General features: G+C 50.8%; 1 long non-coding RNA gene across 1 annotated transcript; it reads right to left on the bottom strand.

The window, feature by feature from the left end:
• Positions 1-6,097: 6,097 nt before the first annotated feature.
• On the bottom strand, positions 6,098-28,185 carry LOC123335064. The gene is made up of 3 exons (XR_006553354.2): positions 18,496-28,185; positions 11,361-11,564; positions 6,098-7,007 (listed from the first exon to the last, which is right to left on the bottom strand). It is a non-coding gene; the product is annotated as an uncharacterized LOC123335064 (long non-coding RNA).
• Positions 28,186-60,948: the final 32,763 nt, after the last annotated feature.

Genomic DNA, 60,948 nt, shown 5'->3' with positions numbered 1-60,948 from the left:
AGCAGAGACCTTCCTCCTCAATTTCCCCACTTGCTCCACAAGGGGTTAACTAGCTGAGGTCTATGGTCCAGTGGGGGCACTCCAGGGCTCTGTGAAATCTGGTGAGCAGTGACAGAATAACCAGAACCGGGCCTGGGAGACAGGCTCCCAGGAAAGTGGAAGGGGGCCCCTCTCCTACCCCTTCCCAGGAGCCGACTTGGTCCATCAGCCAACATGTCAGCCAGCCAGCCGACAGAAACTGAGCTGCATCCCTCCACCAACCCAGGAGGCTGTTGCCATGGCAACTTCATATTTATCCACTTTAGCTCCTAATTAAGGGGAAAAGCATATAACATATTGGATGTCAAGGAGGCTTTGTGAGCCTCAATTTAGCGGCCGTGCCTGGATGTCAAACTCAAGCGTGATTGCTGTTAATCACCTTCCAAATTACCTAGACAGGTCACAAAGGGAAAGGTCCCCAGCAGTGGGGGCAGCTGGGCCCAGGGGAGATGAGGTTTTGAGGGGGCAGAAAGGGAGATCTGTTTGGCATCATGACCTAGGGGGCTGCTGGGTGAATGCTGGCTCCATGGGTGTCCGATTATAAACCGTCTGGGGACATGGCTAGGTCTGTTCCCACTGACCCTGAGTCAGGGGTCTCCACCCTGGAGACACAAATCAAGGCCCTTGGTCTGAAGAGAGGGACTGACCGATTGATGAACCAAGAAGCATGTAAGGACCATCTGGTGGTCTCTGATGTCAGAAGGAAGATTGACAGATGCCCAGGACGGGTAAGTGCAGGCTGACCTGATGTCCGGATGGATGGATGACTGTCACATGGCAGATGGAAGGGCCGATGGGAATCTGCTTAGGAGGAACTGGCTGGATGGCTGGACTCAGCAGTGCATCTGTGATCTCCCAAGGGAATGTCTGGCCTCTCTACCCCAAGGTTAGGCATGCTCTCAGGCGCTAGTTAGAGCAAGCCCGCTGTGGCACTTCTGTCCATTGGAGCTGTGACCAGAGCCACGTTCTTGGGAGAAACTTCAGCAGGCCCCTGGGGATGTGGGAGGCAGGGAGTAGAGATTAATAGAGCAAGGTTTGGAGTGGGGGCACTGAGGGGAGGATGTCAGCAAAGTGGTTAAGAGCATGAGTTACAGGGTCGGGCAGACCTGGGGTAGAGTCTCAGCTGGGCTACTTACAACTGTGTGATTATGACCAAGTCACTTAACCTCTCTATGCTTTGGTTTTCTCATCTGTCGGGTGAGGAGGCAATTCATACCTTGTAGGGCTTTGCAAGGGTTTAACAAGATGATAAATATAAGGAGCTCAGTGCCTGGCACATGGTAGATTCTCACTAGAGGAAATGGCAACCCACTCCAGTATTCTTGCCTAGAGAATCCCAGGGACAGAGGAGTCTGGTGAGCTGCCGTCTATGGGGTCGCACAGAGTCAGACACGACTGAAGCGACTTAGCAGCAGCAGCAGCAAAAGAGACAGGCCTGGAGAGGAGGGGCAGGAACACGGTGTCCAAGGGCTGGGCCTGGAAGCAGGTGAAGGAGCCCTTCCCTTCCATCCCCTTTTGGTCAAGAAAGGGGCCCTGATGAAGGTGATGAAGGTAGGGGACAGGCTGGGGGCTGAGCAAGGGTGTGGGGACTGTTGGAACCCACTGGGTCTGTGTGGGAGGTTTTTCAGCCACAGAGGAGGCGACAGGTGGGCAACAGGGAAGGAGGCTCTTGTCCTCAAAATCTGGATGTTACCTAAGGGCCAGAAAGGCCCTGAGTGCAGTCTGAACCTGGAGGTCATTAGAACTGCGCAGGATGAGTCTACAAGATCTGCCTGGGCTCCCCCCAGAACTCTTGGCTGAGAATCTCAGAGGTGGAGCCTGGGAAGCTGGTTTTACAACACTCCCAGGAGAATGTGAGGATCAGCCAGGTCTGAGACCTACTGGTTAAAACCAGACGCCACTGTGGGTCAGAGCTGCGAAGAACTGGAATAATAGGTGGACAAGCCCTCCCCCATCACCATCAAGGTTCTGCATAAAAATTGTGTTCAAAAAGAAAACATTCTACAGCTGTTTTGAAAAACATCTATTATGGTAATAATAATAATTACAGCAAACATTTATTGATTGTTTACTGTGAGCCAGGCACTATGGGGAGGACTTCACATGGATTATCTCTTTTAATCTTCTCAACGGCTGTTGAGGTAGGTCATCTCATTCATACAGATGAGGACACTAAGTTTCTGAAAGGCTGTCCAAGGTCACAGAGTTTGTTAGTGGTGGATTCAGGATTCAGTCCTGGGTGGTCTGAATCCATGCCTGGGATACCTTCTTATTCCACAGTTGAAAAACAGGAAGGCCAGAGAGGTGAAGTAACTCTCCCAAGGTCACACAGCAAATTCAAGACAGAGGAGGGATTAGAACCCAGAAGATCTTCTCTTCCTTCAGCTCTCCATCCACACCCTTCAGACACATCTTAGAGAGAAAAGTTAAGGACAGGCTGGCCTGGCGGATGATCTCCGCTTTGTCCCCCTCTCCAGGCAGAGTCCCAGAAATAGCAGGTGGAATGGAAGGGGGTTGGAAGGTTCCTGACTTGAAGGAGGAGACTCTTGGGACATGGTGACCACAGCCAGGGCACCCTTCCTGGCCTGGTAGGAGGAGCTGCCATGGCCTGGTTTCTGCAGATGTGGCTGCAGGCGTCCTGCTGAATGGAAGGCTATTAAGGGAAAATGCTTTGCAAGAAGCTGAGCAGCTGGGAGGGGAGACGGTCAGAGCCCTGAATGGGGGGCTTTGTCCCCTCAGTTAACTGGCCGGCTCTGGCTCCTGGGGTCTGTGTCTGGGGGAGTGGCTAGTGGAGAGACCAAGGGGACTGACTGCCCAGAAGGCTCCGCCCCCTCTCCTGTCCTCCGGTGCTTGGTCCTCTCCCCAGCGCTGTCCCACCTCCAGGCTGGCCTGGTGGTTCAGAACAGGCTTTGGGGACTGATAGCTGGGCCATGTTCATTTTACTGAAATCTTTGTGCCTCAGTTTCCTTGTTCATAAAATGGAACTAGTAAGAGTATCTTGTAATGTTAGGAAAATTGAGCAAGAAAATGGGGTGAACATTTTGGTCACGCTGGCTCTTGCAGATCTCTCTGCAAGAGAGTCCCTCCTCCTGATTTCTGTCCATCCCAGGCCCTCCCAGGTGTGGGACACCTCTCGTGGGTCCCACCTGACCTTCTCCCCTACCCACCAACCAGGCAGGGGCTCTGGAAGAGCTCCTGGTGGAAAAGAGGCCGTGTGCAGAGAGAAGGGAAAGCGTTAAGCCTTGTCCAGTCTCCAGAGGAAAAGCTTTGAAGACACAATGCAAACTCCAGCCTGTGTGATGAGCCATTATTGCCGACAGCTCTGTTTCCACCCTGGACACTCTTGAAGCCCTAAATCTGCCTTTTCTCTCGCACCCAGGCCTTTGCTGGGGCTGTTTGCTCTGCTCGGAACTCTCTCTCTCCCCTTTCCCTGGCTGCCTCTTATCTGGTCCTCCCCATCGTAACTTAGACCATCTCTCCTCCCTTCCCTTAGGCCAGGGTCCTCCTGTGTGCCCCCATGCTTGTACTGACAAGCCCCTGCCCCTCTCGACTACAAACTCTGTGAGGTTAATGACCTCGACATGTTCACTTATCTACCAAACCGCAGCACAAGGCCTGCCCAGGATAGTGAAGTGAAGTCGCCCAGTCCTGTCCGACTCTTTGCGACCCCATGGACTGTAGCCTACCAGGCTCCTCTCTCCATGGGATTTTCCAGGCAATAGTCCTGGAGTGGATTGCCATTTCCTTCTCCAGGGGATCTTCCCAACCCAGGGATTGAACCCAGGTCTCCCGCATTGTAGACAGATGCTTTACCATCTGAGCCTCCAGGGAAGCCACCCAGGATAGTCAATCTACAAATATTTGTTAGATGAAGGTGTAAATAAGTGAATGAATGAGTAACTTGATTCCCTGGCCCAGGCTTGGGGAGGGGGAATGGAGAATGTTTGATGAGACGAAGAGAAAGGGGAGTGGGTGCTTCAGACAGGACTGTAAACAGTATCGAACATTCTCTACCCAGGAGAAGGACTCAAGCCATTCTCCTCTCTTGGCACTTGGTCCTGAAGTTAGGCCACCAATGTCTGTAGCCGTATCATCAACAGAGCAGAGCCATATCATCAGTGTTTATTGAGGACCTACTATGTGTCAGCTATTCTTGACACTTCACACACACACACACACACACGCACACTTTTTGTTTGTTGCCTCACTGAATTTTTAAAGCAGCTCTATGAGACAGGTCCCATAAGTATCTGTATTTTACAAAATAGAAAACTGAGGTTCAGAGAAGTGAAGACAGCCTGTCCGAGGTCACAGAGCTAGCAAATGGTGGAGCTGAAAGTGTGGTCAATTCCCAGGCACATCTGTTTGTTCCTAGAGCTGGAGTTCTTAACCACTGGGCTATCTTGTCTCTCTGGAGGATGGAGTGGAAGTCATCATCCCACCTCCCAGGAAGTGGAAGTTGCTGGGAAACAAAGCTGGAGAAAGTTCAGATCAAATATTTAGTTCATGTTTGGTGAGCAACTGCGGTACATCGGCCCGGCAGGAAGTGCAGAGTTGGCGGCCAGCCTGGCCACCAGCTCCCCATCTGAGCAGACAGACAGACAGACCCCAGGAAGAGGGGCGGGCGATGACAGCGGGCTGGGGGGTGCCAGCCCATGCGGTGATGATGGCTGGCATTTGTCACCGGGTGGCTCGAGGGTGGACGGTTGTGGGCCCTGGGAACAGGGCACGGGTACATGGAGTTGTTCTTAGAGGGGCTGTTTGGAAGGCTTTGCACATTGAAGGCTTAATCACTCAGCTTTTGCCAAGCTCAGACTGTGGCTCCTTGGCACTCAAGCCACTAAGAGGGATGTCTTTTCTGCCCATCCCCAGAGAGGAAGTTTTCCTGCTTCTTAAGGCTCAGCCAAACATCTAACTTGCTCATTCTCTCCCAGTGGCTGCAGGAGTCCAAGCTTTCAGAGTGCCCTTCTCTCGTGACAGATGTGGGATGGAAATGCCATCCTTTTAGCAGAGTGCAGAGCCCCTCAGTCTGTTGGAGGCCCTGGGGGCTGCCCTCCCTGATTGTGCAGCTGGCTGGAAGCAGGCGACCCATTAGGCTCAGTCTTCGGCTGTGTAGAAATTACCCAGTGAGGTGTGAGGAGTGGCAGTGGTGGGGCTGCTCTGCAGAGTGCCAACCTCGCCATTCCTCCAGAGAAGCATGGCTCCTCAGCTAGGGCTCCTCATCCCTGCTTAAGTCCTGGTGTCATCCGGTTGCTCAGGAGGGGCCCAGACTCTTGCACTCAGAGCTGGGACTTCGAGCTTTCTGAGAGGAGTGGCACTGCCCCAGAGTCCCTATAGCTGGGGGGCTCAGCTCTAGGCAGCAGCCCTCTAACCCACATTCAGCCTCACCCAGGTACCATGGGACCAGGCCAGGGGCCAGGCATAATGCCAGCAAGAGGGATTGGCATCGGCTGCAGTTAGGAAGTCATCTTGAACTGGAGAAAGGGTCAGGGCAGGTAAGACACAAGGACTGGACAGGAAGCTGTGGGTGGACTCCCATCTGAAATGGGTATTAGAGGAAGGATACAACTGGGGGGCAGGCGTGGAGTTAAGGCAGGTTGATATGACAGGTTGGGGTTGGAGTTGGAAATGGGTTGAGGATTATTATTGCTATTCAGGTAAGAACTGGGAGTGGACTTTGGCTTGATTTTGGTATTGGGGTGGGATCGGGAATGAAGTTATAGTTGGGGTGAGCTGAGGTTGGAGATAGGTGAGGTTGTGGCTGAAGTGCAGTTTTGACATTGGTGTGAGTCAGAACTGGGGTTAGAGTAAAAGGACATTTGGCTCGGAACTAGACCTGGAAGTGACTGGGAAAGGGTGGGAAGCGAGTTGACTCTTCACCTGCCTGAGTGTGCACTTTCTGAGAAGGTGGAAAACCCAAAGTGGGCCACTGGGACTGTCTCAAAAGATGGTGGTTTAGTCAGTAAGTCATGTCCAACTCTTTGCGATCCTATGGACTGTAGCCCTCCAGGTTCCTCTGTCCATGGAACTTCCCAGGCAAGATTATTGGAGTGGGTTGCCATTTCCTTCTCCAGCGGATCTTCTCAACCCAGGAATCGAACCCACATCTCCTGCATTGCAGGCGGATTCTTTACTGCTAGGCCACCAGGGAAGCTCCATCTCAAAAGGCACCTGCCACCAACCATCTGTCTCATCCACTTACCTCCACTTTCCCCTCCTTGCCCTCATCTCCTTCAACTGTCATCTCTTGCTGTTGGCTCAGGCAAGGCTCACGTGTCACCTCCTTCCTGATCACAGCAGATGTGACCAAGACCTGTGCTGTGTTCTTTTCCAGGCAGCTGTTTATTGCAGAGGCCTCCAATCATTCTGGGTAGGGCTCTGTCAGCTGGGTCCTCATCCTGGGGGTGAGTGGGGACATGAAGTGCTCCCCCAACACTCCTTCCTGGCCCTTGGCCAGGGCCCTGACCCCTCTCCTTCTTTCTACAGAGGCCCCAGCCCCTGCACGCCCCCTCTCATTTCTCAGGGTGACAACCTGACATCCTCTGGCACTCAGTGCTGGGGTCAGGCTTTTAGAGCTGCCATTGGGGAGACCGTGGCCCCTCGCTTACTGGTTCCCTTGCCCCAGTGTCCCTTCATGCAGAAACACGCATCAGGGCATGAAACAGAGGACGACTGTGGCACTGTGGTGCCTTTTAAATGCAGGCAATTAGTGGCTAAATAAAATATAGAACAGGCGTCTCCACCTGCTTCTGGCAGGGATTCACTGAACACTGCCTGGGTTAGGGACCCTGGGAATGGATTGCAGGAATGGAAGCTGGTGGTCCCCTGCACCTGGTCTGGAGCCTCTTGCTGGGACATGGTTGAAGAGAACTGGGGCCCATGGACTCCTAATAACTTCTCAGCCTTGGCAGAGGGTTGGGGAGTGCAGGGAAGCTGTGCAGGTCTCTTGTGAGCTGACAGGGAGAGTCCTGCAGAAGAGAGAAAAGCAGAGGAGAGTGGCTTTGGAGCATGACACACCTGGATGTGCATGCTGGGCCTGTCATTGACCAGCTGTGTGAACTTGGGCCGATTGCTCCTCTTTTCCAAGCCTCAGTTGCTTTGGTTGTAAAATGGGAATGACCATAGTCATAGCAACCTCTTAGCAATGCTTCTAGATTTATATGAGGTCATAAGCGCTCCATGCCTCTCAATAAAAGAGCCTTCCCAGAAGGGAGTGAGGCTGAGGCCAGAAGAGGGTAGAGACACTGCTGGGAGGTCTTGTATGGATGGGAGGACAGGCCATGGAAGGGAACTGGGGGCCCAGGGCAAGTCTAGCAGATCTTGCTCCAGGACCAGGGGATTTCCTCACTGATGCCCCTCTTGGGCAATCCAGAGAGAAACAGGTGACTATAGACTCTGACCATGAGAGGAAGAACTTAGACTTGGTGACTCTGGGAGGATGTCCCCCATTCAGCCCTCCTCTTCCCTACCCTCTTATTGGGATGCTGTGCATAGATAGGTCTTTCCAGGTGGCACTAGTGGGAAAGAACCTGCCTGCTAATGCAGGAGACTTAAGAGATACTGGTTCAATCCCTAGGTGGGGAAGATCCCCTGGAGAAGGAAATGGCAACCCACTCCAGTATCCTTAACTGGAGAATCCCATGGACAGAGGAGCCTGGCAGGCTACAGTCCACAGGGTCGCTACAGATCAGACACAACTGAAGCAACTTAGCACACACATACATAGATAATCACCTTGGGTGATTTATTCTGTGTCCTGAAGCCTCAGTTTCCCCTTCAGAACAGCTTTAACAGCACCACGCTCCTGGAGCCCAGGGTGCCCTTAACAAGCACACTAGCCTTGCAGACCTCTGGCACCCACTCTCCTTCCCCCATTGGTCTCACCCATACTGCTCCCATACTGAGCAGTGCCTCCTAGGGGGCCTCTCAGGGGAAGGGATCAGGGACATACAGCAGTTTGGCAGACGACAGTTGGGGGACAGAAGAGACTGGGCTAGTAGCCGGGGTGGCCAGTCATTTGGCTCCTGCTCCCACATGGACTGCCATCCTAAGCACAGCTCAGCCCTTTTCTTTAAATAAAAAGAATGACGTCATCCTCGTGCTTAGCTGCTGAGCTAGAGGGAGGTGATCTGAGACACCGTGGAGGGGAAGCATGAGATGCTGGGGCTGGGGGTGGGGAAGCCAAGGGGCAGATGAAGAACAGGTACCAAGCCCCCTCTGGGGACACACACACGTGTGTTTGTTTCCCCTGGAGTCTACCCACGTATATGTGTTGGAAAACTGCAGAATCACAAAATGTTAGAGCAAAGATGGAACTTAATGGTACTGCTAGAAAAGCAGAGGCTCATGGACAATGTGGGGGAATTAGACAGATATAGACAAGACCCTTCGTGTTTCTGAGCCCCAGTTTCCTCATCTGTGAAAGGGGGAGGCCTTGCAAGCACTTTGTGTGAAAGGATGGGGAGAGATAATGGAAGAAAGTAGGGGCACAGATAAATGGTGTCTATTGTGAATATGATTGGGCAGAAGTGATGCTGACAGCAAGAGAGCATTGGGCTGGTGTTACAGGACTCCCTCTTGACCCTTCCTATCAGGAGTCTGGGCCTGGGCTCTGCCAGGTTGGGAGGGCATGGTCCCTATTGTCTCCCAGGCTCACCTGTCAGCACCTCCTCTCTGGTCTTGTGGGGGGCCTGGGAACTGCCTCTGTTCTTCCCCTTTGGGGTGACACTCTGGATCCTTCTGTGGAAGTTCTGGGTTCTGTTTTCCCTGAGCATCTGTAAGGTCTCCCCTCGGGGTTAGCTCAGGCTCCTGGCAGCTCCTTCCCCCCTGAGCTCTGACTCCTGGCTGACAGTTCCGGGCCCTCTCAGGGTACCTTTCCTCTCCCTCCTCTCCTCTTCCTCCCCCACTCTCACAAGTACTTTCCTTTTGCTCATCCTGCTCCCTCTTCTCTGCGTGCCCCCCTCAGTCCCTGTCTCTATTTCTGTCTTTCCCTGTCCCTGTCTCTGATGTCGGAGTCTATCCAGTCTGTAACCCTGCCTCTCCGGCCCTGTTTCCCTGTCCCATCCCGTCTCTGATATGAACTCTCTTGCAGTCTCTGTCTATAATCTTGCTTTCTCTCTCTCACATTGTATTTTTTCTGCTCCTTAAAAAGTAAGTCCCTGTCTTAAGCAAAACCCTGAGGGGCCAGGTCCAGGCCGGTTATCCAGAAGGAAATGGGCCCCCAGCCCTCCTCCCCCACCCCCTGTGGGGTGCAGCCCTGACTTTCTGTACTTCCTGAGCACGGGTGTGTGTGTGGGCCGAGGGCAGAAGGCCCATCTTGCCTGTCATCTGGAGAGACGTGTGTGCGAAATGTTAGCTCTATGGCTCTGATTCAGCTCCCGGGCGGCTGGCTGCAGAACACGATGACGGAAGGGGGTGATGGGGACCCGGAAAAGGGAGCTGGGCTGAAGATGGATCCCTGAGACTTCTGCAGAGGACCTGGGACCTTCTAGAGAAGACCCTGGGTGCGATAATGGAGGGCCTAGGTGGAGGGTGCAGCCCCATTGGATGCAATGATGTGGCCTAGATCGGATAAAAATGAAGAAGTTTCAGTGTAGGACTCGGGCAGGAGGAGGGGATGCTGGGTGTGATGAAGGAACCCCCGGGTGGGGCCTGGGTGGGGGCAGTGATGGAACATGGGAGAGAGTTCAAGGGATGGTAAACGCGGGTGGAGGGGGTATGGGAGGGCTCAGAGGGAAGCATTAAATAAGAGGCATGGATGTGGTGAAAGTCCATGGGGGCGCCCCCTAGAGCCCTCCATCTGCTTGCCCCTCTCCTGTCTCCCCACAGGCACCTCATGCTGGTCTCTCTCCCCTCATTCACTTTGCTGCTTCCAGCACTCACCTCTCAGTTCCTAGGTCTCCCCCTTGCCTCTCCCCTGAAGCCCTTTCTGTTTAGGACATCTTCCCTGTAGATCCTGGAATCTCTAGAATCTCTAAGGGCTGGTGTGTGGTCCCGCAGGTGACAGACTGTATTTCAGGGCTGACCCTGCAGAGAGCTGTCTGTCTGCCTATCTATCTAGTCCAGAAAGAAGAGTTCCAGTTCCCCCTTGCCCTGGTCTGGAATGGTCAGCAGTTCTCACTTAAGAAGGAGCTGGTGGTGTAGCTCCTAGGCCTGGGGTCTGTGAGCTGGATGTGCTGCTGCTGAGGATCGGAGCAGGGACGGAGTCTCCAGCACAGTCTAGCCAGGACTGCTGGAATCCTAACGTGTGCTCAGGGCCTGCGTGTGTCCAGGCCAGAGACAGCTCATAGAGTCGAGTCAAGGCCAAACTCACCTACTGCTTCCCTGCCCCCACCCCCAGGACTTCCAGCCCAAGTCTGTATCCACAGGGGCCTGGAGGGGGCCCATGACAGCCTCCAGTTTAGGCGAGAGGAGGCCAATTTCAAAATACATTGTGATAACCATAGTAATATTGGCAAAAGCCATCACTCATTTGGAGCTAGTCTGTGGGGAAGCTCTGTACATTTTTAATTCAAATAAAATCCTCATAGCTATGGGGTGGACATTATTTTTACCCCTACTTCTCAGAGAAAGAAACAGGCTCAGAGAGGTTAAGTTACCTGCTTGGATTTTCCTACCAGGGCCCACTTGCCTCCACAGTTTGTGCTCTGAACCCCCTTAGATCCTGAGCATCCCCCACAGATGACTTCCTGCCTCAGGAGCCTGGGTGGTGTGAGTGATGGAGGGGACCACGGATCACCAACATTCCAGGGAACCCACTCCTTTGGGGGTGCAGTTGTGGGAGGGCTCATGGCTCCTCCCTCAGGGCCTGGGAGGCCTGGGACCACCTTACAGAGCCAAAAAAACACCTCCAAGCCTGCGTGGGCCTGAAGATCCCCTGCCTCCACTGACACCCCCGGAAAGCTGCTAATTGGTTACACTTGTAGCCAGTGGGGGTGGGGGTGACCCAAATGAGGCTACTGGCTTGGGCTGTGGACAGGAGCATGGGCTGGGAGTGGGGGGCTATCCAGGGTCCACTGCTGCCTTATCGGCCCTGCCTTGGGAGCAGTAGGACCCCCTGCTAGGAGGGTGCAGAGAGACCCTCCCCCACGTCTCTGTGTGGGTGCACTGGGCTGCTGTGTTCCTGTGGCGCCGGTGGGTGCGTGACGATGGCAGCTCCCACCCGGCAGAGCCGTGAACAGAAGGGGCGAGCTGCCGGCAGCTTTAAATAGCTCCTTGCTGTATCTCGCTTGCTGAAGCCCCACCCCCACCCCCAAGTCTGGCTGCCCCAGGGAGGGGCTGCATAAGCCCCAGAAACGAGGCCAAGACAGAGGGACTCGCACCTCCACAGCTCAGAAACACCCTCCGGTCATGGAAACACCTGCCAAAGAACACCTGTTCATCGCTGTACTTGAGAGGCACAGCCCAGTGTTTTCTTGAGTAGGGGTCCAGGAAACCTCTGAAGGGACGATGAGTCATCAGGAGACTGGCTCTGCCAGGCCTGCATCTTGGCTGCAAGGATGAGCAGGAAGGTCCTCAATCAGGCCCTGCGTTAAGAGGGGTGCATTAGTCCAGATGAGGGCTTAGGCACTCGGACTCGGAATAGCAGCCCACCTCCCCCTGCTCCTATGTGCAGTCAGCGGTGACCACTTTGGTCACCAGCTCACCTCCTCGCCTTGGGCTTCATCTGTCTGTGCACACACCTGATCCTGCAATCTTATCCCTCATCACTCTTCTCAATCCACTGACCTCACTTCAGGCATTTGGACCTTCTTTCTGCTCCAGCCCATTGCCACCTCAGGGCCTTTGCGTTTGCCCAGATGATTTGAAGAATAAGTTGTAGTTTATTAGGCAAGGAGTTTGGTAGTAGGGCTTCCCTGGTAGCTCAACTGGTAAAGAATCCACCTGCAATGCAGGAGACCCCAGTTCGATTCTTGGGTCAGGAAGTTCCCTGGAGAAGGGGTAGGCTACCCACTCCAGTATTTTTGGGCTTCCCTGGGGGATCAGACAGTAAAGAATTTGCCTGCAATGTGGGAGATCTAACTTCAATCCCTGGGTTAGGAAGATTCCCTGGAGGAGGGCATGGCAACCCACTCCAGTATTCTTGCCTGGAGAATCCCCATGGACAGAGGAACCTTGTGGGCTACAGTCCATGGGGTCGCAAAGAGTCAGACATGACTGAGAAACTAAGCACACAGCAAGCACAGGGGAGCATTGTAGACTGTGGGAACAGCATGTGCAAATATCCTGTGCCCAAAGAGATGCTCAAATAGGAGGGACTGAAGGGAGACAGAGGTGGCTACGTGATGTGAAATGAGGCTAGAGAAGTGGGCAGTGGCCCCACTGTGCAGGATCCTGCAGACCACATTATGGCTGTTTGTCTTTATCCGGGGTCCTCAAAGGGCTTTAAATCACATGATCATATTTGCATTTTGAAAAAATTACTCTGGTGGCCTATGAAATAAAGATTTGCAAGTGATGACAAAAAGATTTAGAAATCATACTAGAAGAGGGATGGCAAATTTATGCCATACTTATCACAATTCCCTGTTCTCATACCCAAAGCAGACAGCGCTAGTCAATTACAGCAGTGGTTCTCAAAGTGGTTCTCAGATAGGCAGCATTAGCATCACCAGGGAATTAGGTAGAAATGCAAATGATCAGACCTCACACCAGGCCGCTTGTATAGGAGACTCCAGGGGTGGAAGGCAGCAATCTGTGTTTTAATAAGTCCTCCAGGTGATTCTGATGCAGGCTGAAATTTGAGAACCACTGAACTAGAACACTCTTTGATACTAAGCCCCATGCAGCATCAAAAACCTCCTCAACACTCACTCTAAGCAGTCGCTAGCCATCGGTCCCAGAGCCACTGTGAGGCTAATTGCACAGAGCCCTGGGCTGTGGGCTACTCAAAGGAAGCTGCACAGACTCAGCTCTGGAACTCAAGAACCTGAGACCCCGACAAAGCAAGCCCTAAATGTAGGCCAGCAGCTAAGTGTGCTGGGAGGAGAGCACTGGACACAGAATCCGGAGTTTTGGCCTCAAGCCCCTGCTCAGCCTCTGCTGGGTGGTGGCACAAGCAAGCCTCCCTGACTCAGGTTCCTGGCGTGTTTTAAAGGCAGTGTGGCTCTGAGCAGCCGCCTCTTCTCCTGCAGCCTGAAGCCAGAGGGAACTGGAATTCGTGTGTGTCCCTAGGGAAAGCCCCTATAAATCTGCCTCCCCACTGGGGCCTGCAGGGAGCTGGGCGGCGGCAGAGACATCACCCACAGCTTGTAAGAGGCAGCACATGACTCAGCTCTGGGAGGGAGGCATCCATCACCCTGGGCAGCCGGCGAGAGGAGAGAACCAGGGAGGAACAGCGTGGGAGTGAGGGAGCAAAGAAAGGCAGAGGCAGAGCTCTTAGCCCCTTGCCAGCTCCACCACTTTCTCAGGCCTGGGACCCATGAGTAGACAGGGGGACTCAGCCCAGAGAGGGGGAAACCCAAGAAGGAAAGAGAGTGAGATGAGGGTTGGGGGTCAGATTCTCTGCAACCCTTCAGGATACAGAAAATGTGGTCCTGAACTGCCTACAAACCTTGAGACTAATTTCAAAAACTCCTCCCCCGCATGACTTATCTGGCTTCTTCTCAGCTCAAATGTCACTTCAGCAGAGAGGCCTTCCCAGATCAGCCATCTGTCCCCTACCTCCCTATCACCTTTTCATTGTCCTCAGAGCTCCATCGAGCTCCATCACTCCCTGTAATCACTGTATTCATGTGTGTTCTGGCTAATGGTCATCTCTCCACATCCTCCTAGGCTGGGAGCTGCCCAAGGGCCAAAGTCTCCCTATTTTGCTCATGGCTCTCCCACTGGGGTCTAGAACGGCGCCTGGCACAGAACCACAACTTACTATGTGCTAGGAACTGTTTTACATGATTTACATACATTATTTCATCATGTGCCAGCCTTTGAAATAAGCAATATAATTGTTTCTCATTTTTCAGATGGAAACACTATGGACAGAAAGATAAGTGACTTACTCACAGGTCACACAGCTAGGAGGTGGCAGACCCAAGTCTGACTTCAGAGTGCAGAATATTTGGAACGTGGGAGCAAGGGGGTGGTTGGAAACATTGGGGGCTGGGAGGAGTATTGAACCAAACTACCGATAAGAAAACATTAGCCCAGAACAAGGGGGTTCCGTCTGAAGCTGGAATTACTTAATTTAGGCTTTCTAAAGGGAAGTCCTGCTTTACACAGCTGCTGTCCAACTTCTGGAATTTGTTACCCCCAAGGGGTCTGCACAAGCCAAAAATAGAAAGGAGTTCAGAAAGGGTTGCACAAAATTAATGGATGATGGGTCCCCAGTGGTAATTAAAGGAAGTGAGAGCTGCTGGGGGTTTGGGCTTAGACATTTGAGGTCAGCATCACTGTTCTTGGACTGACATGGTCTCCCCTAAATGGGTCCCTGGTGCTCCAGCAGAGAGTGGTAGGCTGGGAAGCGTTTGAGAGGTACATGATCTCGACTTCCTAGCCCACTCCTACAGGACCTGGCCTGGCCAACCCCTTACCCCCTACCCCCAGGCTCAGCTGAGCTCTTAGGGGCCAGGTGTCCTGGCTAGCTGAGTCATTCACCTGTCCAGGATGGGTAATTTGCATATATTCTGGTTTTCTGAGTACCTATTTTCTTTGCTACCTTTTTTTTTTTAAGAAAAAGCTATTTTTGCAAGGTGTTCATTACTTCCTAATTATTCATACTCCTTCCATTTATTTGTCTTGTTAAATTCAAAACTCAAGAGCAGCTCACTTTCTTGTTTCAGATTCCTAGTGAACTTCAGGCCCACACCCCTTCCTTCCAGTTAGCCTAGGGTGGGAGAGGCCCCCATGCCCCCTCCTCCCTGGGCCCTGGGCATCCCCACTCCCTAGAGACTTCCCTCCAACTAGTGCCTCCAACTAGTTTCCCTTTGGAAACCCCACCCTCACTATTCTGCTGTCTTGGCCTCCACATCTCTCCTTGTCTCCTCCACCCACAGTATCTCCCTTCTCTGCTCTTCTCCCCTCTTCCTCACTTCTCTCAGTCTGCCCAGCCTCCCTCTGCTTCCCCCCTCTTCCCCTTTCCTCTGCTCCCCTACCTGCCTTCTTAATCCTCCCTTCCCACTGCAATACCCTCATACCCTCAGAGTCCCCAGGGTTACTCTCCTCCCACTCCCCCTTCTAGAAATATCACCCACAAGCCCAAATTACGCTGCGTTGCCGGCTGCTCCAGCAGGTGGGTGCTGTGGTCCTTGGCTGAGAGCCAGTCGTTCATCCCCCCCAGCCCTGCATAGTACTCCTTAAATTGCTTAATCCCTGAAAAATCACTTCCTCAAATCCCAGTAACTGTGGCTCCCGGAGGGGTGGGGCAGTCAGCCCCTAGGATTCCCAGTCTCTGGCCCTGAGCTGAGGCCAGCAACTCTCAACAGATCCCACTCCCAGGACTACTTTATGGAGGCCCTGGCAGGGGCGGTGGTCCCCTCTTACACCTCTCAGACTCCTTTGGCAGGGGGTCCTGTGGCCATCTAGGGGCAGGTGGATATAGTGGGGCAGTTGATAGCTGGACCTGAGTCTCCTCTCCACAAGCAGCAGCCCGGGACCTGACTTCTGCCTGGGCCTCTTCTGGCTTCTGCTGCAGCAGCCTTCTAGCCGGTGATGGGGTCCGAATGCTCCCATAGGTACCCTGTGTGTGTGTCCACATGGCCAAACCCACACAGCAGCACACGCATCCGCCTCACACATCTCTACACGCTCTGTACCTTAGAGCAGGGCCTCTCATCCTCAGGGGCACCAGAATCACTGAGGAGGCTTGTCAGAGTGCTAGGCTCCACCTCCAGGTTTGGGATTCAGTAGGTCTGAGGTGGAGCCTGAGAATGTGCATTCAAGCAAAAGCCAGATGCTGCTGACACTGCGGGTACAACTCTTTGAGAAGTGCTGCCCTAGGGATGTCCACCTGTCCACAGGAGGGTTTTACAAAGATGGTTTTGTAAGATCGCATGGGCAAGGTGGCTGGAGAGAACTGGGAGTGATGAGCTGACTTTGGGGATTACTCAGTCCAAGAACACAGATTTCCAATATCATCCTCTCTCACCGCCTCTGCTTCTTGATGTTTCTCCATCTCTCTCTGCATTTCTGTGTATCTCTTTCTCAGTCTCTCCGCCTGCCCTGAGGCCTCCTAGCCCCAGAGAGGTCCTGCAGCTCCAGGTGGCTTCCCAGTAACTCTGCACACAAAAGCTCATCCATCTCCATCACCCCACAAGTGAGTGGCAGGCAGGTGAGAGAAGAAGATGACAGAAGAACAGCCTCAGTTCCCTGCTAACAGGGAGCTCGCTCACCATGAGAACACAGCCAATTATTCCCTCTGTTCTGGGGGATAATCATTAATGCCACAGGAAATTCTAAACAAGCGATTAAATCATTACTGGAGAAGGTGCAGCGAGCCTGGGCCACATTAAGCCTCCCTTGTGCTTCTGGTCTAGGGAAGTCTTACCTTGGAGGTAAGAAGCAGGGAGACAGGCATTGACCCCACCCCTGCAGCATCACCAGCAGACAGTGTGGCAGGGCCAGCTCCCAAACCACCTTTGCCCTCTGAGCTGCACACACACTACTGTCCCCAGACCCCATCCTGACCCACCCACAGTGGAAGCTCTATTCCAGCGCTGTTCATGACCTCATGCCTTCTAAAACTTTGCCCAACTGAGGCATCTGTTCAGTCAATGGACAAATATTTACTGAGCACCTACTATGTGCCAGGCAGTATTCTAGGACCTGGGGAGATACTGGTCAACAAGACAGATGAGGTCCCTTTCCTCATGGAGCTCACAGTCAAGTGAGGAAGGCACATAATCAGAATGTGAATAAGTAGGCAAGAAAATGATCATCAATTGTGGCAAGAACCCAGGAGGAAATAAACAGGATACTATGGGTGCTGTGAGTGGAGGACCGACCTGGAGGATCTTAGAGGCCACCCACACTTTGACAGGCCTCTGCCTTGGGTCGGCTGGCAGTCTATGCCTGTCTCTGGGCCTGCAGATCATGTCTTATGTGAACATCTGCAACAACTGAGCAGCCCTCTTCCTACCCTGAGTCCCCAGCATGCTATCTTTGGAACGATAATAAGTATCTATCACAGCTACTGTTTTTTAGCACTTACTATGTGCCAGGCATTGCGCTAAGCAATTTATGATCATTACATCATTTCATCTGCAGATCAGTAATAATGTTATGAAGCAGATGTTTTTAATCCCCATTTTACAGACCAGGAAATAGAGACCTGAAACATCTGTACCCTTTGGTCAAGTCACACAGTCAGTGACTAGGTGGTGAAACAGAAGTCTGACCGAGTCCTGAGCGGAGGCGTTTAACCCCCACCTCATCCTACCTCCCAGGAGAAACATGAGAGGTTTGTGTGGGCTTTGCAGGATTGATTTCAGGGCTGGGAGACCTCCCAGCCTGGGGTCCCTGTGGAGACGGAGCTACAGTGGGCTAGTCACTAGTTCCTAAAATGTGCCAAGAAGGGCTCCAAGTCTCCAAAATGCAGCCCCAAGAGGGGAAACAGGATGGACCCCCTTTACTCAGCTGCAGGATCCCTTTTGCTCAGTGACCCTAGGACAGTCCCCCTTGGCTGCCCCAGCCCAAAGGTCTCTGTAGAACCCAGAGAGACCATGGACCCTACTTCCCCGGGTGCCCCCCAGGCCCTTGCAGCCTTGGGAGTCACCCCCAACATCCCACTCCATAAGTAGTCCTCGGGTCCTCCACCCTCCTGCCCCTGGGGCCCAGGCTGCATTCCGCAGGGACGGTGGGGCAGCCAGAGGCAGACAGGACCGGAGCCTGGGTCTGCGGTGACTAATCGGCTGGTGCTTGGGAGGCCATGGTGAATTATTCACACGGATTCTGTGAATTATTCAAGTTGTTATTATTTATTTTTCAGATGCGCCTGCGGCAGAGCCTCCAGGCCCATGTTCAAAGGATGACATAAGTCCTGACTCTTGATCGCCTGTGCCTGTGGAGAACGAGTCAGGCCTCTCTCCAGCCTCAACCAGGAGTCCCAGAGAGCAGGCTGAGGGCAGGGAGCAGCTGCCTTCAGGGCAGACTCCTGCAGAGCCCCAATCCTAATGCCAATTATAGAACTAATAGTTACCACTTACCGAGTCTCACAGTCCCGGCCCTGTGTTCTCCATTGCAGGCTCAAGTGAACACAATAACTCTGGGAAGATGCTTATCAACCCCATCTAGCAGATGATGGAACTGAGGCTCAGAGATATGATGTCCCTTGTCCAAGGCCACTAGTTAATAACTGGGATTCCGGCCCAGGTCTGTGTACTCTAAAGCCAGTGGCTGCCACATTGCACATTGTCTTGGGTGTCATACTCGACTATTTCCTACAAAAACTCTTTGCTGCTCCAACTGCACACCCACCCCCACTACAGGCTTTAAACCATGCTGAGGGCAGGACATGCCCAGTACCTCTAAAGCTCTCAGAGAAGCCTTGGTATCTCCATGGCAACAGGATCCTGAGCAGCCAGAAGTGAGCGTGGTCTACCTCTGAGGAGCAGAGCTGCCCTTTGCCTGCAAATGTTCCAGGCTCTGAGCGAGTGTGACTCAGTTCCGCCAGCCTCCCTGCCTCCTTCAAATAACTCTCCTGCTGTCTAACCTCCATCCCTCTGGCTGCAGCTCTGATCCCATTTGCTGAACAATCCCCTCCCTGTCTCCCCTAGCTGCCATCTGGAGGAGGCAAAGTGGACATGTGGACTCAGCCCTGGGGAGGCTGTGACGGCCCCTTGTCAAGGTGACCAGTGTCTCACAGAGACAACCTCCTGCCCTGGAAGGAAAGCTTTGTCTTCCTGCTACCCCATTCATTCATTCACTCACTCATTCATTCAATACATCCTTATGGCATGCCCACTATGTGCCAGGGACTGCTCCAGGTGCCAGGACCTGACAGGACTTTCCTGTCAGGCCTCTGTCCCCCGACCTGTCTCTCCTGACATGAAGGAAGCAGAATCTCAGGCAAAGTGGATCTAAGCCTACCTCTACCAGCCCCTGACTCTCCAGGTGACCTTGGGCCAGCAGCTCCCCACTCTGCCTTTCTCCTTTAAAATAAGGGAGTGGGTCCAGAATCTTATTTTGAAGGCCTTGCCAGTCCCGCTTTTCTCAGGTGTCAGTAACTCAATAACAAAGCCATCATCAGTTCCATCCTACAGCTGTGAGAGTCAGCACTCTGCATGGGCTTCCTCTCAGGTGGACTTAACGACCTTCCCTCTCTTCCCAGTTCCATGCATTTTAAAGAGGAGTCTGGGGATAGCTCTGCTGCTAATGGTGAATTTCAGTTGCCAGAGAGGCTTGGGGGCTGGAGGGGAGACGAAACAAACATTTGCAGAATGCCTTTGCCTTCTTCACAAATGTTCTTTAATAATCTTTGCAGAGGTGGATACGCCTATCCTCATTTTACAGACAAGGGAACTGGACCTCACAGCTGCTAAGTAGCAGGGTTGGGATGTGAATTCAGGCCCACGCTGGCCCATGCTCTTGCTGCAGCACCAGGCTGTATCCCTGGCGTCAGATGGGCCCTGGGGACAGAGGGTGGCTTCCTCTTCCAAAGCCTGTGTTGGAACTGGGGGAGGAAATCTCATCACTGAAATGACTTTCAGGGAGTTGGGTGCCACTGATTTCTCCCTTCTCCACCAACAGAGGAGAGGAGAACCTTGGGCTCAGTTGTGCTGAGTCATTCAGGGCCTAGGAAACCCAGGTTTATATTTACCCCAAAGCAGCCACCTCAGCAGGTTTGGGGCTGTCAGTTCAGTCGCTCAGTCGTGTCTGACTCTTGATGCGACCCCATGGACTGCAGCACGCCAGGCTTCCCTGTCCATCAAAAACTTCCAAGGCTTGGTCAAACTCAAGTCCATCAAGTCAGTGATGTCATCCAACTATCTCATCCTCTGTTGTCTCCTCCTCCTGCCTTGGGGCCATACTTCCTCTTTATCTCAGAGTACCTGGATTCATTCCCTGGCCAGGCAGGCAGATAGGGAGGGACCATGGGGCTGGAACACAGTGGCTGGGGCACTCCCACCTTAAGCCCAGTCAATGAGCTGGTAGGCTGGACACTGGTCTCTGCCTCAGCCCAGCCTGACATCAGCCTGGGCCTTCCCTGAGTGTGCATAGACCACCAGCCTCTGAATCCAGGGGCTTGTTAACACTGCCAGGCTACATACTCCTCCAGACATCCAGAACAGGGATCCTGCTGGAGATATGTGACACCAGCTGTTAACTAAGCTTCCCCCTGAAGCTCAGAGGTGCTGGGCTGTGAAACCTAGGCTCTGGAGCAATCTTGAGTGAGTTATAATCCTGACACTGACACTTACTAGTTAAGGAGTCTGGGGTGAGGTACACCATCTCTCTGAGCTCAGTATCCCTATTTGTAAAATAGCCTCTTCATGGGGTTATTATGAGGATTACACTAGCTGATGTAAAGTGATGAATAAAGGCCAGTCAGGATGAGCTTGGCAACCCCCCGTCCCCCTTCCCCCATGCCCCCAAGTGAGGCTGGGCCTGGGGGCTGCAGTTCTGGTAGGACTGAATTTACCAGCTGGCTCTCAGCTCCTCACAGCTGCAGTGTATCTAGTGGCAGTTTCTAAACAGAACTTACCCTCCAGACCACAGACACATTTTCCTGTTGGTCCCTCTTAAGGCTCCGGCAGGAAGCCTGCTCTGCAGACCTTTTTCTTGGACACACCAGGGTGGTGGGGTCCCTGGGCTCAGAGAGAGCTGCCTTGTGGTCTTAGGGGCAAAAGATTTGGCTGTGGTCTGGGGCCCATGGGTGACCCCAACTCCATCCTGGGAACTACCATTAGGGAGAACCTACTTCCAAGGCAGCTGATGTTTCCTACTGAACTTCCTCTTAGGCCTGGTGAGGTTAAGTACTGCCATTCTGTTTATAGATGGCAGACCAGGGACTTGGTCTTTGCCTAAAGTCATTGAGCTTCTTTTTTTAAATTTTATTTTTTAAATATTTTTAAACTATTATGTATTGGGGTATAGCTGATTATGTTAATCAGCTGTTAATGTTGTGATAGTTTTAGGTAAACAGCAAGGGACCCAGCCATACATGCACATGTATCCATTCTCCCCAAAATGCCCCTCTCATTTAAGCTGCCACACAACACTGAGCAGAGTTCCCTGTGCTATACAGTAGGTCCTTGTTGGCTATCCGTGTTAAATCTAGCAGTGTGTACATGTCCATCCCAAACTCAACTATCCCTTCCCCCCATCCCTCCCCACAACAACCATAAGTTTGTTCTCCAAGTCTGTAAGTCTTAAAGTTATTAAAATTCTAAATGGAGGATCTGGGATTTGAACTCAGGTCTGTATGATTCCAAATTTTGTGTGTATACCAGTATGTGACACCACCCCTCTAAACCTCCATCATGGTGATGGTTTACTAAACACTTAATAAAGGCCATGTTCTGAGCTATGCACTCCACATGTTTGGGTTTTTTTTTATTTTTTTGTGTTGGGGTATAGTTGATTAACTATATTGTGATAGTTTCAGGTGAACAGAAAAGGGACTCAGCCATACATACACATGTATGCATTCTCTCCCAAACTCCCCTCCCATCTAGGCTGCCACATTCCCCATGTTTTTTGTTTTGTTTTGTTTGTACTTTCACCTCTGAGATAGACTCTGTTATTATTATTTCTATCATATAGGGAAGGAAACAGCCACTCAGAAAGACTGAGGATATAAGTTGGTTGGCTTGGTTCTTTCATTGTTACACTGGGTTCCTTGGATAATATCCTGCCCCATTAATCTTCATGATTGAGCTTCGCCTCCGTGGCCCTCCTCTGCCTCAATAGCATCCGTGTCCCTACCCTTCCTTCTATTTGGAGATCTCCTTACCTATCTGTGGCCTCATCCTGGCCTCTATGACCCTTAGCTAGGACCTGCAGAGATGGGCTCCCACCCTCATCGCCAACACAACTAACTGCCCATCCCTGCTGCCTCCCAGCCCACAGGGAATCCCCCCTAATTGCATCTCAAGTTGGGAGACTATTAGCCTGTGATTGCATCCCCAGTGCCTGCCTTGGCCCCTGGGTACCCACTCTCAGCTTCCACAGGCGTCTGAGGTGACGTAAATCCCCAGTCCAATCTGAGCCTCCCCAATACCCCCAGCACCCAGTCCTAGGGAGCTTCTCTCCAGGGAGCTGGGTCCCCTCACAGTGGGGTGGCAGGAAGGGGCTCCCAGCCAGTCAAGTGTAGCACATGCACGTTTGTGCAAACACCATTGATGCTGCTGCTGTGCCATCCTCAGACAGAGCCCCTTCCCAACATGTCTCCCCACCCCCACTTCCTGCAGGGCTGCCTCCACTTCCTCCAGGATCCCACTGTGGGAGGGCAGGAGTCTGAGGCTTAGGACTCCTGAGTTCTCTTCCTGGCTGAACCAGTCCCTCTCTGTGACCTTCAGCAAGTCTATTCCGCTTTTTGGGCCTCAAAAACACGAGGTTGTCCTGGTGATCTCCAACTAGCTTCTAGCCAGAAAGATAATACCATTTTGATAATTCCTGGGGTTTTCCTTCCACTAATATTTAAGGAATACTGGGCACGGTGCCAGGCATTGAGGATTCTAAGAAGGCAAGTTCCTGGCCTCACAGAGCTCACAGCCTCCTGAGTGATCAAAACCAGGATGGGGGAAGCACAGGCTGTGGTGGGGACAGAGGAGGCCAGTGGTGCCCTGGGGTACCCAAAGGAGGAAGCTTTTCTAGCTTGGAGGTGGGATCTGAGAAACCATGCTCCAGGGTTTCTGATACCTAAAGAATGAAAAAGAAGGGTAGGGTGGAGGGGGCGGGCTGGACCAGCCCAGGGAACAGCAGTAGGAAGAGGCCTGGAGGCTTTAGGGGAAGGGTGTTAACTTAAGAGGCTAGAGTGTGGATGGAGACCCTGTCAGTAACGACTCTGAGGGCACTGAGGAGCTATAGAAAAATGTGGGGCAGGAGAGTAATGTGACTGCCATATGGGGGAAGGATGGGGGCCAAGGGGGTGAGGGCGGGAACCCTTCCAGGAGGCTTCTAACCATCTGTCTTCCTTCCTGACTTGGGAACACACTCTTCCTGTCCCCACTGGAAAGGGAGGCAAGGCTTTCCTTCTTCCTCTCCTCTTTTCCTAGACATTCCCCATCTCCTCTCTTCCCTGAGACACACAAACATGCACATACACGCCTGTTGCAGATGGGGAGATGACGCAGAGCCCTGTGCCCTAGGAAGAAGCCAGAAGGGAAGGAGTCTGCAGATTTGATGCTCAGCTGAAGCTCCAGCAGGGAGAGCACAGTGTCACTCAGAGCACAGTAATGTCCCTCCCCTGAGCCCTAAGGGGTCAATCTCTGCCTCAGCCACGGAGAATGGAGCTGAGGGGTATATTTTCTCCCCTCTTCTCCTCTGTGTGTGTGTGTGTGTGTGTGTGTGTGTGTCTGTGGAGTGTGTGAAGCACAAGGAAAGCGCCGTCAGCCCTGCCATGGAGCCACCACAGAGAAGTGTGCTCCAGGGCCACTCCAGGCTCAAAAGGGATTTCAGAAGGATTCAGAGGTCAGGGGCACCAGTGGCACAGAACCTGCCTGCCAACGCAGGGGACGCATGTTCCACCCCTGGGTCGGAAAGATTCCTTGGAGAACAAAATGGCAACCCATTGCAGTATGCTTGCCTGGAGAATCCCATGGACAAGAGGAGCCTGGAGGCCTACAGCCTATAAGGTCACAAAGAGTCGGAAACGACTGAACATGCGCACACAGGCACGCACGCAGACGCGCACACAAGTAGAGAATTAAACTTCCCGCCATAGGCTCTGTGGAGCCGGGCATCCTGGGGCCCCAGCTGCACAGAGTTGGGGCACACTCTGGGCTCCGCTCCTCGGCCTCCCTCTAGCAACCCAGGGCTCCCTCAGGCATCTTCCCAGACAGGCACCTGGGCCACGTGAAGCCTCCACCTTGGGGCCCACACATGTGGGGGACCATTCTCCCCTCAGCCCTTATGGCTCTGTCAGGTGCCCACTGTGGGTGTGGGTGCTCAAGCCAAACTTCAGCAGCCTGTCATCTCCTCCACTCTGTCAGTCAGTGCCAGGCCTGGCCAGCACGGTCTCTGGAAGGCACATTTCTGCTTTTCTCCATTTCCCCAGCCTTCAGCAGTCCAGACCCCAACCCTCCCCTCACCCATCTCTTCACGTCCACCCTTGCCCCTCTCCCAGCTCCCTCCCACGTTGCAGCGACAGATGTTTCTAGAGAACAGTCAGCGCACTACTCTCCTCGGTGTCCTTAAACAGTGGTTCCACACCCTTGGGGATAAAACCAGACTCCCCTTTGTGGCTTCGAAGACTGGGTTTACCACTTTGGCCTTGGGTCCTGACCACCCCCTCCCCTCCACCCCAAAGTTCTCTCCTCTCCTGCCTTCAGCAGTTCTCACCTCAGTTTCTTCACAGACGGTTTCACAGACAGTTTCCATGCTCAGAGGCCCCTCTCACTCACTCTCTCCAGGCAAATCCCTCCTCATTCCTCTGGTCTCAGCTTCCGCCAGAGCCTCTGACCATCACATAGACACCCGTTTCGGGTTCCAAAGCCCCCAGAACTTCACCTGCCACAACTCTGACCACAATGGATTATAAATGCCTGGTTAATGTACTCATGTCCTGCGCTTCACTGAATCAATAAGAATAATGTGTACTCCACATGGATGATGGCAGGAGTGAGGTGAGAGATGAGGTGGTATCAGGGTGCAGGGTTCAAGTGCCAAAGACACTATGACAGACCAGGACTACACTGGAGCCCAGCCCATATCAGGCACTATGCTAAGCAGTATCTCATTCTCCCCATGACTGTGAAGATGGGCATTATTACATTATTGCCCCATTTTACAGAAAGGAAACAGGCTGAGAAAGATTAATTTATCCAAGGTCAAACAGCCAGAAGGTGGTACAGGCTGGATCTTCCCAGGTGCTGAAGTGATGGGTTTGAAGGAATGCCCTTGTGGGGTATAAAATGCCAGTGACTTGAAAAGGATGTTTCAAGTTTCAAAAGATTGAAAAGCCCTCAATCCCTCCACAGTCCTAGAGAAGAGATGACCAGAGCACCCTGCTTCCCCACACCAAAAGTTCGGCTTCTCTGGCCGTGGGATGCAGAGGACCTGAATTCCTAGGGGGAAACTGTGTCACCTCACCCTGGAACCTTCCAGGAAGTGTAAGAGAAGCAAGTCCATCAGATCCCACCTCTCACATTCATGTCTCTTTCAGAAGCAGGAGAAGTCTAGGAAGTCTGGAGTACATCCTCTCATCTTCAGGACAGAAGGTAAGGTGCTGAATTTAATAGCAAAGCGAATTTGGTTTGAGAGGAAATGAGATTTCTTTGTCAAGGTGAGTGTGTCTGGGAGAGCTGGGAATGGGGTGGAGTGGGGGAGGGGGCTGGGGCATTTTGGGGGGGCTGCAAAAGGGGGAGTACGGATCTGGAATTATTAGAATGTTGATTATGTCCTCTTGATTGTTAATGAAATTCTTCACCTTGGATTTCTGGACCAGGGGAAAGCTCCCAGAGCTCATTTTCCCACTGATGAGAGCACAAGAGAGGGCAGGAGGGGGCAAAGGACTCTCAGCTTAGGGAGAAATTAAATTCTGCCTAAACAAATGGGACTGGACAAGCCTGGCCACTGCCATTTGGAGTCAGAACCCAGGGCTGACCCGAGGTCGCTTGTGGAAGCTCTGTGGAGACCCCTGGGTGGGGAGAGGCTCAAAGATCTGACTCAGGCAGCAGAGTGCAGCTCCAAGAATAATAACAGCTAACATTATTGAGTGCCTTCCACGAGGCCCACACTAAGTAATGTGCCTGTACTGTTACCCTGAATCTGCCCAGCAGCCCTTGGAGGTGGGTACTATGATTGACCCCATTTTGTAGATGAGCACGCTGAGGAACAGAGAGGACAAAAGCTGGTCCAAGGTCCTGTAGATGGTGCATGGAGGTACCTGGCACCAGCCCATCTGGCACCAATGCCTGTCCTTCGAGATCTGAAGGATGCCCACCTCTACCCCTACTTCACCACCTCTCTGAACCTCAGCTTTCCCCTCTGTAATATGGGCCAATCATAGTGGTCACCACAAAGGGCTGGTGTTAGGAGTCAATGAAATAAAAAATTAAAAACAGCTAAGCCCAGAAACGGTATTCTCTTTGGAGCCTTGCTCTATGCCTCGCTAGGTGGTGAGGTGTCCCTTCTTACCATACTGGCTGAGCACCGATGACATGGAGGCACTGGTCCAGGTGCAAGGATGTAACAGACAGCAAAAGGGACAAAAGTCCCTGCTCTTGTGGAGCATTCATTTAGTGAGAGAAAGCAGACCCCAGAAAAGATAAATTAGTAAGTTAAAATGCTTGTTAGAAAAAAGAAATATGGGACTTCCCTGGTGGTCCATTGGTTAAAAATCCACCTTGGAATACAGAGGACAAGGTTCCATCCCTGATCTGGGAACTGAGATCCCACATGCCGCTGTGTAGCAGGGAAGGAGGGTAGCCAAGCTGCAGAGAAGCCTGTGCCCGAAAGATCCTGAGTGCAGCAACTAAGACTCTAAAATAAGTATTTTTAAAAGAAAAGAAATGCAATAGAACAAAACCAAGCAGTAAGAGGAAGGGACAGCATCCTTCTGGGGGGACTGTAATTAAAATAGGGGGGTCAGAGGAGGTCTTACTGCCTCAGCCGCCACCAAAGTGAGTTGGAGCAAAGACTCAAAGGAAGTATGGGAGTGAGCAAGCACCCATCCGGGGGAACAGCATTCCAGGGAGGGGGAACAGCAACTGCAAAGTACAAAGGTTCTGGGGTGGGTCTATACCTGGTGTGTTCTAGGAATAGCAAACAGGCCAGAGGAGCTACCTTAGCAAAGACAGGAATGGGGGAAGTGCAGATTGCGTGGGCCTTGTTGATCTTTGTAAGGACTAGCTTTTATCTGAACGAGATGAGAATCCACCAGAGGGTTTTAGGCATGATCTGATTTATGTTTTAAAAGTATCACTCTGTCTGTGGTGCCAAGAACAGACTGTTAGGGTCAAGAGCAGGAGCAGAGAGAAACATTAGGAGGCTATTGCAATAATCTGGGTGCAGGTAGATGGTGGCTGCGTATAGGGAGCAGTGGAGGTGGTGATAAGAGTTCTGGGCGTTTTGTGCCAGTAAAGCCAATAGGATGAGCTCAAGGATAAAATGTGGGAAGTGTGAGAGAAAGGGGATCACAGATGATTCCAAGGGTTTGCCTTCTTCATCTGTCAGTTCCCTGGAGGCCCATCCCCTGCTTTTAAAGATCCAGCTCCATCCTCCCTGACCTCCTGCACGTCTCTAGACTCCCTCAGCTCACAGGGCTTTATTCAAAGCACTGCTTCCCACCCTGGCTCCTTCTACCAATACCCAGCTTTGCCTTACAGAGCCCAGAGGACCTCAGTGCATACAACCTGACCAAGAGTATACATCTACCTCACAGCCTTCTGTGTTCTTCAGCCCTTACCTGGCTCAGGAGCTCCCATCACATCTGCTGTCTTCTCTTGCTCCTTGGAACTCACCCTACTCCCTGCCCCACCTGCTCTTCCCTCTCAACCAGGCTGCTTCCCTCACTTCCCCAAGATCTCAGTTGCAGCATCACCACCCCTAGGAAGCCTTCTCTGACCTGCCAGTCTAGCTGGAATAAGCCCCCATTCCAGCCCAAGCCTTTACCATAGTGGGAAGTTCATCTTGACTTGTGTGATTGTTTTCTGAAAGCCTGTCTCCCCACCTGACTGTAACCTCCACAAGGGCAGGGGTCCACCTGTTTCCTCAGGGGCAGGCAATTCACCAAAAGACACATTCAGTGGGTTTGACATGGAGTCTCGGACTTCTGGTAAATTAACCTTCATTGACCTAAAGCCTCCAGCTGCTAGGTAAATGCCGGCATACAGCAGGTGCTTGACACGTATTTATTGAAGGAATGAATCAGTCTGTGAATCAAAGTTCTATAAGACCTTGGACATGTGACAAATTTTCTGAGCCTCAGTTTCATTGTATGTGAGGATGGGAATAAGAGTACTTACTTCCTAGAGACTTCCCTGGTGGCCCAGCAGTTTAGACACCACGCTCCCAATGCAGGGGGCCCAGGTTCCATCCCTCGTCAGGGAACTAGATCCCACATGCCTCAGCTAAGACCGCTGCTGCTCCTGTCCGACTCTGTGCGACCCCATAGACGGCAGCCCACCAGGCTCCCCCATCCCTGGCATTCTCTAGCCAAGAACACTGCAGCCCAAAACATAAAAAAAATGAGTATCTACTTCCTGAGTTGTTGTGAGAATTGAAAAACATAAGGTGTGTGCAATGCCTCACACTAGTAGCTGTTCAATAATTGTTCCTCCTACGCGGGTTCAGACAATTACCACCTGACAACTCCCCCAGTCTTCCCTCCCCCACCCCTATTCCGTCCTCCTTTCCCCAGCTGCCTCCCCCTCCTAAGGACTCCCGGTTGTGAAATCACCATCACCTCCAAACACTCCTCTCCTTCCCCAAGATCCCCAAATTCGACACTGGTTACGTATTGATCCTGTTTAACTTTCCCAATGGATGATAAACACAAAATTAAAATGACTTCCTGGAATATTAATGTAGTAAATGGCCCTATTAAAAGAAAGAAAATACAGCTGAGAAAATTCACTTTGATGTAGCATTTCTGCAGGAGGCTCATTTATCTGCAGCTCAGACTCTAGAAATGAGATTCTGAAGGTTTCTCTGATGTCTCTTATTTTTCCCTCACCCAGAATTTAAACAGAAAATAGAATCACAAGCTGGTGTCATAAAAACGTGGGCCTTTTCCCTTCTCAACCAAAAAGCAAATGAAAACAAGGCCAGGTAGATGTCAGTCTCTGCAAACACTGTCTTGCAGACTGCAGCTGCCCTCCTCAATTTCTCCTGCATCCTGCCCACCTGGCCCTGGCCCACACTGCCAGGCTAACTTCTGAGGGTCAGAACGGGTGTTCAGAGGTCTGCAGGGCTGCTGCTGAAATTAGGAAAGGGGACTCAGGGCCACAGGAGGCTGTGTCTCACGGGGGTAAATGCGCAGGTTTTGATGGACATGAAATCTTGGCTCTGTCGTTTATTAGCTATTATGTTCTTAGACAAAGTACTTTACCTTTCTGAGCCTCAACTCCCTCATCTGTAAAATGGGGATTCTAGTGCCTAGTTACAGGGCAGTTATAAAGCTTTAATGAGATAAAATATCTAGCATGTGGTAGGTTGCTCAGGGTTGCTATGATTTGTCACTATTATTACAGATAATAATCTGTGTTGTTATTATATTCAGGCCCAGGCTGAGATGTCACCTCCTCCAAAAATCTTCCCCAATCCCTAGACTGAACCATTTGCCTCCTCTGGGTGGCAGTAGCCCTGAGCTTCCCCCATCCCCATGCTGGTTCCTCCCCTGCCTCTCACAGCAGCCTATGGCTCCATGAGGGCTGGCTGGGGTCTTGCTCATGACTGCATCCCAGGGGAACGTGGCAGAACTTGAACATCTTGGAGTCAGAGCCAACACACTGGAGGGTGATGTCCGTATACCCTCTTCACGTGGTCTGCAGATCTGTGCCATGGCACTGGGTGCTTCCACGCAGCCATGGGAACTCAGAGTGCCCATCGTGGAGATGGTTGTCTATGCAGACATCCCTTGTCTGCATCTTCCTTGGGTCTCATGTGCACTCTCTAGAGCCCACTCCTTCCTCCCTGGCTTTAGGGAGGTGCTCAGACCAAGGTCCTCTGGAATTAACTCTCTCTCCCACTTCTTTGCTCTGTCTCCCTGCTTCCCCCTCTCCTCAGCAACTTCTGCTGAGATCCCAGGTCTCCCTCACCTGGATTTGGCCCTGTGGGCAGATGGAGGAGGCTATCTGTCCTCTGCCTAGGCTGAGCCTCCCTTAGTGTCCCTGCATAAGCCTAGGTTAGGCCCTCAACATCCCTGGCTGGGCAAAGCCATGTCTCTGCCACCTTAAATCCAGGTTCTTCTGGCTCAGGGCCCCTATGTTGGGTCCGGGGGAGTATCTCCACTCCTGCCAGGCATCCAGAGCCCTGTCTGCTTTTTTTTTTTAATTAAAAAAAAATTTATTAGAGTATAGTTGATTTACAATGTTTTGTTAGTTTCAGGTGTACAGCAAAGTGATTCAGTTATATGTATACATATATTCATTCTTTTTTCAGATTCGTTACTCATATAGGTTATTACAGAATACTGTGTAGAGTTGCCTGTACTATGCTGCTGCTGCTGCTGCTAAGTCGCTTCAGTCGTGTCCGACTCTGTGCGACCCCATAGACGGAAGCCCACCAGGCTCCCCCGTCCCTGGGATTCTCCAGGCAAGAACACTGGAATGGGGTGCCATTGCTTTCTCTGACCTGTACTATATAGAAGGTCCTTATTGGTTATCTACTTTATATACAGTAGTGAGTGAAGTGTGTGAAAGTTGCTCAGTTGTGTCCGACTCTTTGCAACTCCATGGACTACAGTCCATGGAATTCTCTAGGCCGAAATACCTGAGTGGGTAGCCGTTCCCTTCTCCAGGGGATATTCCTGATCCAGGAATCAAACTGGGGTCTCCTGCATTGCAGGCAGATTCTTTACCAACTGAGCTACCAGGGAAGTGTTTATGTTAATCCCAAGCTCCTAATTTATCCCTTCCTACTACATTTCTCTTTTGGTAACAATAAGTTTGGTTTTAAAATCTGTGAGTCTGTTCCTGTTTTGTAAATAAGTTTATTTGTATCATTTTCAAAATTAGATTCCACATGTAAGTGATATCATAATGATATTTATTTTTCTCTGATTTACTTCAGTTAGTATGATAATCTCTAGGTCCATCCATGTTGCTAAAAATTATATTATTTTGTTCTTTTTATGGCTGAGTAATATTCCATTGTTTATATATACCACATCTTTATCCATTCCTCTACTGATGGACATTTAGGCTGCTTCCATGTCTTTGCTATTGTAAATAGTGCTTCAGTGGACCTTGGGGTGCATGTATATTTTCGAATTACGATTTTTTCTGGATATATATTCAGGAGTGGGATTGCTGGATCATATGGTAGATCTATTTTTAATTTTTTAAGGACCCTTCATGCTGTTCTCCATAGTGGCTGTACCAAATGACATTACCACCAACAGTATAGGAGGGTTCCCTTTTCTCCACACCCTCTCCAGTATTTATTGTTTGTAGACTTTTTGATGATGACCTTTCTGACCAGTGTGAGGTGATACTTTATTGTAGCTTAGATTTGCATTTCTCTGATAATTAGTGATGTTAAACATCTTTTCAAGTGCTTTTTGGCCATCTGTATGTCTTCTTTGGATAAATGTCTATTTAGATCTTCTGTTCATTTTTTGAGTTTGGTTTTTTTTTTTTTTTTTTTTTTTGACATAGAGCTGCATGAGCTCTTTTTTATTTTTGAAATACCTATCTGCTCTCGAACCATTCACATTCTAACATTCTAGACACAGGTCCAGTCCTTCTCTCTCTGATACGCACATACAAACAAACACACAGACACATCCATTTGTGTGTCACACAACCAGCACTCTGATACTCAGTCACACAATCACTGTTGTCATAGGCACAGGGCTCAAGAAAGAAGAGGAGCCCCTGTGGACAAGGGGTGGAGGCGGGGGTCTGTGGAAGATCAGCTTGCCTGCTGGGGGCACTGTCCTCTGGAGACCCCTCCCCAGCCAGCCCACGGCCCCCTAGCAGGAAAATGAGAAGCTGGAGCAGAGGGGTTAATTTGGGGAAAAGCAGCAGCTGCTTGAAACAGTGAGGGCGGGCCCCAGGGCAAGAGCTGTTCCTGCTGAGATAATGATTGTAAAGGATGCTGGGGTGGGGGCCACCCACACACCCCCAAGCCAGCACACTCCCAACCGCCTTCACGCTCAGGAAGTTATCAGTTTGGGCATGTACTTGTGTGTGTGCGTGTACATGCACACACACAACAGAAAGAAGCATTCTAACCATCTGTGCATCAGACACAGTCCCTTACACAATTATATGAGCACTGCCCTTACTCTCCGTGTTTGAGTATAAACCTATATGGAGACACAAGCTACAGGCTGCCCTGGCCCTCAGAAGCCAGGGACACACACAAACACATATACAGACACATACACCGCCACAGCTTTCCAGTCTGCGTGTCAGGGTCTGACAGTGTGCCAAAGTGACCCCATCACTTTTCAAGGTCAGAGAATGGCTTCTTGTAAGAATGAGCAGAGAGTTAGGGACCAGAATGGGGAGGGCGCTCTGTCATAGCTTGAGGGACTGGCCAGGACAGCCTCTACATCTCCTTGGGTCTTCTTACTCCTAAAGGCTGTACCTCCCATAACATCAAACAATAAAGCACAGCCAGATCCCATATTACATATGATTTGTGTATAACCATATGAGTTGAGCAGCTTTGCAGTTGGCGTAATGTTCCATTTTGGAGACTTATATTAAGCATTCATTACTTGTGATTTCTTCTGTTCATATATGAGGTCATTGACATTTTTCAGCAAAACCTTCAAAAGTCTTTGGGCCTTTGGGTCTTGGCCTTTGGTGCATGATTGGAAACAGAGCCCTGTGGGAAGGGATAATGGGCCTGGTGTAGGGGGCAAATTACCACTGGTCTAGCCCCTGTTCAGTGACAGTAGGCATGGATAGGCTAGGGACCACCCCTCCAAGAGGGTATCCTCTGGGGGTGGGGGGACCAATTTGATCCTCACCAGTTACTATCTCTTAGAGCCAATAAAAGGGCTGAGTGAGGACTGTGGGCCCAGAACTGCCACATTGAGACCCCAGACCACGCCTGGACAGCTCTGTGAATGCAGACACCAACCCAAACGAACATTTAGATACAGGTCCCAACACATGCTTGGACAGATGCACACCCTCACCACCTGGAGACATGCCCCAACAGATGTGCATTACCCCAGCACCTAGGCACACACCTGGACAGACACATTCTCCCTAATGGATTGGCCCATAGACTGACTCTGGTAGCTCCCCACCCGCCAAAATACAAAGACCCTCCTAGAGTGGCACAGAGGTTCTCCTGGGCAGAGTCATCTGTGAACAACCCAACATGGTACTCAAGTCCACACAGCAAGACATACTCAGGCACATAACTACAGATACCCACATCTGACCATCTTCCCTCACCCTTCCTCTCACACCTACCCACACTTGCTCCCTGGCCCGTCATGGGGAAACAGAGCATCCCAGCCCCACAGAGCCCAAGGGGCCTGATTAACAGGAAATTCTACGAATGCCAATTAGAGCAAAGTTTACTGAACAAATTGTTTGCAGTTGTGCCCTGCAACCATCATGAATTTTAATCTTGCATTGATTTGCAGTCATGGGAGGTTTGCAGATGCCAGGACCCTCTATGCCTCCTGCTCCTCCCTCCACCCCATGTGGGAGGAGTCATCACTCAGACTCAGGAGCCCTGGGGGCAGTTATCAGTCTCTGGGGCTCCAGAGACATCAGCCTGGGGCCAGCAACCCCAGCCTAGACTGAAGAGACCAAAGATACCTAGAAGATGGGCAAGAGTTTTGGAGATGCACTGGAGAAGGAAATGGCAACCCACTCCAGTGTTCTTGCCTGGAGAATCCCAGGGACGGCGGAGCCTGGTGGGCTACCGTCTATGGGGTCACACAGAGTCGGACACGACTGAAGTGACTTAGCAGCAGCAGCAGCAGCAGCAGGGTATACCCATATGATGTGAATAAAGAGGACCATAAGTTTTAAGGACCCCAGTAATCTGGGAAGGAACTGGAGGTCTGGGAGCTTCTGAGGCTGGATACAGAAGCAAGGCCATAGATAGGGATATAGACACAATTGTGGCTGAGATACAGAGATGGGAGCAGATGTTGTAATAGTTCCAATACCACCTCAACTAACATGTGTCCAGTATGTATACAACCTCAGTCCAAATGCCCTCTTTCAAAATAAATTTGACCTTGCCCTCCTCTCCTTTCCACCAAATCTTTTCCCAAACCATTGCATGTTTTCCCAATGCTTTAAAGAAAAATCGTTGCCTGATCTGCACCACTCACCTCCCTATCTCACACTTCTCTCTCTTCTCCAGCCACTATCAGCCCTCTTGAAGGAGCCATGTTCCCTTCTAGCCACAGGGCATTCTGTTCCTTTATCTGGAGGAGTTTACCTAATTAACAGCTATTCATCTTTGAGGTCTCTAGAGTCCCTGGTGGCTCAGTTGGTAAAGAATCTGCTTGCAATGCAGGAGACCTGGGTTCAATCCCTGGGTTGGGAAGATCCCCTGGAGAAGGGAATGGCAACCCCCCCTCTCCACCAATATTCTTGCCTGGAGAATTCCATGGACAGAGGAGTCTGGCAAGCTACAGTTCATGGGATCACAAAGAGGCGGACACGACTGAGCAACTAACCCACACTCCTCAAGGAATCTTCTTTGACCCTCTACCTGGGTCAAGCCTCCTGTCATTAAATCCTTTCATAGCCCTTTCATCATTAGAGTACAAGCTCCAGGAGGGTAGGAAATGTATCTGTATTTGCTCACTCCTGTATCCCCTGTACTTAGTACAGGGCCTGCCATATAGTTAGATTTTGACATAAATAATTATGTTACAAACCACTCCAAAAATTTAGGGTTCTACAACAAGGAGTTTTCCCTGCAGGCTGACTGGGTTTTGATGGATCTGGGCTGGGCCCAGTTGAGTTTGGTTCCAAATCATGGACTGGGTGCAGGTCTGCTCTGCAAGTCTCTCATTCATTTTGGACCAGCTACTACTTGAGGCATCATCTTCTGCAAAAGGCAGGAATGCAAGAGAGTGTGCCTAACCACGCCCCCTTGGCCAGAGCAGGTCCTGAGGCCTTGGAGGGGGTGCGCATATACGGTCTAGGGAGTGAAAAACTGGGACCAATGGAAACTACCACCTGCTTCATGAATAAAGTTGAGTACTAACTCTGTGCTAGGCATTGTGGTAAGCACTTTATATGCATTAACTCATTTAATTCTTGAATCAACTCTGTAAATACCATTAACCCCATTAAAAATTTTTAATTGAATAAAAACCTGCACAAAGTAAACAATTCAAACAGCACCAATTATATTCAATGAAAAGTAACTCTTCTTTCTACTTCCCCCCATCCCCATTCCCCACAGAATTGTTCTGTGGGCTTTCTGATATAGTATGTGTATCCAAGCACACACACACATGCATGAGAGATCCCTGTTTAAAAATTCAGCTTGGTGCATATTGTATTAAAACTGTTCTGCATCATGGGTTTCTTCTGTTCTGCATTTTTGTTTTCAACAAATAATATGTCTTGGAACTCCTTCCTTATCAAGATTCTTGATCTGATCTACATTATCGTTTACTTGTCTCCATCTTGCAGATGAGGAAACTGAGGCTTAAGTTAAGTGAAACTTGTCCAAGGCATTACAGCTCAAAAGAGTAGGACCGTGAATGAAGTTTAAGTGTGCCTGACTTCAGAGCCTGTGTTCATAGCTGCTCTGTTCTACTATGTCAGTAGCAGTACCCATGGCATCCCGAGCATGGCCAGGGTAGACCCAGAAAAATCTCTGGTCTCCGGCTACGGGCACTTTCAGAGAAGGATGGCAGTGGGGACCCTCATGGTGCTCGGCCCACCAGTCAGCCAAGGAACCCACCAGCACTGGATCCAAAGAGTTGGGACCTTGGCCCCAGGCTTCACCCTCAGACAACCCATCCCTCTTGCCATCCCAGCACTAGCTCTAGGCACTGGGTCAATCCTCATCTTCCCATCCATTGCACCAGCAAGAGGCAAATGCCTACAGCAGGGAAATTGGGGCCCTGGGGCCATTCTTACCTCTGTATCTAACTTTACTTCTTTGGGCAAGCCCCTTCCCCATCTCTGAAAGGGGAGAACAGTTCACCCCTCTCCTTTCAGAGGGAAGCAGGAAGGCCCTGCTGAAAACCTGGAGTGAATGCAGTTCTGATTGGAGGAATGTGGGGTATGGGTGCTATTGCCTGGGCTCTGATCCCTATGACTGGACTGGGTTCACTCACAACCCAGCCTTTCCACAGAGGGGGCCCCGTGCTATAGGAGATAGAACAGATCAGAAGCTTGAATCCTGCCTCTGCCACTTATTGACTCTGGGGCCTTGGGTTCTGCTAATAATAGTTATAATATATTGAACTCTTGGGAATTCCAGTGATTAGAGCTCTCCATTCTCACTACTCAAGGGCCTGGGGTTCAATTCCTGGTCAGAAAACTAAGACCCCACAAGTCACATGGTTTGGCCAGGAGTGGGATATATATATATATATGACTCTTATTATGTTCCAAATGCGGGTAAACCTGCTTCATTTAACTCTCCTGAGAATCCTATGAAGTAAATACCATCCCAATCTACACACACAACAAATGAAGCTCAAAGAAGTATAAAGGACTTCCACAAGGCCAGGAAGTAGAAAAGCAAAATACTTCGCTTTTCTGAATCATGGTTTCCTCTTCTGTAAAGTGGGTACAGTAGTATCCCTCTCTCATGGTTGTGGATTAGGAAAACAAATGTGAGCCAACTAAATTGGTTTCTCTGCAGACCTGCAGTAGGTGCTCAGTAAATATGAATTTCCTTCCCCATCCTCTTGGAGCTGGAGACTGGATTGGAAGAGTACTTTGGAATCCCAGGGATGCTTTAAAAATGACAGATCCTAGGTCCTACCCTCAGACACTCTGATGTAAGTGTAAGTTAGCCAGGATTCCCTGGGTGGCTGCTGGGTCCAGCACCATGAGGATCCCCATCTTTCTCTGAGATCACCCCCCAGTTGGAGACCAGGGTGCAGCCTGGGATTCCTGAGATTCCCAAGGTGGTTCTAATGTTCAGCCAGCGTTGAAAACAGTTGTATTCTAGACCCTAAGTGGGTAGAGGGGGACATCATGGGAAGCCCCCTGACCTATTAGCTCCTGAAACAGCCTGCTCACTGTTCTTACTACTTCTGCTCTCCTCCTCCTCCTCCCTAATCCATTCGTCAGTCAACTGCCAGAGAGATGATTAAAAACTTAAATTAGATTGCTCTCCTTCAGTAACTTCCCACTCCGCTTAAATATGAAAAAATAAAAAATAAAAAAAATCCCCCTACCTTCCAAGACCCAACCCATCAGCCTTGTAGACCTGGTTCCCACTGTCCCCTCTGCCCTCACTCCCCAATCTGTTCCTGCCCATTCCCACTTGCCTTTAGGTCTTATATCACCCAGTAGTTCCACAGAGAGGTTTCCCCTGGCCATCCTTCTAGAGTTGGCCCCCTTAGTTTTGCTTTCCTGGAAATAGTTAAATGCATGATGGAAGGCATAGGTCGCTTTTAAAATCATTTCTTTCTTTATGTGTTTAAAGCCTGTCTCCCTCAGTAGACTCTCTAAGTTCCATGAGGACAGGGTTCATGTCTCTTTCTATTTGTTTTTCTCTAGTGCCTTACATGGGCTTCCTTGATGGCTCAGACGGTTAAGAATCTGCTGCAATGCGGGAGTCCTGGGTTCAACCCCTCAGTTGGGAAGATCCCCTGGAGGAGGGCATGGCAACCCACTCCAGTATTCTTGCCTGGAGAATCCCCATGGACAGAGGAGCCGGACAGAGGAGCCTGGCAGGGGAGCCCATGGCTACAGTCCATGGGGTTGCCAAGAGTCGGACACGACTGAACAATTAAGCACACACACAGTGCCTTACATAGGGTCTGGCACCGAGTTGGTGCTTAATAAATATTCATTGGAGAGATGCAATGGATGGATATACCAGCTCCATAGCACATTGGAGGGCTGAGTATTTTGGAATTTCTTAATTGTTTAAGAAATATGTATATATAACTCCCATGTAATGAGTACCGGTGTGGCTTCCCAGGTGGCTCAGTGGTAAAGAATCTACCTGCCAAGGCAGTAGATGTGGATTCTATCCCTGGATCAGGAAGATCCCCTGGAGAAGGAAATGGCAATCCACTCCAGTATTCTTGCCTGGAAAATTCCATGGACAAGAGGAGCCTGGTGGGCTATAGTCCATGGGGTCCCAAAGAGTCAGACATGACTGAGCGACTGAGCACGCAGGCACTGTGAGTGCCTACTGTGTCTCATTGGATGGGAAGACTATGGGGAAGGCGACGGGGGTCTCCCCATCTTGTGTTCTCTCTTCACCCTGAAAAGCTTCTGTGCTGCCCCTCCAGCTCACTGTCCTATTTATACTATCCCTCTTCCCTGCCTTTCAGACTCTGGTCTGCACATAACTTCCACCTCCAGTGTCCTCCTTTGGGCTCCTCAGCAGGGGACCACCCCCCTCACCTGCCCATAGTCACAGCAGAGGAATTCCAGGATTTCTTTAAAGACTGGGTGCACCAAGTATCCTTGTCAGAGCCCCGGTGGAGACTCAGGGCGAGGTGCCAGCTAGAGGAGCAGGAGGGGATGCAGCCAGCCAGCACTTCGAGCATCAGTTAAAGTGCAGGAGGGGAAGATCAGAGCAGTGAAGGGGATTAGAATGAAAGCCACAGTCTGGTGGGCCTGGGGTAGGGAGGGAACAAAGAGCAAAGACCATCATACTGTGTCCTTAGACCCTGCTTCATCCTTCCCACCCAAATCTCCAGCCTGCCAACTGCCTCTGAGTCCTGCCCACGTTGCCTGGTATTTGAGAGAGGCTGGGCCGTTAGAAGAAGCTCAGAGGAAGGGTAGCCATATAAAGGGTTCTAAGCACCCAGTTTCAAAGAGTAGGGAGGGGGGCTTCCCTACCCCCAAAACAATTCTACAACACCAGCTAGGGATCCTGTAATTCAATTCAATTCTGACACTATCAGGAAATACCATCAGATTCCACAGGCCAAGGGCTCAGTCCTGCAAGACTGAGATCCCCGCCCCCACTTCAGCCACCAATGGAAAGTCAAAGTTGTCACCTGGTCTACAGATGAAAGGTTCCAGTGACCGCCTCCTCCAGTTCAATTACTTTGCTAGAGCAGCTCACAAAACTCAGAGAAACATTTTATTTGCTAGATTACTTTTTTTTTTGGCCACATTGCATGGCTTGTGGGAATCTCAGTTCCCCAACCAGGGATTGAACCCAGGCCATGGCAGTGAAAGCTCAGAGCCCTCACCTCTAGACCCCCAGGGAACTCCCTAGATCACCATTTTTCAAATAAAATGCTCAGTAACAGCCAGATGAAGAGATGCATAGAGTAATGTATGGGGAGGAAGCATGTAGTTCCCATGCTCTTTGCAAGCAAGCCACTTTCCCCAAATCTCCCCATGTTCCCCAACCTGGAAAACTCTCTGAACCTTTCCTTTGGGTTTATGTGGAGGCTTCATTACATAGGCATGGTTGATTAAATCATTGGTCGTTGGTGATTGAACTCAATTTCCAGCCTTTCCTCCCTGGAAGTTACAGGGTAGGGGGAGTTTTAAGGGGAGTATTAAAAATTCCAAACTTATGATCACACGGTTAGGTTTCCTGGCAACCAGCCCCATCTTTAGGTGACCAAGGACTTCTCCAAAAGTCACCTCTTCAACATAACAAAAATATCTTTATGACTGCCACCAAGGATTTTATGAGCTCTGTGCCAGAAACAGGACAAAGACCAAATATATATTTCTTATTGTAAATCACACTATCACACCACGTCACCAGCACCTGCATTGCCTCCTCCTCATCTTCACCATCTTCATGACTGACAGTGCCAGGCACTCTACACACATCCTTTCAATGTGGCAGTTATGTGATTAGCCCAAGGTCACTGTGCTGTCTGATCTCAGAGCCCAGCTCTTAACCACAATGCTATGCTTGGTTATAGCCTAGTGAGTGAAGTTGCTCAGTCATGTCCGACTCTTTGCAACCCCGTGGACTGTAGCCCACCAGGCTCCTCCATCCATGGGACTCTCCAGGCAAGAATACTGGAGTGGGTTGCCATTTCCTTCTCTAGGGGATCTTCCTGACCCAGGGATCGAACCCAGGTCTCCCTCATTGCAGGCAGACGCTTTAACATCTGAGCCACCAGAGAAGCCAGTTATAGCCTAGAACCATCACCAATTCCTAATCCCAAAAGAACAGCCTCCACTAAGGTGGGGTCTACACGCCTTCTTTTAAAGATAATGGCAGAACAACTGAGCCCTCCCATCATTTTGATAGTAGATTTCCCTTCCCATTTAGTGAAGGTGCTGTAGTTACTGGGACCACCTTTGGCAAGAAGAAATCTAAAGGAAGACAGAATCATAAGATGTCAGTCTGGCAAAGACCTGATGGCACACCTCTCAGGTCCCAAGTGAAAAATAAAGAAAAAGGTCCACAGAGGCTTCCCACAGCCGTTGGAAAGCAGCCATCTACATTTGCAGTTCGGTTTTTCTTGATATTTCTGCCCATGTTCTCATGCTGGAGCTGGGTCTTTTGCAACCGGCCTACTTGCTGCTTTGTTAGATTTCCATTTTGAATTTCAGCTCTCTTATCCACAAGCCCCTGGGAGCCTCCTGCTTCCTCTCATTTCTTGTGACTTTAAAAAAAACTCTCCTTGCCTGAGCTCCCTCCCATTGGATTTTGTCCTTTGCAGCTGGGTCTGTCTCCCTCCCTCTCTTCCTTCTTCTCTTCCTTCTCCCACCCAGACATCTTCCTCTTCCTCATTCAGCAGGGGGAGCAGGACCATCGAAGTCCCCCCCACCCCACCCCCCGGCTCCAAGTGCCCCGAGCCCAGCAGTGGCCACATGCCCACTCTCCCTGGTCTCAGGGGCAAGGGGTGTGGGGGTTCTCTGGCTGTACTGCAGTGCCTCTAGCTGCAGCCTCCCCCACTCTCTCAGGGTTGCTAGAAGATTATTAGATAATTTTCAAATTTGTAAAGCGCCTTAAGCTCCTCGGAGGAAAGGTGGTATATGAGTGTAATAACAATAACAATCCTATCTGTCAGAGCCATTGAGAAAATGAATCTTGTTATCCTCAGGAACCAGCGGTAGGAACCTCAGCAAGAAACAAGAAAATAAAGCGTGGAGTGAGGTCTCCTGACCAATCAGAGGAGGGGAAAGTGCCACCCAGGGGCTGGGAGACCCTCCCCTCCTCCCCATAGCTCAGTGCTGGTGGGAAGGGGCTCTCAGAAAGTTACCCAAATTGCCTCTGATGCTTCACCAATTAAAATGACTTTAGGACAAGTTGAAATCAACTTAGGGAGCAAAGCATTCTGATTTCTGAAACTCTCTGAAGGCAGCAGGGAAGACAAGTGTCTGAACAGGCTGTCACTCACTCAGGAGTAATGATGGGAAAATCCATCCCAGTAACGTGATTGAGTTTGGTGAATTAGTGAGGATGTTTACACTGCATGCTGGAAGCCAGAGTGGGGCTGGCTGGGCGGTTGGGTTTTTGACATGTGTGGCAGCTTCACTCCTAATGAGGTTCTCGGACTCATCACTCGTCCTGGCTGGACTCACTGTCGCTGACTTCAAGTCAGTCTGTCTCACTTTTCAAGCAAGTGGCTGGATGCTGGATGGGCTCTGGAGGCAGATGGAACTGGGTTTAACTTCTGGCTCTGACACCACCAGCCCTGTGACCTTGGGCAGAGCTCTGCACTGCTCTGAGCCTCAGTTTTCCCATAAATCTGTAAAAATCTGCGTGCTGATAGCACCCAATTCATGATGCTGTCGTAAAGGGAAATGAGATGAGCTACCTTTTTAGTTTTTTATTCATCTCACCAAGCCCAGCATGGTCATAGAAAGAAAAGACAGTTGGGTTTCTTCTGTTGGGTTATTCTTCTGGAATATTCATTCCTCTCAGAACCAAGAGGAGACAAGGAAGATAGTCCATTTTGGCACACGTAAGTCCTGACGCTGCATTTTGATGGCTGTGTAGTCTCAACCAGCCTTGGTTGTCAACAACCAGGTTGTAGTCTTAACCTCTCTGAGCCTTGATTTTCTCATCTATAAAATGGGGACAACAATACAACCTCTCTGTGGGTTTCTGAACAGCCCTTCTAAGTTCTGAGCAGATACTTGTCAGTTTGCAAGTGGAGTCAAAAGTCTAGGAAGGGAGGACGAGAACAGGTTGCCTTTGCCAGTCACCATGGCTACCTGATGGAGGAAGGGGAGGCAGAGGACCACTAGGGTATATTGTGAACCTCGTGTAGGGAGCCATAGTTAGGAGGGGCCCCTGGAATTCAAAGGCCAGGCTTGCTGGGAACTCACCAGAAGAAATTACAAGGGGCTGCCTGGAGAATCCCAGGGACGGGGAAGCCTGGTGGGCTGCCGTCTATGGGGTCACATAGAGTCGGACACGACTGAAGCGACTTAGCAGCAGCAGCACAGCATGAAAGACTGAAGTCAGATTGCAAACAGACTTCCAGACAATCAGGCAACAACAAGCCTACTCTTTCCTCGGGTCTTTGATTGTGCCTGAACAAAATCTCACCCGAGAGAGAAGGGGGAGGAATGCATTCCTGGGAGGAATGCATTCCTGGAAGGAATGCAGAAGGATGGACAGGGCAACCCTGAAGATGCTCCCCCACAGCCCGAGAAGGAGGTCATGGTTGTCCAGCAGGCTGCCCCCAGGCCTCTTTGAGCTGCATCCTCTGGAGGCCGGCCTCGTCAGAACCTCCCATGACCTTGAAGGGAAGTCACTGGGCCTTCTCCAGAGCTAGGGCCGTGTCCTCACAGACATGGCCCAGGTCAGCGCCAGGCCACAGCTCTATTATTTAAGGGTTTCATAAAAGAGTGAACCTCCGGGCCTGGAAGAATGGCCGGGATCCTGACTCTTCCTGCACAGGAAATGTAGCAGCTGTGCCCAAGCCCTGGCTCGGCCTGCTGAGGACTCAAAGCCCCTGCAGAAGTTTCCCAGCCTGAGGGCCCCCCGCTGTGGCCGGGCTGCTGACACCTGGGCCCAGACTGGGAATGTCCTTTTCCAGCCTGAGCTGAGACCCACCCACCACCAGGCCCACGGCTTATGGACTCTGCAGTGATTTTATTGTAATTTCCTCGTTGTCGAAGTTAATAGCATTAGTTTGTTAATTACTGTATATTTTAAAAGTAAGAGGAAAAGGAATTCCCACTGGAGACTTGTTCTTGGCTGAAACGCTATGATGTGAGGGAAGGGAGAATGTGCATGGGGTAATGAGCTTGCTCGGCTGCTTTCTGCTGCTCTTGACAGGGCCCGGGCCGAGGGGAGGCCTTCCCTCCTCGGCAGCACCACCTCTCAGCCTCCAACCTCCTCCGACTGAGCCCCCTACCCCCTAGACCTACGCTCTGATCAGAGTGAGGCACCAGGCCCAAGGGGGGAGGGGTGGCTACTGCACCGAGGGCCCTGGGGCTGAGGGAGCTGGACCAGAGGGAGAAGTCCCTAAGGAGACTGCAGGTGACAGGGGCAATTGATTGAGTAGGGTGAAGATTAAATGAAAACAGAGCTGGAATTTGGGGAGGGGCTCTCAAGTTTCAATTCAGAAGGAGGCCAGTCCTAGAGGGAGAAGAGAGGTGAAGATAGCACAGCTCTAGGAAGAGGCAGGGTTGCTCACAGAAACCTGGCTGAACGGGCAAGTGGGGCCTGACACTCGGTCCCCACGCTGCTGGCTGAGCCGGAGACCTGGAGGGGCTGCATCAGCTCAGAGGAAGGGTGCCTTTTGGTAAGTCCTCTGACTGCTGGGGTTCAGTGTGTGCTAGCCGGGGCCCTGAGTGCTCAGGCTTCTCCCATTTTTCCACCTGGAGTCGTTATCAGGGACTGAAACTGGGACCAGCCACAGGAACCCAGAAGGAGTTGGCGAGGATGAAAAGCAGATAAGGAGAGAGAAGAGAGAGGGAGGGAGATGTAAAGACAGAGAAGGATGGGGGCTGAGCAAGAACTTCATACCATCTAGAGGAGCTGATTAAAATCCTGGAAGAAAATGTGATGGGAAGACTCTCTGTCTTCCTATTGAGACATTTAACCTAAAAGAAATGAGTTAAATAATTTATACAGAGAACAAGTGAAATTTGCTTTGATCAAATTAAAAAATATGACTCTGGAAATAAAGTGTCCGCCACGTCCCTTCCAGGCAGCAGAAAGAGCTGCCGAGAAACAAAATGACAAAGACATAAAAATAACTAACCCTAACCCGGCGAATATTAGTGCCATATTTTTTGGGAGATTACATGGCATCACTGTGGGCCACGCAGAGAAATCCTCTCTAAGCACCAACAGGAGAGGTTTTGCTCATTGAGGAAGCCCCATAAAAACCAGAAAATGGATAAAATTTTCCTTTGCAAAAGCCAGCCGACTTCACTCAGGGGTTGGCCCAGAAACCACAAGGGATCAAGTTAAATTTCCCATTCGTGCCTTTCAGAAAAAGAAGAAAGTTGCTTACCTCCCCTCTTCAACTCTGTGTTTCTGGAAGCCAACCCCTTGTTCCTCTCCTGTTTACCCTTCACATAACACTCACACTCTAAAGAAGCATCCCATTTAAACTCCAAGACTCCTGCTGCTGCTGCTGCTAAGTCACTTCAATAGTGTCCAACTCTGTGCGACCCTGTAGACGGCAGCCCACTAGGCTCCTCTGTCCCTGGGATTCTCCAGGCAAGAATACTGGAGTGGGTTGCGATTTCCTTCTCCAATGCATAAAAGTGAAAATGAAAGTGAAGTCGCTCAGTCCTGCCTGACTCTTAGCGACCCCATGGACTGCAGCCTACCAGGCTCCTCCGTCCATGGGATTTTCCAGGCAAGAGTACTGAAGTGGGTTGCCATTGCCCTCTCCGCCGAGACTCCTGAGCAAGGGGTAAGCATGGTTCCCTTTAAACTTAATCTGCCTGAGCCTTAGTTTACCACTTTTTAAAATGGGCCTACAGCCCCTGCACAGATTTGCAATGGGGATTAAAGGAGATGATAGAGCTTGGCCGGTGGGGGCAGTCAGTAAGTGCAAGGGATTATCTCTTCCTCTTTGACCTGATAAAGTGTCCAGTAAGTGCAGAGCCCCCCACTTGACCTACACCTCCAAATAGACAGCACACACCAGACATGGTTAGTCCAATTCTGGAGAGTTTAGCCTCAGGGACACCAGTCTGTCTGTCTTTGGGGGACCAAGGGGCCAAGAAGACACTTAGTTCCAATATCTGGAGAGATCTGAGGTTAGCCCTCTAGGGCTGCAGTTTCCTGCTGAATTTAAATGCTTTGGACAGTATCCGGTTCAGATTCTGACTTCACCACTTGCTTGATCTGCATGATCATAGCCATGTTAACCTAATCCCTTTATTTGTCTTTTTCATCTGCAAAATGGAAATAATTTTAAAATGGATCTCATAGGATTGAATGAGATAAGGGGTATAAAGGGCATGCTTAGCATGTAGTAAAAGTTCAATATATATTATTTTTCACAATGACCTTGGGAGAGACATTCAAAGTCAGAGTGAATTTTCTTCCCAAGCCTTCAGTTATGGTTTCTGATCCCCAGATGGGAGGAGCTAAGACACTGGCCTGCTCTGGTCTCTCCATAGGAAGGGCTGTGGTCCGCTTTAGGACCACCTTGAAAGTCTCTGACCCACCCTGATGGCACAGGGCAGGGGAACCAAGATGAAGAGGGAAGTCGCCCCACTGACACAGGAGGCCTGGGGGACTGTCTGGCTGTGAAACTGGAGGTATCAGGGGGCTGGAACGGCAGCCTTCATGTTCCAAAAGGTCTGTCACTTCCCAGGGGGGTCTGACAGTGAATATAGGCTCTTACTGAAGTGCTCTTGAATAATAGGAGTTTTGCAGCAGTAAGAGTTTGCCTCCTCCTGAGGTAGTGATTTCCCGGTCCCTGGAGTAGGGAGTGGAAACAGAGGCACCTGTGGAGGCAACCTGGCCTCAGGAGCAGGGAAGACCATTTACTCTCTCTGTGCCAGTCATTTCTGTATCTAGCTGGGGGTAGCATAGAGGGGCAGTGAGCATCCCCCAGGACAGCCCTGAACAGTCCGTGTGTAGCTCTAAGAGGGTGTCAAGCAGGTTCAAGGTCAGAAACCACCAACCTGTGGGGTCTTGGGGTTTTTTGTGTTCCTCCTTTTCCTTCTCTTAAGGAGATCTCTTCCCTTTTCCCACCCCAGCCCACAGAGAACCTCTGAGAAAAGCAAAGACCATATGGGAATAGAGTCTGTACATATTGTGGGGCTGTTGGTTGAATGGTGTGAAGGTAAAGGAGGGAGAAGCAGGTGATGTAGGTGTGGTGTGTGTGTGTGTGTGTGTGCGCGAGGGAGAGAGGGAGAAGGAGGGATGGGAAAAGAGGAAGAAGCAGAGACAGAAAACAGAAATCTACAAAGAGGGAGAAGATAGGAAAGAACAGATACAGAAAAAGAGAGAAATACTGAGAGGGAGGAACAGAAATGAGAGAGAGAAGATTCAGAGCAAGAGGCAAGTCCGAGAGTGGAAGCAGCCCCATGCCCAAAGCTGTGGTCGCCTCTCTGCTCCATGACGTGAAGCGGAGTGGGATTGGGGGTAGGCCTGGGAAACACGCGTGTGTGCACACAGGCCAGGCCACAGAACCACCATGTCAGGGCAAGTATGTCAGCCCTGGGATGGGGATGAGCCGGCTTTTATCTCCTCCGGCTGCGCAGGATTTACAAGCTTTTGAAATGCAGGATTAATAAGAAGAGGCCGGTGTTTTAATCTATAATGGAACAGAAAGTATCATTATTGTTAAATAATGCACAGCCTGTCGTTTATTAAGAATTAATGGTTTATCGAGTGCTCAGGTTGCTACAGCCTCCTCTGCCCTCCCAGGACCGGGCTCCTAGCCACTGGCCTGGCCACACAACTGTGCCCCCCAGAGCCCAACTGGCTGCGGGCAGGCTGGAAGGACCGCAGCCCATCAGTGCAGGGCCGCCGAGGCTCTGTGCTCTTGTGCCCAGGCTTCTCTGAGGCCTTCTGGGCTCAGCTAGGGGTGGGATCAGGCCATTAAAGTCAGGAAGACATGATGGGGAGGAATTCCCCTCGAGTCTTCATCCTGGATCCACTTACCTCTTCTGGGGAGACAAAAACATGTCCTCATCACGTGAGGCTTCCCCCATCCATCCTCTTTTTCTAGGCCTGTGACATTCAATTTCCACCTCTCACACTGAGTCCTCTCAAAGTGGTGATGATACAGACACCAGAGATGCAGGAAGTCCCTTCCTGCCTTCAGCCCTTTGGAACCTGGAGGAAGGGATCACACAATCACCAGGAGAAGCAGGCACCTGCAGAGGCAGCCTGGCCCCAGGAGCAGGGAAGAGCGTTTACTCCCTCTATGCCAGTCATTTCTGTGTCTGCCTCATCACCCTAGGAGGTGTCATTTCTCCTTTTTATAGATGGGAAGACTGAGGTTTGGAGGAGTGAAGTCATCTGTCCAAGGCCACGTCACATATTCTATTTTATTGCAAAGCCATTTCCACTCTAGACCTGGAGTGTCAGTACTGAGCTCCCCTCTCATGTGAAAATGGGAGACCTGGGGACAGCACTGCAAGAACTGCTAGAGGGTCTGTCACAGGGAGAGAGCTGTGGCTGTAGTAATGCCCCAAGCAACAGCACAGCCCTCAGGAAAAGTGACTCAAGGAGCCAGTGAGTGGCTGAGGCAGGACTGGCAACCCACGAGCTTGATGCCCAACTCGGCATCACAGCTGGACTCCCTCCTTGAGCCTCTGTGACACAGACTCCCTGTCTTTCCCTGCTACCAGTCTGTGTGGATTGGGCCTCTGGCCAGAGGTACCCATGTCCAGACACAGAAACTGACCGTGTGTCCACCACATCTGAGGCTGGGATCAGAGCTGTGTGACCTTGGGAAAGTTAGTCAGCTTCTCTGAACCTCTGTCAAATGGTAATAGCACCTGCCTCAAAGGATTATTGAAAGTACTAAATGAGAAGTACTCAGTGTTGATACCGGGTAGTAAGAGAAGCATTGGTGTCAGTCATTCATTCCAGTGCAGGCATGCTCCCAGCTTCTAAAGCCCACCAGTTTCCACTTCATTCATGCAGACCACAAACATGTTTTGAGCACCAACTATGTAACAAGCATATACTCACTTAGCACCTATTCTGGCCAGGCTGTGTGCCAGGGATAAGTGGTGAACAAGCCAGAAACTATGCCTAGACCCAGACATTCCCCATCTCACCCTTCACTGCCTGTTTCATCTCCTCGCATTTCACTCTTTTCCATCTCACTCAATCCCAGCTGCCACTCCAATCTCTCATCACTACCTGCTACCTTCAACCCCATCCGCTTTCCACCTGGCACCCTCTAGCAGCTCTCCCTCTATCCCCATCCTGGCCTCACCTCTATCCCCAATATCTGCCATCCTCCACCCTCCGTTTCCTCCCTTCAGCTCATTCCTTCTTCCCCTTAGCCTCATCCCCAACTCCTTCCTCATCCTCTTCATCATCTTTTCCTCCATCCACAACCTCAACTCCCCTCCCATCTCGTCTTCATCTCACCCCATCTCCTTCCTGATTCCCATTCTAGTCTTTCACTGCCAGCCCCACCTCGGGACTCCTCGTTCAGGGTCTGTGGTCCGGATGGGGGAGGAGACACTGCCTCCAGAGGCCACTGCAGAAAGGTGTGCTCCAGGGGCTGAACCCCCAGTTTCCCTAGGGCTAGAACAGCCCCAGAACGTGCTGTGGGTCAAGTCCCCTCAATCAGCTGGAGTGGGAAGGGCCCTGGCTGGGCAGCAAGCCATGTCCTCACTCCCCACCCCCACCCTTCCCTCTCTCTGGGCGGGCCACCATGCTGGGACCTCGGCCCACAGCCCGGCTCCTCACGCGGCTCCCGTTTTATTAACCTGCCTGTCGCTGCTCTCACCACTGAATAGGGCCTATGGAGGGGGGGTGCTGGCAAGGGGGGCCTTAGGCTTTGCTGGGGATCACCATGGAAACAGCAGCCTCGGCCAATCAGAGGGCCAGCAGCACCAAGTGCAGCAGGCAGCTCGGTCTTGGAAGCCTCGTGCAGCCTGCAGGCTGACTCCTGCCTGACAGGCCCTCGCAGCTCCAGCAGAGGGAGAGAAGGAAAAAAGGGGGGCACAACCCTGGGGAAAGAGGCATAGGCTGGAGTGGTGGGAGTATGAGGCCAGAGGATGCTGAGGGCCCGATTAGAAGAGGAGAAATGGGGGAGGGGATTGAAGCCTCCTGGGTAGGGGATTGGAGGAGGAACCTCAGAGGCCTGGGGCAGAGGCTGAGTTTCTCCCCAACTGCAGTCTTGGTCTCAGCCCAGTTTCTCAGCCTCGGCAGAACTGACATTTGGGACCAGGTACATCTTTATTGTGGGGGATGCAGTTCTGAGCATTCTAGGATATTGAGCTGCATCCTTGGCTTCTACCCACTAGAAGTGAGTGGCTTCCCCTCACCATCCAATCCTAACAACTGAAAATGCCTCCAGATGCTGCCCAGTGTCTCTTGGTTGGGGGCAGGGGCGGGGGGTGTACATAATCGTCCTCGGTTGAGAATCACTGGCCTAAGCCCTCACAGGGTAGTGGTTATCATTTATGCAACTTGCTCCCTCTAAGCTTACTTCCCAGAGGGAAAGCAGGAAGGAGGAGGAAGAGGGAAATAGTGCGGATGAGAGAAAGGAAGAGGAGGAAGGAGCCTGGGGCAGGGTTCCTGGTGGGTGGGAGAGCCTTGGGGAAATAGGGATGTAGGAGAGAGTGCCGCCTCACCTCAGGCTGCCAATTTACATTACAGAGATTAAAAAATAAATAAAGTAAGAGCTCTAAATGCCTTTCCTTGTTGAAGTTCCTTCTGCTGGGTGCACCGTCTCTGTCCTTCACCAGTCAGGAATCTTATCTTTCCTTCAAACTCTTAATTGGTACCACATCCAGGAAGCCATCCCTGATTATCTCAGCAGATTAATTTTTCTTTTCTCTAACACTCCTTGCCACGTTGCTTCTTTTTCCACATTACCATTCACATGGTTCATCCTAATAACAGTAGTTACCTTTGTGGAAGATTTCCTGTGTGCCAAACGCTGCACTAAAGGATTAAACACGTTCTCCCCACAGCTCCACGGGCTGGCTACTATTAACATCACCATTTTACAGACGAAGAAACTGAGGCTTACGTAAAATAACTTGCCTAAGGTCACCCAATTAGTAGAAGCACAGTGAGGACTTAAACCCAGGTTTTCACGACTCCAGGGCCGGCAGTACCTGCCGCTGGAGGCTGTGCAAGCATCCATCTCCCCTGTTACATTTGGACTCGCTTGTGATGCCCAGCACAGGGCTGGTGAGTGGTGGGTGCTTAAGAGCTGTTTGGATTGGTTGGTGGTCTCTGGAAAGGTCTGAGTAGGCAGCTGGGCATCAAGCCCGAGGAGGCTGGGATGGAACTGGCTGTGGCAGGGTGCTGGGTGCCTCCTGAAGGCCCTCAGGTCTTGCTGTGGCCTGAATTCACTGGGTCAACCCCATGCAAGGCAAGTGTCCTGGGGCCACATCCCAGCCACACTGCTCACTGGGCTGCCTGAGGTCTCAGAACTGACCTGTCCCGTAATTCCTAGGGATGCTGCACCATGGCCCCCCCTAGTGGCCAGAGGGTCACGGTGGCAGGTGGTGGGAGTGAGTGTGCAGTTCGAGTGCTCATACACAGTCCAGGCTTCTCTCTGAGCCCCATTCCCAGGCTCCAAGGCCAGCCTTGGGGAGTTGGAGACAGAGGCCTCAGATGACCATATGCTCATGGAACCTGACCCCTGACTCCAGCATGGAGGACAAAGCAAAGCCCCATTCCCCTCAGAAAAAGAGCCCCTCTCCCTCCTGCCTCATCTGAAGCAAAGTGGGTAGTGTTGGCAGAGGACTTCCATCTCAGCCTCTCCCACAGTGTAGATTCCACCCCCGTGCCTGCCTTACATTCAGCAAGAGAGGGTTTGAGGCAGAGAGGTGTCTGCCAGGAAGCATCGCGTGATGCTGCTTCCCTCTCAGGTTAAGGTTTTGATCTGGAATCCAGGAGCTGGAGTCCCAGGGGGCTCACATCAGAACTACTCCCCTACCCAAGACATGCATCCGCCATCCTCCTCCCGCAGGAACCTGCAACACTGGCACCTCAGCTTTGAAGGCAGGGCTTCTGACAAGCTGCTGTTGCCATGGCAACCCCATCTCAGGCTGCCCTACCCAGTGCTTCTCTCCACCCACCTCCCTCCACCCTGAACCCTCATCACCTTCATTCATAGAATGAGAATGGCTTAACATCAGCAGAGTGGACACCCCTCTGTCTCGCCCACTCCTCTCTCTCTTTCCTCTCATTCAACCGAGATCCATGAGCCAGGGAGAGAAATAACTGAATGAGTGGGAGTTGGGGTGGGAGTGAGGCTGGACTAGTGTGGGTGGAAGGGTAGGATAGGAATGGGAAGGAGCCATGGCTCAGCCCCCACCCCCAGCCTGTGGGCCCCCAAGGCTTGGGCCTTGGCTCTTCCTGTTCCCAGTTCTGTCTTAGTTCACCGACCTATGTCTATCTCGGCTCCGGGTCTGTGATGATCCAGGGCCCAGACAGGCTGCGTGATGGCCCCAGAGCAACACAGGGCCAGGTCTCAGCCTCCAGGCTCAGGTTTTCTCTCCAGGACCAACTAAACTATAGCTCAGAGGCCAGATGCAATGGCTCAGCCCTGGAACTCAGCCCAGGAGCACCAAGACTGCTCCTGACCTGGCGTCTCTTCCTGTGTAAGACATTGCCTAGCAGGATTGTGGAGGGGTGGAGGGATTCCAGTTTACAGCGGGATTAGAGGAAGGGCTAGAGGGGAGCCTCAGACCCCAGCCCTGGTTAAACAATGTGACTCTTTGGTTTCTGAGTGTTGGCAGGTGCTACTGGAAAGTCAGGCCAGGCCAGCTCAGAGCAGGCATCAGTCCCATCCCTGCAGGAGGCCTTGAGCATGGTCAGCAACTCAGCCTCAGAATCAGCCAGCCTGGGTTTGAATTATAATACCCTCATTTATTCACTGTGTGATACTTACCTTTTCTGAGCCTTGATTTCCTTATCTAAAAAAGAGATAGTAATTATATACAGGCGCAGTCATCCCTCAGTATCCATGGAAGATTGGTTCCAGGAGCCCCTGCAGATACCAAAATCTGAGGATGCTCAATTCCCTTATATAAAATGGCATGGTATAGTGAATACAGCCAGCTCTCCATATCCTCAGAAGTAAAACCCATGGTAGGGAAGGTTGTCTGTACGAGGCTAACATCTATGAACTCTACATCCCTTTCGGACACCATACTTTAGGTGCATTATCTCATTTAATTCTCATAAAAGCCCAGTGACATAGATATCATTATTGTTATGTGTCTTTTACAGAGGAGAAACTGAGGCTCAGGGAGGTTAAGGTGAATCACCTGTCAGGAGGGCAGGGCTTTATATCCAGGCAGCATGAGATAATGTATGCAATAAATAGGGAGTCTTATTAGTAAGAGTCTGTGACTGAAAATGGGGCGGTGCCTCTTGCTTCCATTACTCTGAGGATGCACAACCTTCTCCAGCAACTAAGATGGCATACTGCTGGAAGAGGCTTGAGGGTGGGGGGTCACGGAGGAGCCTAAGCTTGGTGAGGTTGGGGATGAGATGGATATAGGAAGGGAGACTAGCTCTGGTCCAAGGAATGTCTGAACTGGCAGAACTGTGAGACCATCTCTAGGTCAACCCCTCAATCTAGAGGACAGCAAGCATGTGAAATCTCAAGGAGGAAGTGACTTGTCCAAGGTCACCTGGTAAATGGACAGCTCTACCTCCCTCCTCGGGGCTTCCCTGCTGGCTCAATGGTAAAGAATCTGCCTGCCAGTGCAAGAGATGTATGTTCGATCCCTGGGTCGGAAAGATGCGCTGGAGAAGGAAATGGCAACCTACTCCAGTATTCTTGTCTGGGACATCCCATGGACAGAGAAACTTGGTGGTCTACAGTCCATGGGCCGTTGCGAAAGAGTCAGAGGACTTAGCAGCTAAACAACAACAAACAAACTTCCCCGCCTCAATCCTTTGTCGCCTTTGGTCAACACATTAAGGTCAAGGTCAATAGCCTCGGAGGCTTAGGGTCCCTTGGGAAGGGTCAGGAGGAGTGGAAGCGAGCAATTCTTTCTCCTTGGGGTACTACCCTGGAACTCAAAGCCACCCAGTCAGATCTGCAGCTTCCCTGCATTTGACTCGCCCCTAGCTCCTCTAGCTTCCACCCTTCCCTGAAAGGGTCCCCCACTCCCGAGCAGCCTGCCCCTCTAAAAACCTCCAAACAGTGGGGCTTAACCATCCCCCCCACCTCCCACCTTGAGTGAATGTGCTGAACAAACAGCATTGTTCCCCATACAATGGATACAAAGAACTTGGGAATTCACAGAATGGTCCTGAATTTCAGCTTCCTTCCCCTCCAAGCCCCAGAGAGATCTATTGTCTGTAAACTCCACTTAAAATATGCACCGTTGCTCCAGCTGAGGATCCACTTAAGACGTTCGGAAGAGCCTCCCCCACTCCCACCCCCTTCCCCAGCCCTTTCAGAGCCCGGCCGGGAGGATGGGAAGAACAGCCACCGAGAAGGAAGCTGGAAATGACCCAGCCCCCACAGTATTCCTGAGTGCCTGGGGCCCCCATTTTACAGCTGAAAGGACTGATTAGCAGTGCGGTTGAGGGACCTGGTTCCCTGGTAGACCCCAATCAGAGTACTTTGTCTTCAGGGGAGATTTCACGGGCCCCCTCTCTCTTCTCCTGCCTGCTTACAACAAACCTCCAAGGACAGGGAGCTCACTAGCTTATAAGACACCTGTTCCACTCCTGAAATTTCTCATTATTATAAGACCTTCCTTAGAAGGAGCTTCACTTACCTCCTGATAACAGCCCAGTCCTCCACATCCTGGCTCCCATATTAATGTGGTCTTCCTCTGGTGTGTGACAGGACTCCTAGGATTTGAAAGCTGCCCTTGCAGCCCCCTAAAGTTGTCTTTCTCCTGAGCACTTTTCCCCTACGCCCCATTAGCCCATGGTTTTCAGTCCCTCCCCCATCCGATTCCCCTCTTGTCTATGCTCATCCTATTCCCCTCGTGGGTGTGTCCCTGAGGACTTATACTGGTGGGGCCCAGAGCTGACCCCAGAAGCTATAAGTATTTATTCAACAAGTATTTAGTAAGTGCCTTCCAGGTACCAAGCACTGTGCTAATAGCTGGGGAGACAGACAAGATCCCAACTCTCCTGAGGTTCGTAATAGTGGTGGGGAACTCAGATACTAACATCAGATAAGCACAAAAATTAATGCATAATTACTAAGTAAGATAAGGGATATGACTAAAGGAACTTGATAATGTGAAAACATCTAAAAAAGGAACCCGATTAATTGTGGAAGGGTGGACCACCATAGGCTTCCTGGCATCCAAAGGAAATAGGCTTTAACTAGAGAAAGAGGGTAAGGAAGAGCATTCAAAGTGGTGGGCACAGATTGTGCAAAGGACCTGTGGCAAGAAGCTTGTCTTATTCAAGGAACTGAAGAAGCCAGTGGGATTGGAGGCCTATTGGGGGTGAGGATAGGAGGAGTGTGTGGCGGGGAGGGAGTATAGGCCTCATTGAGGAGTTGAACTTGATTCTGAGAGCATCGAAAAGATATGTGTACATGTAATAAGGAGCCCCCACCACATGCCTTATCACTCTCTATCCCTTGTCTTATTTTTTTTATAGCACTTTCACAATCTGAAATTAAATTATCTCCTCCCATGTTTCCTCTTGCTCTCTTCTTTCTCTAGAAAGTAAACTCCATATGGGCAGGAATTTTGTCTGTCTTGTCACTGCTGCATTATAGCATCTGATCCTGCTAGCACATAGTGGGCCCTCAGTAGATAATCAGTGAACAAATAAATGAATTACTGAATGTATTTCAAGATAAAAGGACCAGTGTTTACCTGCATGTGTGCACGCTAAGTTGCTTCAGTCATGTCCGACTCTTTGTGACCCTATGGACTGGAACCTGCCAGGCTCCTCTGTCCATGGGATTCTCAGGCAAAATTACTAGAGTGGGTTGTCATGCCCCCCTCCAGAGGATTTTCCTGACTCAGGGATCAAACCCCACACCCACCCCTCCACCCCTTCTCTTATGTCTCCTGCATTACAGGCAGATTCTTTATCCCTGAGCCACAGGGGAAGCCCAGTGTTTATCCACAGAGACATATATATGTAAATGTATAGGTATTTATGAGCAAGTGCATATGGACCTGCATGAACCACCTCTCAAGGGGCCTCTTAGACAATCCAGAGTCATGGCCTGAACAGTTCATTGTTCTGTTTCAGCTGATCAGTACCCACCCCTCTGACTGGATGGCAACATATACAAACACACATGTCTCAGATCAGCTAGTTAATCAAAGATGAGGGTGGAATTTTAAGTACCCTATGGAAGGGCCCGGAAAGAGATTGATCCATGTGGCTTGGAAGTGGTAGAGCTCCTCATGGACTCCATCTCTTCCCACGCCACCTCACCTCCTCCTGGGGTCCCAGCCCACCTCCATTGATCCGTGTATGCTGTTCTACTGGCAGGGGGATAGGGGTGGAGGTGAGGGTGTGTGTGTGTGTGTGTGTGTGTGTGTGTGTGTGAGTCTGAACCAGGTGTTTTGTGGTCCTAGAACAGAAGACTTAGCATTTAGTGAGATTTACATGATTTGGGAATTTGACTCATTGGACAACTTTTTAAACAAGCATTTATTGACTTACTGAGTATCCACTAAGTACAAAGTATGACTAGGGACTGCCATATGCATCCATAAAGCTGATTCGGGGCAGACTGTGAAAAACTACTTAGGTGGAAACCTTAGGATTCGAAGTTCTGTGCTCCCAGAGTACTCATGGGCTGGGGGTACTCAGCCCCCATAGAGGGCAGGCACAGTTAATTCCCGGTTGGGGAGTTCTGGAATAGCTTATTGGAGTATTACTTAAAATAATGACCGCATAGAGTACTTACTACATATTAGGCTCTTTTTACCTGGATTTTCCCACTTATTCTTCACTATAAGCCCCTCTGTGTGTGTGTGTGTTTGCACGTGCTCTTGATTGCTATTATTATCCCATTTACAGATGGAGAGACTAAGGCTCAGGGTTATCCAACTTTTGAACAGCTGTTAATGGCTGGGTGGATTTTCAAGCTCAGGAAGAGGGTCCACAGCTCCTGCTCCGAGCCATAATGGTGGGCTTAGCTATGCCTAAAGCAAAGGTAGGACATGGGTGGGCAGATAGAAGTCCATTCTAGGAAGAGGACGCAGCTTGAACAAAAGCTGGTCTACAGTGCTGCCAGATTTGTCTATTTTTTAAAATCTCTGGTAGCCTAAGATCCTAGGAGATAGAAAAAATAGCTATTCTGACTTTTTCCTCTCCCTGGCCTTTAGCAAACTAGCCCTGAAATGGATTCCTGTCCTAAGGTGTGCTTTTCTCTAGTCCCCAAACAGAATTTTATGCAAGAGTGGACCCAGAGATTGGGGGACAGTGCTTCTGGTGAATTGATCTTCCTACTCTGGCTAGGGATGGGGGCCACTTGGGGACACTCTCTGGGCCAAGCTGGTCCTCTGCCCATCTGCATCCCTGCCTCCTGACTCATTTCGTTCCAACCAATAGACTCGTAGCATGCAAATTTAATGAATAGGCAAAGAAATGATAGGCTCATTTCCCCCTGATGTAATAATGCCACTATTCAAGTAACTCCTATGTACCCTACCCCCACCTCAATTCAGGGCATTTGATCATGTTTCTGGCAAGAATCCCCCACTCCTCTATTTCCCCTTTTCCCATTCTGAGTTAGCAAATCACTTTAAAATGCCCGACTCATCTCCCAAGGGATGGGATATGTGGAAGACCAGGAAGCCAGCACCCTTGGGCTCAAACCACTGTAGTCCTCCTGGGAGGCCCCGTATGCCTCTGCTGGCTGTGAGTAGCATCAAATCCAGGATAACAGAGCCCATTTACTAAGAGATTTTGTGAGAATCCATGTCCAAAGGCTTCCTGAAACCAAACCCCAGCATATCGGCTGTTCCTTTCAGCCCCTAATTTAGTAATTCTATTGAGAAAAAGAGATTGTGGGTTTTTTTATTTGGTGTGATTTATTCTTTATCATATAAATAATAATAATTTACACAAAGCTCTTCCCCAAACAGAAGAGAATCTGTACATAAAAATAAACAAAAATTAAACTGAGCTGGGCCTGGTGCCCAGAAAACCAGCCAATTCCAAACACAACCAAGGGGAAAATCTCCTCTAGGTCCTGGGAGCTCTGGGGCTTTGGCTGGAATTCTGGGTGGAGGCTCTGGTCCGGGAAGTCAGTGCCCTCCCTTCCCTTGATCCTGGGTAGGACGATGGCACCCCTGGCAGCTAACATCCGGGGAGAACCAACCAGCAGACTCTTTGGGCTGAGAGGTAGGTGGAATTTGGACCCAAAGGAATAATCAATTTTTAAAACTCCTGGGCAGTGTTGCTTGTTGTTGGCATCCAGGGACTGTAAGAGCTACTGTGACTGGGAAGATGGGATACTGGCCAACACCCAAAGTGGGTGGAAGCTGCCTGTGCTTCCATCTTTCCCTTGTAGCTCATTAGAGGCATGGGTTGAGCAGAATATTTTCTGATCTTCTGTTCCCCTGGAGCTCTGACCCCCCCATCCCTGGAGGCTTGTTATTTCTATAGATATTGAAAGATGACAAGCAATCTCCTTGGCCATTGATTAATCTCCCTCAACAGACACACTGGCTGTTCGCAACTTCTCTCTCCCACCTTTTATTTCCAGAAAAGTCTCTAAGAGAGAGACTGCCTTTCTGTATTCTGGCTTTGTATCTTTAGTTGAGGGCGTATACGTGGCTGGAGGAGACTGTAAGCTCTCTTCTCTCATCCTGTCTCATCTCATGGCAGGAGTTAGGTTCGCATTGGTCCCTAGGGACACAGTCCTTTGCAATTATGGATTTATACCTGGTGAAGGTGGTACTGATGCTAATATGATAATGCTGAAGATGATGTTGGCAAAGATGACAGGGAAGATAGAGGAAGGGGGAGTGCAGTAACAACACGGAGCCTGCCCTGTATCTCCGGGGATTATCTGGCTTAGGCTGAAATAAGAAATGAGAAAATGAGAACTGGGAAGCTGGCAGTAATGGCTATGGAGATGATGAACATGGAGAACAGGAGAAAGGGAAAGTGAGGGTACATTATGAAGCTCCAGGTGAGGAATAGCAACTCAGGGGAGGGGTGAGGATCCCAGGAGCAGACATTCTGGTTTTAGATTCCAACTAACATTTATAACACAGTCACTTACACTTATAGCTTAGATTAGTTATTCAACCTCGCTGAGTCTCAGCTTCCTCATCTGTCAAATGAGGATCGTAATATTAATAGTGCCTGTCTTAGAGGGTTGCTGAAACTGCATGTAAGATGTCAGCTCATGGTAAACACTGTGTGAGCATGTGTGGTGTAAGGGCAGACAGGGGTGACAGCTATATCCACAGTCAGGGAAGCAGAGCACAGCAGGCGGCCTTGGACTATTCTAGAGACCTTGGTCAGTCTCTACCACTTACTCACTGTGACTCTCTCTGTCTAGGCCTTGCTTGCCTTGAGACTGAAAGAGGAATTGGAGTGAATAATAGTCAGACCTCAGAAGTCCCCTGGAGCAGTGAAACTTTCTATGTGTGACCCATTCATGGGAACATCCAGGCCCAGACAAGACCCTACAGGTATGCAGGTCCGGGTGCACCCTCGACAGACATGCCTGTCCCTGAGGTCAGACAGAGGCGGGCGCTGGACAGGTTGGATCAGACTCCCTTCAGAGGGAAGGGAAAGGTGAGAGGTCAGCTCTAGCCTACGGGAGGGGCTGCAACCTGCCCTTTGCTCCAAAGCAGCTTCCAGGCCCCAGAGCACAGACCTGAAGGGGGCTGTGCTGCAGATTTCAGTTATCCTGTGATGGACAGAAGCAGCCCTTCCCAGTTCTGCCCCTTGTTCATATTCCCCACCAGTCTCTTCCTCCCCCTAGAGCTGGAGGACAGAAATAGAAAACAAAAGGCACTCGTGCGCAGTGCCTAAGAATTCTTCGCAGACTCCTCATGCTGGGCTTGCTCTCAGAAGGCCAGAGCCCTCTAAGTCTTCAGGACCAACAGGTGGCTCAGAGACCTCAGGGGAGAATCAGCCACAGGAAATTCTCCCTCATTCCTGCCCCAGAGGGAGCCCCCACTTCCAGCTAATTGGTCCCTGACAGTGAGGGCTGGGGCAGTGGACTTGACCTTCTGTGTCTAGGAGCCTTCGCCAGTCCCTCCCTCTCCCCACTATCAGCCACTTATCCTCCTGCAGGAGGGAGAAGAGACCTGCCATGTCCTGGGTTCCAGTCCTTGCATCATCACTCATGTCATGGACTCTGGTCCTGACATGATTTGCATCCAGGAACCAGGCCTGCATGGTGGGGACTGCCCTCCAGCCTACCCCTTGTCTCACTGGCCTTTGGAACACAGGTATGACTGCATTTGATTGGTGGTTAGAAGACAAAATACAAATACTAACAATTCATCTATTGAGCTCTGGCTATGTGCTGGGCTTTATGCTAGATGTTCCACATAAGTCATCTCCCTGAATCCTCATTTACAGATGAGAAAACAAACTCAGAGAGGTTAGGTCACTTGCTCAAAGTCACACAGAAAGCATCGGAGTCTAGATTCACAGAGTTCCTGATGCCAAAGTGTGCCCTTACCCACAAAGCTATGCACCACCCGCCGGGGTGGACGTGAGGTAACCCTCCTGACCCTGAGTAACCAAGGAGTACTGAGAACAGTGTGAAAAGCCAAAGGGTGACCACTCTGTGGCCTCAGATCCATGTGTCCACCCATGATCATGTCCACTTGAAACTGTCCAGGGAGCCTCCCAGGAAAGCTGGAGCAGAGCCCAGCACTGCCCAGATAGCTCCAGGAGGCTGCCAAGTTTCTGCTGAATCAGCAAACCACCTCTATAGGCCCTCACCATGAGAACTCCCCCCAGTACCTCTCCCCAGCCCCTGTCCATTAAGTTGTTTCTCCTCCTACCTCCAAAATGTTCCCTGCAGCAGCCCCCGCCCCACTTGCCTCCTCCTGTAGACCCAGCTTTGTCTGGTTATACCGTCCAGCCTGCAAATCTTCCAGTTGGGCTTCTCTTTGGGGAGTCACAGCTTCTGAGACATCTCTGCATCTTGCCTGTCCTTCTATAAATCAAATGAGGACCCGGTCCCCTCCCAGCTCCTCTGGACCCCCTCCTCCCCGCAACTTCTCCCTGCTTACCAGCTGCACAATGCAGGCAGGGGAAGGGGGTGGACTGGCAGAAACCAGCTTGTTTCTGAGGCTGGAAAACAGAACTGTAGGAAATTAACAGGCTGAGAAATGTCTGCTGGGCTTGTGTTTGTTTTGCACCCTCAGTCTTTCTGCAGCTCCCTCCTCCTGCCCCGGCCACTTCAATCTGGCTCCCCCACCCCCACCACTCAGCGTGGGTGCCTGGGGCTTGGGGTTGTGTATCTGAGGCTTTGCAGGAAGGTATGTCTTGGTGTGTGAGTGTGTGTGTGTGTGTGTGTGTGCGTCTGTGTGTGTGTCTGTGTGTGTGTGTGTTTAGAGATGGCAGGCCTGCCCCTCCTTCTCAGGCAGCTTAGCCAGAAATGCCAGTGGCAGAGACAATTGTGCGGGTGGGGATGCTGAGCTCAGAGCCGGCAGAGCCCGCGGGCAGGCAGAGAAGCACCACACAAGAAATTGATTCCATTAAAAAGTAATCTTAAATTTAATAAAAGTTATGATTTGATTATAGTCACAGAACCTACAGGCAAGAGGGAAGGCGGGTGGATTCTAGTGATGGATAAACAGAAAGGAAAAAAAAAAAAAAAAACAGAAGGGAGGGGGGATGGAGAAGAGAGAGAGAGATGCTAAGGTTTGGATGGATGAGAGGAGGGAAAGACCTGGGGGTGGGGAATGAGACCATTTTCTCTCCCTCGGATGGAAGAAAAAAGCCTGTGGCTGGTTTCCAAAGAGGAAGCAGAGTGAGGAGTGAGTGAAGAGATTCAAGGAGCTCTCA

Source organism: Bubalus bubalis, chromosome 9 (assembly GCF_019923935.1).
Source record: "Bubalus bubalis isolate 160015118507 breed Murrah chromosome 9, NDDB_SH_1, whole genome shotgun sequence".
Lineage (NCBI taxonomy): Eukaryota > Metazoa > Chordata > Mammalia > Artiodactyla > Bovidae > Bubalus > Bubalus bubalis.
The sequence above is the reverse complement of the archived record's forward strand: the minus strand, read 5'-3'. Positions and strand labels throughout refer to the sequence as shown.